Genomic DNA, 72,089 nt, shown 5'->3' on the forward strand with positions numbered 1-72,089 from the left:
TGTTTTCAATACCAACTTCCAATCACAGCCTGAAAATATTTCTGCATACCTCCCTGTTTTCCTTCTAGATTTGCCATTCAAATCCCTTTTGATCTTTCCTGTTGAAACTTAAGTATGCAATATTTTTCTCTCCAAAGAGATAGAAGGCAGAAAAAAGTGAAGCACTGATGTGCCTCGATGTGAATTTTAAACAGGCAGTTTGAAAAAAAAAAAAAGAAAAGAAAAGATAACGGCACCCGGATGTTAATAAACACACAAGAGCAGACACAAAGAAGTCTGATAAAAACTCCAAGGTACACTGATTCTTTTTATTTGACGTTTGTTCCGAACTCACGCTTGGAACATGCGGCGAAAACAAATCAGCCAAGTTTATATTTTAATTAGTTTGCCACTGTTGCATATACAAATCATAAGTCTGCCAACACCCAACAGTTAATGGATCTCTATAAATGAAATGTACATTTTGAAAATTGAGCCGGCACGCTTCCAGTATAAAGACCTAGTTAATCATTCGCAGACAGTTATTCATTGATTCTCCGCATCAAGTCGACTTCTGATATTGTACTTCCTGCTGATTTCCTCGCCAGCTATTTATTCCTTTCATGTGCATGACAGCCTTTTTTTTTTGTTGTTGCTGCAAGAACCATCTTTTTCATTCACCCCCCCCCCCCCACCTCTATTGATATTGTTTTCTTTTATCAATACATTTCCTGTTGTTTTTGTTTTGAGGGGTGTAAAGGTCTTTGGGAGAGCGAGACAGCCGTATCAACCCCATTTAGCATAAAGCTTGTGGCTGGCCCCGTCCACGGCCCTAATGAAAAGTAGAAGATAGGATATGCTTGTCATGCTTGGCTGGCCCTGTGATCGGCAGACTGTGGACAGTTACTCCACTTGCATGCCAATTAATCTCAGCCTCCGAATTTCCCACCACCCGCTTCTATTCACCGTCTAATGGGAGAGAAGAGTTGGCTTAAATTAAAGAGTCATCACAAGAATGCAGATGGAAGTTTTTGGAAGTTTCACACAGATTTTTTTCCCCTTGTGTTCCCTGTTATTTAGATGCTTTTTTTTTTAAATAGATTTTGATTGAAATAAAGCAACCCGGAGAGGTTAAGTGTGATTAAAGCACCTGCAGAGTGATAGACGCCTCGCAGGATGATACTTTCCAGCCGTTTGATATGGCGCAGTGGTTAAAGGGCACTTTAAAGCGTATTAGCATGCTGCTCAGGCAGCCTCGGCTATTATTATTCCCTTTTATTTATGTGTCGGAGAGGTGGGAGGGACCTGGATGCCGACTCCAGCTCCTGGCTGCGTCTCAACAGACAGTCGGAGCATCTTTAAGTGGTCGGTCATCAGCATTGAGCACAGATAAAGATGGATTTTAGATGATGATTCATCGGGTGAAAACAGACCTGAGCTTGCTGTTTTCAGTCCCTCATCACTCATCCGGTATCAACGGCTCCCTGCTTACACAGATTTATTAAATAAAATACAAAAAAAAAATCCTAAAAAGCACACGTACAGCTTTTTTTTTTTTACAAATCAACACCAAGACTGACAAAAAAAACAACAACTTCATTCATCATTAATAACAGGCATGTTGGCAACGCTCGCACGACGCACGTGCGGAATCCAGGTTACGATTTATGGGATAAATATTTCATTGCTCACATCTGTCTGTGTATTCTGCACCGGCGTGTTTTGAAGTTGTTACAAATGAACGTCAAATGGAAAGTAAGTGAACAAGCCGTCGAGGGAGTGGAACAAAGACGCAGCAGCGCGGGGACCAGAGAGGGAGGAAGACCTGGGAACAGAACAAACAGGAAAGTATTTTCCTCCACTCCTCTGACAAATTAAAAAATGTGGTTTGCAGGACTTCTGCAGTATAAGTTAGACTCTAGCAGAAAACAAAAGAGATCGAGGGGGGAGGTTTTGGGGGGTGAGATCTGTGCCCTCATGTGCCTCCCCCGCTCAGCCCTCCCTCCCTCGCTCTCACTCTCCGTTGGGTCGGTGCCACGACTTGGACAGTACTCGCATTCTTCCGCAGCTTATCCCGGAGCTCTCTCAATTAAACGCTAATAGGCGACCACACAACAAAAAAAAACCTCTCAAATTGCAAAAACAAAACAATTCCAACAAAAGGGGGGAACCTTTATGCTGAGAAATCGGAATGATTCTGGACTCTAACTAGGAATTGTCCAACTAATTGCTATTTAAAACAAGGTTGGATTTGATGTGACCCCCCCTCACCGTCCTTACATCTTTCATCTCTGACAGCCTCTTGCAGCCGCTGAGAGCAGGTCAGCGTGTCACTAGGGCTGTTTTGGGCATTTCCACTTCGCCCCCCCCCCCATCATGTGGCGTAAGATCCATGTTGAGGAAGTATGTTTTTATTAGTTGCCAATTCTGAAACCACAAAGGGATTTACAGGCCACGGATGAATTGATAAAAAAAAACCCACAGCGATTAAAATGAAACTGGCTTCAGTGAACTTATTGACACCAAGAGCGAGAGTGCTGTGTCTCAAAATCACTCACTTCTCAAAGTGCACTGATTTACAGGAAACTACACGTACTTGCGCAGTGTGCAAATGTCTCGAATCAAACACTGCCGCTACGTACCGGCAATGACTCAACAACTTCTTCTACTTTCGTTTTTCTACTACTTTTTAACACTGATTTAAACCGGCTGTTGGAACACTATCGCTGACAGCGCTTTTCCCCAATCGAAACAAATTATTAAGTCATAAGTCATTTCACCACAAAACAACACAACAACAATAAAAACACAATGAAACAAGTGTTTTCTTGAGACATTTATCTGCTCCGAAGATGCGTCGTCAGTGACCTAGCTTCCGTTTAGCGTCATCTACGTCAAGGGTGGAAAGTGTTCATCGATCCACACTCAATTTTCTGGCCATTTTACATTTTTGAACACTGCACATCGGAACGCACTCAGAATAGCAAGTGCAGAAGTGCGTGATTTGGGACTGACTTCTGGACTGATCAAAATGTTGAATTCATACTTTTGTTTCACCTCCTTTAACAGATAAATTGTCTGAACGTAATATTAATCTGTTTCTATCCAACATGAATCTGCTTATACTTACCTTTAAGCAGAAACATTCAATAGGCCCCGGGCCAGGAGCTTGATCTTTTGCTACGTGAACGCTCATTTATGCTTTCTGCAACAATTGTGTTCAATGTGTATCGTCATATAACAAATATATATATAAAAAAAAGCATAACATAGTGTAGCATAGCACGGGTGCTAAACGCATCCTGGCAAACAAATGAAAACAGATGTCAAATCCAGCTTTTTATCTTTATTATTCTAGTTAAACATACAGTTTAGCCTAAGAGTTGGTTTGCCAGCATTGGTTAGAAATTAAGAAAATTAGCAGAGGTTGTGGATTCACTTCCAGCTTGAGGCAACCCATGTTTGCGTGGGTTTACTACGGACACTCCGGTTTCCTCCACAGTCTAAAAACGTACAGAGGTAGATTGAGAACTCTAAATGTCCAGCTACACATGTACATGAATGAATAAAGATTCTCAACCACAGGTAAAGGTATCTAACTGTGCTTTGACAATTTCTGTTCAGAGGTCACGGAAACTTCAATTCAATCTTGTTTATCAATTTTTATTTTTAAATGAACGTTTGGTTAAGAATCTCTTTTTTTTCTCAGAAACCTTTACTAAAAAAAACAATTCAAAGGATGACATCCAAGCCAACAATGGGTTCACAGACAGTAGAGTAAGGTATATATAGTTACTCTATTTCTAAATACATTTTTGACTTGAAATCAAAGCTCAGGATTTAAATGGCTGGATGTTCTTTACCATTGTCAGCCTTCAATGTCCCTGATACGCCACTGTATTCCACTTCCACTGTATAAAAAGCAGAATAACCCAGAACATGAATACAAAGCGCCTTCAGCGCTGCACCATACTGAGCGCAGACGAACGCAGTCCCCCACATCAGAGCGCATCCATATGAAATGAGTTATGGACGAGAGCTGTTTTTCAACTTCAGACAATACCTCCGAACCCACAAACCGCTCTGAATCAGACCCCCGCCCCCCCTTACCAGAGCAACCAGGCAGTGCACCCCGCGTCTGCACTAATTCGAGAGCGACTTGTACTGATGCAGAAGAAATCAGGAGGGTGGGGGGTCGGCAAGTGTTACATCTGTGTGTGTTTGTGCGACCGCGCGCGTCAAGGCGGCTGATGAATGAATTATGTGTTTTCAATTGTTGGAAAAGTGTTAATTAGAGCAATCTGGCGAAAACCTTACTTCTGCGTCGCACCCCCCCACCCCGAGTCGTTTCCCCCCACGTCGTCTCTTGACTTCCTTAGTGCTTTTGAGCACCTTTCCAGACGGAGAGTCGAGTGAAGGAATACTTTGTTTATAAACTAAAGTACTTGACATACCAACCTTTGCCTCTTAGTGTAATCCTTCCCTGCCTCTTTTTTCTCCTCCAAATCTTCGTTGTGGCGCTCCGTTACGTAAACTCCTGTTATTCCGCTCGCAATCATCTCTCAAGACACTTGAGCATGGCAGAAAACAAAGTAGCTGAAGGTCATTTCTGAAAAGCTTCGAATACCACGGAGAGTTCAAAAGCGTTGGATTCTTCTTTTTTTTCTCCCTCATCTGCGTCATCTCAAGAGAGCTTATCATTCTTGAGTGCCGCAGTAGTGGCCACAAAGGCAACTACGAACAATTGTTATTCAAATAAATTTAGTTACAGGATTCAAACTGAACAGAATCAAACTCACATCTGATAAAACCCACTTTTTATGGTGCAAAACAAGAGATATTTTAAGTCCTTCAAAGAAGGGGTCCCCAACCTTTCTGCAACATGTTACTGGTTTAATGTCAAGTTTATATCACGGACCGACGCTTAAAAAAAAAAACCCAAAAAAATGCATTACCTGCAAAAAAACTACAATTAAGTGCATGAAATATCACCATAACGCAAAATCAGCAAGGACTCTGGATTGGTTTGTGTATTTGCATCTACCTTATATATATTTGATTGTATGCTGACGATGTTGTTCTGTATGTGTGACAATGTGTGAGCGAGTTTGTGTTTAAAACATAATTTATATGGAATGAGGACTGAATGGAACAGAAGTTTAGTTTCTAGAGTTTGTGTTTTATAAATTTTCACGAGTCAAGAGTCACACAATGACGTTATATCAGAGAAAACTGTTTTGTTTTTCAAATTGAAAAACCTTTATCCAGTAATGATACAATTATAAATATATATATATATTGACTCAAATGTAGGAAACATTTCAAACTACATTATGATTCTCACATAAATATTAACAATTTGATGTCAAACTTCATTGAAACTCAAACTATCCTTTTTCCTTTGTATCCTTTTCTTTGCATTATTTCCTCGGATCTATGTTCTTTAAACTTGCACTGTTATTTTGTTTGCACTTTGTTCTTGTTTTTTTTTTTTTAAACTTGCTGTACCTTCTATTGTCTACTGTGTACTGGCAACCCAATTTCCCGAAAGCAATCTCCAGAGGGATTCATACAGTTTATATATATCCAAACTGCATACTGACTCAACTTTATGCATCATACAATTATATTTTCTAAAGTGTGTAAATAGCATCATAATACATTCAAAGTTTAGCCGTGGCTTCTTGAACTCCTGGTTGAGACATCCAATGAAACCATGATTACGACTATTTTTGTCTCAATTTTCCAAGGATTTATTTTACTCACCATAAAAAGAATGAAGTTCATCTCAGCTCAACTGATCAGAATTAAAGTCAGCTCGGACATAACGGATGAGCTCCTGAGCTCCGAACTAAACTTGGCAGACTAAAACACCAGAGGATATCGATGTTATTCAGTGAAGCAAGGAGATTGAAGACGAGATCAAAGAAACATTAAAGGAAAAAGAAAGCGTTGCTCACGGAGACAAAACACAGAAAAGTGGGCCGACTAGTAGTGAAGCAGTGGTTCCAACACACTTCATGGCAAATAACAACATGTCTTATATTTGTATTATTGCCATTCAATTCTTTTTATGATGAATTATGAGTTTCAATCGGACCTAGGGGAACTGGATGAGCCGGCATTAATGACAAAATGATAACTTTTTTGGACAGAACCGCCACAAAAGCCCAAGTGATGTAATGAAAAAAAAACACAAGAAATTTAGAAGCAATTCCGAAGACAACAGCTACTAATGTGTTGTTCGTGACCTGTTTTGCAATTTGTTCTTCAAACTCATCAGCAAATACTATTAATCTCAGACTCTACCGGGTCCTTTCCCCAACAGTTCCCGCTGTCTGTTCTGCTTCTAAAAACCCTCTGAATCAAAGCGAAAGTGAAGGAACGGCTCAGACGTGCCAAATACACCCACCAGATTGTTCCTCAGCCGAGACAACCCCCTCGCACACTCGGCTCCGAGAGCACACCGGCCTGAACCAATGGAGAATGTGCCATTAAATCATGTATCAGGGTAATCCGGAATCGCTTTACACCCAAGTCGGCTTTAAAGAGAGACAAAACTGGCTTTACTGTTTAGCCACGGTGCCGTACCCCCCGACTTCCCCCTTCCTTCTTTTCTGTTTTTCTTTTCAGTACATCCTGGGAACCTGGAGAAGTAATTACATCACTTTGACCCTCCCTTTCAGCTCGTCTATCAGTTTGGTGGGAAACTCCGACGAGGAAGGAAGCGGCTGCAGGTGTGTTTGTAATTACGGCTAAAGAACCGAGGGCACGATCCGTGTACGATACAAATGGATCTTCGCGACTGTTTGTCCCTTTGAGTGAGTTTCATCACTGTTTGTGTTCGAGTGATTCCAAGCATGAGGAGCGTTTCAACAAAATCGAAGAGCAGAAGGTCACGTCTGGCCTCATAAACGGCCTATTTAACCTTTTTTTTCGGTTGTTTATATATTTTCACTCCTCAATTTTAACACCCCAAAAAAACATATCTGGCAGACCTGTCCATTAGTTGCAGCTGTTTGTAGCGTCGCAGCATGTGGGACTCTCTGTGGCAAGTGAACCTCTGCTCCCTCACACTACACTCGCTTGTTCCCTCCATGTGTTTTTTTGTTGTTGCTGCTCCTTGTGATGCCTTGCTCCCCTGTGACTGGCAAGCGTCTTGGTGAGAGCCTCCGCCACGCTGGTGTATTTATAGACGCGACCTGCGATGACTGTCTGCATAATGAGCGAGTAAACATGTTGCCGAGATGCAAAACATACCTGCCACTTCACCGTCGAACAAGGTGATGAATATAGCCACGCGGAAAACAGGAAATCATCGTCGTCGTTGTGATGTCAATTTGGGAGTTATGTGCTGAGGTGGCATGAAAGGTGCAGGCAACAGTCTTAGAAGTGACGGAAATACAATGGGTTCTCCGAGAGGCGTCGGCGTGCATTAAGAAGGATTGATTAGACGAACAATGCAAGTGTTTTTGGTGGATACAGTTATTTGGGTCAGCGCTGAATAAGAAAATAAACGTAAACAACTTGAATCTGAAAATAGCTGTTACCTGAAAAAATGAATAAAGGAATTTCTTTAGATCGCTATAACGTCGCTGATTATGATATTTTTTATATAATTTAACATATAATATTGAGGCATCTTGACTTTGTCAGAATACTTGTCAAGATGATGATAACAGCTTTGATGTTGTTGAGTCAACAATAAGAAAGTCAGTTTTTAGAATTCAACTAAATTCAGTATTCTACAAATATAATGGCAAAAATGCATTTATAATATTAATCATATTATTCAAACTCCCTATCTTAATTACTCTCGCAATAATGTAAACATTTTACAGCAGCAAAGATCTTTATAATTAAAAGTTGAATTATTTGGAAAAAATATAATAATATTTTAATATGAGATGACGTCTAAAGATTTTTCAATGATATTCTTAGTAAAGGAATACAATAAAAGATAACAAAAGCTATGTACTATGTTCCTGTTTTGTTTTTACAAAATTCCTATTTTGTTCAGACATCGCTATCAATAAAGGTTTTACTGATTCTAACATTGCACTGAAGAAATCAGTGATTTTAGGCATTGGATTGATTCTTCTCTGTCACATGCTACACAGGGGAGTTGCTGATTGAGCACATGATCGTTGTTGATGGACTTGTTTCTTGCATCAAATGTATTCCATTAAAATGGATGCAACCATCTGTGTTAACCAATTCAATTTTATTTAAACAAAGTTATCTCAAGACACTTTACACTTTAAGTAAGACTATAGTGGACAAAGGAAAAACGGATCCCAGCAACTCAATAATGAGTAAATCACAGTGTGGCGTTGGGGAGGAAAAACGTCCTTTTAGAAGGCAGGAACCTTGAGCAGAACCAGACTCATTGTTGACGGCCTCCTGCTAATCTCTTGGTTTTCCAACTGAAATATCTAAAAAAAAAAAGCGTATAGACTTTTTGAAGAATTTGTTGTTGTCTAGAATAGAAACACTATTGCCACCTTATGTAGTTGACTCATTGATATCATTAGTGTTTCAATTGCTGGTAAAAAAAAAAAGTTATTTAAATACAGGGCATTAAATTAGCAGCGTGACGGAGGTCTGCGCTCTCTGAGTTCTTTTCAATTTTAGGGGAGTAATTGGAAAGGACAGCGAACATAACGTGTTACACGTCTCCCTGTAAAACTGCCATCAGGGCCAGTCGCTTGTTTTCAGGTGTGAACAAACAGAAGAAAGGAAACGTCAAAACAGTTTGATTTGCTGGCTACACGCCGGGGCAAGGTTTTAAAAAAGAAATTGACTTCAGGTTGAGTCAGGCGTGTTGCTGAATGGTTCATTGTGTTGTTGGATCTGCAGATTATTTACACACTGGTAGCCAAAGAGTCTATGACGGAATTTCTTCTTTGAATAAATGTCATAACTTTAACATGGAATTTGAGTTTCCTAAGGTTTCTGACACATTTATGACTTCGGAGAAATCACACTTTCTTATGCGAGTGAGTCTGATCCTTCAGGCTGTTTTCATAATAACGAAACATCATTAGAATATGTTGACTTAATGTTAAGCTTGTTCTTTCATATTATCATATATTTCATCTATTTACTAATGTTTTTCCACAGGACAATTGATCTACTGATCTCCTCCAAATATACCTTAAAATATTATATATATATATATATATAAATATATATATATATATATATATATACTATATAGATGAATAGAACTTTAGAAACTAGAAATTTAAAGAAAGAAATCGAGGCTAATAACTGCAAGATTCATTGTTACGATGTTTTTGTGGGATTTCTGTTGACACTGCTCTGATTCCATCTGCAGTGATTTAAAAAAACGCTTGTGCCAAAGCTTGTTTCAAACTTTCCCATTTTGGGAACCAGTTTGAGTTGGTGTCGACATCAGTGCAGTGTAAACAAACATCCAACTAAAAATGTATCAGAAATGGTCGGTCACAGCAAGAGGACGTCAATATCGAGTCTGGTTCTTCTCGAGGTTTCTGCTTTCAAAAAGTTTTGTCCTTGACACTCTCACACTGTGATTCACTCATTGTAGATTCACTGGGATCTGTTTTTCTTTTCTCACAAATAGTCTAACTTTCACTGTAAATTGTCTTGAGATTACTTGTGTTTGATTTGACACTTTCAATAACATTGAATTTAATTGGACGCTGTGAGTCTAGGAGAACCAATCAGGTGAAATTAGATCTTCCTCATCGCACCAGATCACTGATCTAGTGTACGGTTAATATTATACGCAGTTAAAATGCTATGTAAACTTTGGGAAAAAAAACTATTGTGCTGTCAACGGTAACATTAGGTCACTAGTCGAGACTGTCACATGGAGCTTTAGATTCTTTTATCTGTGGTTTATTAAAAAAAAAAGAAGAGATTTGATCAGATTACGCTTTTAATTGCTGTGCACTTTCATCATTACTGCGGAGAGGAATGACGAGAATATCAAATTGAAAACGCTCAGAAGCACAAAATCTGTTTTAATCTGTTACATGCTTAATGTCGCTGTTTGAAAAAAAAAACTTCAAACCCTTCAACCTTGCAGCATTGCGTTGTAGTAGTTAGTGCTGCAATCTCAAAGCAAGACGTTTGCTTCGAACCTGGGTTCTAGCATGGATTCTGTCCGTGAAAAAATTCTGTCGTTCTCCCTGTACTTCTGTCCTCAAGGCACAGCATGTAAAGAAAAAAAGATAAATTAATGAACCGAAGGAAGGAAAAACCGAGAGACTTTCACGTCTGCTTTAGCAAATAAAAAATATACTTTTGAAGGCCAAACTGTAGACAGTTATCATCCCTGCCGGAAGGACTGCTGTTAATTCTATTAAAGAAACATTTGATTATGAATTGCTGAAGCAATATATCACCTGTTTCTAACGTGTATCTCGCGTTGCTGCAGCTCAGGTTCAGATGACTTTGAACTCCTCTGGCGTCTCAAATCAATTCCGACACGTTCTTTCTCGAGGTTTATATTCCTGTTAGCGCTGTGGCGTGTCCTGCTGAACTTACTTTCAATTTGCTCACTTTCACTTTGTGCACTGGAGGTCAGAGGCTCTCAGCGGAGAGAGAACCCGAGCTCTGTTCCTCCTTCGCGAACTCTTTTGCACTTCAAAGTGTCGTCGCGCACCTTCAAGATCACCAACTCTGCATCTGAGATGGAGAATAAAAGACGAGGCATTACGCTTTGAAGAAATTGATCCCCGAAGATGGCGAGGCTTGATGTCGCACACACAGCCATTATGAGACTCTGATGCTTCTGTGAGTTTTACTGTTTTGTGCGGTTAAAGCTTCCATCATGAGTCGGTATTACATGTCACCGCAGAGCTGATGGTTTCTTAGAAGCTGACAAGAAAAGGCGTCTGCAAATCTTGTGTCACAGACATTTCATCCTGAAGACCATTTTTTTGTACTCGACGGAAATGTAAGTAAAACACATTAAGGAATGAAACCTGCAAGAGTGCACTCAAAATAATAACTTATGCTGCACATTAAATATACCAGAAACAAATAAAAACACACATACTTGTCTCTAAAATGCAAGGAAACTAAATAATAAATGAAGCAGAAGCACTTATTTAAAAAATGTAAGTTAAAAGTGAAATATTTTAAAATAATGATTGATCAGTGATATAAAAAATATAGAAAATATAACAGAAACCATGCTATATACCATAATATACTGTAAATGGAAATGTTACGAATTACTGAAGATCTTAACTGGTTTCCACTGGGTTGTGTTGTCCAGCTGAGATCCTTTAGTTTGATTTTTTTATGGTGACGATAAAGAGTTTTTTTTTTACAAATGCTAAAAAAGTTGTCTGATAAAAAAGATGACAAACCATAGTTTTGAGTGAGAAAAGTATTTCTGCTTGAAGAAGCGCTATCGTTCTCTGTCGTAGATACAAAGATAGTTTGGTAAAATCTGTCAATTTTCATCCTGACATGCATGTCACATGATGTAGGGATTTATTTGTACTAATGATGCAATCTGTGCCATTTATAACTTGAATTTGATTTATGTTTTCTTTTATGTAAAAGTCAATTGGAGTTTTAATGTTTGTTCACACCAAACAAGATTACCATGGCTCATTGTTTTTCCACAACAAAAAACAACTTATTGCCACTGTGAAAAAAAAGAAAGGAGTTTGAAGTATTTGGAGGCGAGTTAGGTTAGTGGAAAGTCGAAATTGTGATCGAGAAATCCAGAATCGTATCCTTATTCTTAATGTTGCAGTATGAAAAAATAAATTGAACGACACTGTCTCTTGGTACATCAATGACTTTTGTTGAATTTTTTAATTTCTTTTAAAATGATGCATTTTTCTTCTGTTAATATGTCACTTTCAAGAAACTCCACATTTAGTCGAATGAAATGTACGTATAGAGACATACATCGACTTGAAAGGGGGGATTTAACCTTCTTTGGTGGCCAAAAACCGCAGACCTTTAACAGGATTACATCTCCGCTTGGATGGAAGTGCCACTGAAAATTAAGTTCTACTTAGACACATATTAAGATAACTTGATTTGTTTCCTGTTCCAGAGTAGTTTCCATCCCACGTCTTCGTTCTAAAACACTTTTAAAGGAAGAGATCCTGGTGTATGGAGAGGGAGTGAAACACGGGTGGTGTAAATGGAACACGACATGTGGGGGTGGTAATAGTTCCACGACAACAAGAAGATTAATAAGTATCTCTTTGTGTGCTCCGATTCAAAAATGTGGGATTAATTAGTTTTTATCTTTGGGCTGCTTTGCATTTTTTTTTAACATTAAAAACAAATATGTAGAAGAAGGCAAGGGTTGGAACTTGACACTTCTTCCTTTTCTTTAGAAATGATTTATTATCACAGAAGTTCTGACATTAAAGCTTTAAGAAAAAAAAAAAAGGAAGCATGGAATTGTCTTGAGCTCTCTCGATTGTAAACCAGGACTCTGGGACGGGAACAAATAGGCTTTTGGACAACTTGACTTCTCTCAATCTGCAGCTGAGTCTCAGCATAAGCGCGAGTATCAGGGACCAGCAAGCCGAGGAAGCAGCCGGCACATTCAGCAATCAATGTGAATGTGAAACATGCTTACCGCTCACTGGACCGGGTGGGGGTGTGCGGTGGGGGGTTGGTGGTAGGGTGAGACGAGGGAAAAGAAAATCCTTATTCCTGACATGACATTTTTTTTTCCCTTTCCTTCCAAGAGTCTATTAGAAAATAACCACATTTGTGAAGACGGGAGTGGAATACATTATCAGCAGTTAGGCTGAAATGACAACACACATTATACAGCGATTAGTGTACACAAAGCAGCTAATGGATCCAATCACGGCATATTAATAAACAAGACACTTTGCTTTGTATCCACCTGAGGAACCTCATCAATCGTTCGTCAGGATACCCCGAGCAGGACTGGCCCCGGTGTTTAAACTAATGAGGAAGTGCCGTCTGAGGTCATACACCGAGACAGTCTCTGGTTTAAACAATCTCGTCCAATAATGAAAGAACAATCTTCTGCCATATGTCACCGTTTGACCTCTGAATCAACGGCTTTCTTTTGCAGCTCAGAAAATGTGCGAAAACACAATAGAGTTTGTCAAATCCAGTGACATCTTGTTGATAAATAAATGGCGTGCAGATCTGGATGTTGTGACGGAGTGTAAATATTTTGGTCTTACAGACACTTAAGTCTGTAAGACCAAACACCAACTTATATGTGAAAGTGCCTTCGTCAACCAACCTGAAAAGGGTAGAATACGCTGTAAATATTAACACCGTTTCTCTGTAAATTTGGGAGATTTCTGCTAATCTGATGTCTCATTTTACTTTAGAAATCTGCTCCATTTTATTATAAGAAAAACTATGAAACTGTTGAACAAAAACGGAGCCAGTTACTTGGCACGCACTATTACAAACTAAAGATGTATAATGTCGCGACCTTTGACCTAAACTGGCCTTACGGTACCAGGTCAGAAAAGAAGGAAAATAAAACAACCGATGAGATTCATAAAGAAGGACACAGGGAGGATTGTGACATGATGAGGCAACTCTTGACCTGAAATCATCATTAAAAATCATCAATGTAAGTAAGTAAGTAATTTGTATTTATATTGCGCTTTTCCAGACCTCAATGTTTCTAACACAATCAAGGTAAACATGTTGTAAAACCATTCATTCATTAATGAAAGTTATTCATATGTGCATCAGCAACACAAATGCTCCTCCTCAGATGCAACACTAATAGACTCAGGGACTCATTCATTCCTTGACTGTATATTTCTGAATTTGGCGGGCAGGAGCAGAGTGTAAGGACGATTTTATTCTATGTTAATCTTTGTATCCTTTTCTTTGTGTCACTTTCTTTAATCTATATTTTTTATATTTGCACTTTATCATCCCTTGCACTTGTTTTTTTGATTGCACCTTTTTCTTTTGTTTTCATGAAACTATTGTCTGCTGTGTACAGAGAGATTAATAAAGTCCATCAATCCATCCAACCATGTATTTATAACCACTTTAAAGTAGACCGACTCTTTTTCATCTATATTTTACTATAGTTCACACTGGAAAACACCATGATTACTATGTAATATAACTGTCGAAAAAGGAACAAATGGTGGATTTAATGGTTGAAGTGTTGCTGAATATTGATTTAAAAATAGAAAAAATCACTAATTTACTTTGTTTATATATATAATAACCTTCTTGTGCCTTTTAACAAATTCAATATGAATATCCATTCTCCAGGTTGCTTTTAAGAGCCAGAAATGTGAGAAAAAAAAAAGAAAAAGAAAAAGCCAAATAAGACAGCACAGCTATGGAGACTAATCGTCTTCATTCTCCCTCTAACAGACTCAAATGAAGGCAAATGTCAGCAGTTTATTATTAATACCAGAATAACACGAAGATTTATTTCACCGTTATTACCAGCTCTGCGTCTAATTAGCTCGGATCTGCTGCACAAACTCTGCGTTATTGTTTTTGTCAAGTGCAGGCCACCGTAGATCAAACTAAGGTCGCGTTTATGTCCCTGCGCCAGTGTGTCGGGGCTAAGCTGTGCTGTGTATGACAAGATATATTTTGTAATGTTGTTGGAACTCGCCCACAGAGAGCAATAAAATAAATGAATGGCGTAAACAAAATGAAAAGCGTATTCTAATGCCTGTAGCAGTGGAGGGGAAACAAAAAAACATCTGTCCTGCAGCGCCGGCTCCCAAAACGCCTTAATATTTAAAGCGATTTCAGGGAAATAGATGGAGGATCTGATTTCTGTTGTCTGTCTCAGCAGTCAGTCGACGCGTGTCAGCGCCAAAGGAGGGGGAAATAAAGTCTAGAAGTGTGAGTATACACGGGAATCAATCTATTATTCAGTCAATTAATCACCTCAAAAATGCATGTTTATCAGTTGTCTGTATCACTTTCAGCCTGATGGATTACATGCATTACGGCCCTGCTGCCGATCTGATTTGTATTCCTTGCTGTGCTGATTACAAAATTACACTGCTGATGCATTGGTTTTCTTCATGCAAGATTGATGGTGCTGATGAACAAAAGGGATCGACGGGTTCTGTGCGCCAAATGGAGAGAAAATGCAAAAAAAGGACAACGCTGCAATGACCAACATGCATAGGGGGAACACAGCGTGCGGTAAATCGCTGCTATTATTACCGTTATTTAAAAATGGGGCCAAAAGATGTTGACGCTGGCGATAAACTGCTGCCGCGGCGGAACTTGCTCTTGGTTACCAAACATTAGCTTAAAGTGCAAAGATTAATAAATCAACCTTCGTCAGCTGTTAAGGAATATTCACCCATTTAAAATAATGTTTTTTTAAACACTATAGTGGGATTAGTGTCCAAATATGTCTGCATAATAAATGATCCTATAATATAGTGCTAACTATGAGTGATGTATTATTCACTTTAAATCAATTTCATGTACTTTATCAAGAGCTGCTGCCAATTCTCGCCTTCGTTTCAACACGTCTGCACTCTCACTAAACGCTGACCTCTCACTACACTGTCGCCGCGACTGCCTTAGAATATTAGTTAGCGAGTACTGTTGATTTTTTTGATTTTTTGTTCTTCATTTTTTTTAATTTCAACATTTGAGATCATTCAAATTTCACAGACCCACCAGAAAAGATTCACTTTGTTGCAATTCGTTTCCGTTTAAATCTTATCTAGATGGTTTCAATCTCAAGATTTGATTTGGTTTGTTAAGAGATGGTGTAACATCTAGAAGAGGAAAAACAGTTTAAAAACACAACCGCGATGATTCAAACTTCCAACAAGAAGGTCGGAGTCCAGCTTTAGGCAAAGCCTGTTTTTTGGAGCAAGGTGATTGAAGGTCGTATGTTCACTAACAGAGGTGAGTCTAAATCAGGGGTTCTCTTACACCAATGGGACATTAGGAAACCAGTTCACACTTACGCAACTGCATGATGTTAAATATCAAGAAAATTCGGCTTCCAAACATCTTGAGTTGCATCTTCAAATGTGAATGACACTCATGGCGCAACTATTGAACCGTAGAGTGTTGGATCAATACTTTCTTGTGTTAGAGGCATCCCAGCATGCATTGCAGGTCAATGAACTGTGCACGAGGCCTTCTGCGGGATCTTGTAAAAATGTGTTAGTATTTGCAATCTTTTGGTGACATTATTAGCGTTCCAATGTTTCGCACCGCGAGTAAAAGTGCTTGTTTTCTAGATACATTCCATTGAGTTGATGCCAGCAAAACTGAAACCATAGATACTAGTGCTGCTTGTCTCTACTGACCAATTATACAAAATCTATAATGTGATATTTTAACACCACATCAGTAGGCCTTATGCATCTTGAGTTCAATTATGTGCCTCCAAGGTAAAGCTGCAATATCTTCCATTGGGATTTAACTACAAAGACGGTTAGCATCTGACACTGGAGGAAGAAGATGGGGGTACCTCGCACGGCTGCACCCAAATCTAGGCACTGTTATGTTACGCATGTGCTGATGCCACTGTCTGAATTAGAGGTTAAAACTCAGACCTTAGTCAAACTAATAATTTGGTTTGCACGTAACCAGTTCAGTTTGTAATAGAAACTCTCTGTCACTCCTTTGAACTTCTGTTTGCATTGTTGTCATATATGTAAATGTGCGTCATGTGTCAACCCCGGTGTAAATATCTGACACCTGGGTCGGACTTGCTCAACACTCGGGAGAAGCCCGTAATAGCCTGTGTGTGACAGACAGGTGTGTTTGACTTGACTGGCAGCCGTGGCACTGGGGGGAGGAAAAAGCTTTAGTAGATTTCTTTCGGCTTTTTCTCCTTTATTTATTTATTTTTTCTCTCTTTCCGTGTGACTCGGGGGTGTATTCCCTGGGTCGGTAGACAACCCCAGGCACTTCTCTCAACTTCACTAAGTCTGTGTCTCCATCAGCCTGGGATCATGTCTGCTCTAAGAGTGTGTGACTGAGTGTATGTTGGTGTGCCAGTGCTGTCTGCTGCTTGAATGTAACCAGCCAGAGCAGGCTGGGACCAGTGGGAGATTGACAGATAATACCAGCTCACGGGCTCCCAAGAATATTGCGGCACGCTCGCACACACAGCAAAGGAGTTGTGCAAGAAAATTTGTACACACATATTTTTCTTCCTAGACACGGACGCCCACGCTCGGAGGGTGTGTATTTGTGCGTGTTATAGGCGGGGAATAGCAGGCATGCCTTCCCCTGGGTGCCAGGTGCCGACAGGACATCTTCTGCTAGAGGCGGTTTATCTGAGGACTAGCAGAACTAAAAGGATGGGGGGGGCGGCTTCGGCGGCGGGGATGGTGCAATGAGTTCTGCCAGCACACTGCTTCAACATGCAAAGACAAAACTGCCACCGCTTGAAAAAGTACACACTGTTACACGGAAATGAGCGGATCTAAGGTGAGCTGGGATCACTGGGAGCGCATCTAAATGGGCTCGTTGTGAAATTGATTTGTTCAGCAGGTAATACAAAAACATCCCCAGTTTGCATATTTTAGATTAAGTGCACTTTTGGTAAACGAGCGGCTCCTGACACGGCTCTTAAAAACGTCCAACGATACCAAGTCGTTTTCTTTGAAAAGTCAAAACACAAGAAGTAAATATTGATGGTTGGTAAAAAGGCTCTCGTTTGAAAATTTGAGACCTTAAAAATCGACTGATAATCTACACAAATAATTGATATTCTGAGTTTATCAAGTGTGTTAAAGACTGTTTTCTTTCTGGCACGTATCCGTCCATCTGTGAGCAACTTAAATTAGAAATTGTGGATTAAGATTACATGCCCGAACTTGACAACATTTCTTGTTTCTACTGAGTCATGCAAGTGACTTTTGCCACCTGTTGAGCTCATTTCAATTGAACTGTTAATGTGACGAGCATGGGAACGCCTGAAAGTACTCTTGGCTTCTTTGCAGAAGCTGCTGTCCCCTCGAACAAAAGATGAGATCAATGTTATTTCAAAAGCATGTCACAATTTCTAAATAGAACAGAGTACATACCAAACCTTTGGACACACCCTTCCATTTTATTTTAATGACTATTTATATTGTAGATAATTTCTGAGGGCATCAAAACTATGATGGGTACACGTGGCATTATGTACTCAACAAACACCTTTAAAATGACTGAAAACATGTATTTGCAGACTTTATCTTTTTCTTGATGTACTCAAGAGGTTTTATATCTGACATGGTTTTCACTTCACATGTGTCTTGTCTTGGTTACTTTGTCATTTCTTGAATTTTTAATGGAGTTGGGGCCGTTGTGGAAGAGTCAGGACGAAAACACAGTCGATAGCCTTATTGGTATCATGACATGACAAGAACCAATCGGCTGAATTAAGAGGAACAAGTGACCATAATTACTTTAAGAAACGGACAGCTGGACCAGAAAATTGCAAAAACTTTGAATTAGCCTGTTAGTGTTTCCAATTTTTTGGCCTGTACTGTACCTTTAGAAAGATAATATTTGCTGACACATCATTGGTAAAATAAAATCAATAAAAACAATTATATCAGCTGGATGTCTGTGCTTCTTAACATCTACATCTTAACATCTTTTTATTTATTCTTAAAGTCACAGTATACCCTAATAACACGTTTGTTTGTTGTTGATCTCTAAGACAACTATTTAAATGATCATCATCAGTTAACATTATCCAAATGAAAATATCGACGATGGCATGTCGGGAGTTGAATCTATTTTACACTGCAAGTGAGTTGCAACATTCTTTTCCATTTTGTGATATACAAAACTAGAAATAAGGTTAGCTCAGTTAGAACTTACTTTCCATCAAATATATGCAACAAATAATAATAGTAAAATAAATAATGTATTCAATATGTCCGGGTGCTGCACTTGGATCTCCAGGAAGGCTTCCAGGGGGCTTTGTGACCAAATCCCAAGGGCATCTCCTTTCAGTTCTACCTTGAATATCTCCTTGTGGACCTCGCTGCTCACCCAAGCTCCACATGAGGGACGAGAAACTTTATTTTGATTTCTTCTTTTTAGAGTAGGAGCATAGATGAATGTTATTTGGTTGGCAGAATAATAAATTGAACCATAGTAGAGATGTATTCACTTCCAAATAGATGTAAACGAGGTGAGAATAATTTAAAAAAAAAAAAAGGCATTTCGCTAAAAATGTACAAGAGTTTAAGGATCATAAATTTGTTCATGGACACTCAGTCTGATTCAATATGGTGTCGAGTTAACCATTTTGCCTTATTTTTCTCCATGAAATATAATCCATGTGTTGTTCAAGATTCCCCAGTGGAAGAGGAAACGACCAGCTCTGCTCACTCAAGACCTTTATTCTAGTCTCCATCCAAACCACTAATCAAGTCACAGAAAATGTTTGTAGCGCATCAAATATTTAGCTTCTGCGAGCCTCCAGATTACAGATATGAGTTGTTTTACAAGCAGCAGCACGAGCGGATACTCAATATTCAAGCATCCATCTCAGCTGGCGAGGCGATGCTAACTGCTGTAGTGATGCATGGGATTACAAAGATACGCAGCCTTTGCAAGATCACAGAGACGCCGAGCACAGAGGAAGCCCGTTCACTCTCCGCTGCATCCTCCTTGTTTATGTCCAGGAGATGTGGCAGCCAGGGGGGAATCCTCCACCGCCGTGTAATCTGGGCTTCATGCTTATGAAGGACGGGCTTATCTCTGGAGGTCTCGCTGTGAAGCAGCTTCTGGGAGGAGAAAGAGGATCTATTCTACTAAATAGATCTTTTGTGGAAACATGCTTTTCTTTCGGTGTGTCTGCGCTCCGATGTTGCGGCGCGATAAAACTCAGTGGGCATGGGTATGAAATATGCATCTTGAATACAGTGTATTTTGGGTAGCTTTAGCTATACGGATTTTTTTTTAAATCCACTTTGTGGTAAATCTTTGGCATCGACACTCGTTTTGATTGACTGTTTCTACAGTATGAGCTTGTGAGTATTATTGAAGAGTTGTGTGATCATTAATAACAAGGTGCCTCATCCTATTTCAGTTGGTTTTACTTTCAAAGATGTTGGTTTTCAGATGGTAACAGCACAAATCAAACAGTCTTTTTTCAAATGAAACCATATTTTACTCTGTTGTTTACAGACAACTGTTCCAGTTGTAGGCTTTCGAAAATTCTGTCATTTTCTGCTGCAAATTCCCTACACAGGGGGACTGGAGTCCATCCAAGATTCATGGAGCGGTTTGTGAGATGAACCCTGGGCAGGTCCATCGACAGCCAACACACACAACAACAAATAAACAGATGCCTGATCTTAAAGTCGTATGGACTCCAAAACCACTTGACAAATTTCTTGAAAATTAGCATGTAGTCTATAGAGCTCCCGGTGAAGGTGTAAGTGGGGGAGGGGGGGGGCAACTCCATAAGGTAAGGGGAACGGGGCAGAATGGGGGGCAAAAACCCTGATGAAAATTAAAATATGTCCAATTTTGATTACATTTAAACCGTATGTACAGTATAACATACTAAACAGGAATAATTAACAGAATTTCAGTTTCTTTCATTAATTTTAAGGGGACAATAGGGGTGCAGAGGACCCTTCGAAATATGTCTACGGAATGTTTCGCTTATTTATTACGTATTGTATTAGAATGATTTCAGAATTTCAGCTCCTTTTGTCGATTGTAAAGGCCATAATCTGTCTCAATATAGCCTGTTTTGAGGGACTGTCTCCTTTATGGCCGGTCAAAAGCAGATATTTCAGTTGGTATCAATAAAAAACCCTTTAAAACCCAGAGTTTGGTGCATGTTTTTGTAGATTATCAAAATTTCCGCTCATCTTGAAACCAACCTAAAGCTTTAGGAACTTTGTAAAAAAGAAAGTGCTAGCTTGGCGGCATGTTTTAGTTGCTCTTGTTATCATGATGCCAAATGATTACAGAAATGTTTCATAGCTTGAAAAATGGCTGGAGATATTATCTAAACCTCATCAACCTATTGCTATAAGTATCCCATTCCCGTCGTTCATTGCTCTTCAAGGGGTCGGCTGTGGTAGGTGGATACTTAAATCCTTTTTTTTTTCTAAGATGTGTCCAATTATGTTTCATTTTAACAAGAAGGTGCTAAATGTGGCTAATGGGTCAACTCCATTAGGTGTGAGGAATATATTGCTCATTACCTGTTGTGTGTCATTAACCACGATTAGTTCTGTCTCTTCAAGTTATTAGACATGGAAGTCTATCTTCAAAACAGGATTTAGATGTATTCAATTTTGTAAAAATGTATGCAGCTAAAATCGTAGCGCCTCTCAGAAAGATCATTGAATAACTCTCTTGGGTTCAGTTCATAAAGGTTTCTTTTGTTCTGCAACAGGAGAAGCTGTGAAGACGACATGATCTCTTAATGCCTGTGTGGGTGTCCTCCTACATTCTAAAAAATGCTGTTAAATGTTTCAACGTGAACTGGCCAGAGGTTGTCAAGGGTGGAATTTATCAGCGATATATGTGCTGAGCTTTTTCTTCTCTCTCTTGTGCAACATTTACAGGTTTTGCCAAAGTTTTCCCATCGTGACTAGAAGCTGCAGCAAACCACTGAGATGCGGAGCGCCAAATTCATCTCGATGCTCAGGCGTTCATCTTTAAGGGTTTATCCTGGAAAGCCAGGGGTGCTTCAACCGATCCTGATGCCATCAGGCAAATGACAGGAGACGTCTTGTTCGAACCACTTAAGCTCCTTTTTTTTCCCCTTGTTTTTTTCCCAGAGGAGCAGCATCTTTACAACCGTTGAGTGAGCTCCACTCTCAGTGAGAGGGATTCAACCAGGACCATTTCTGCAGCTTCTATCTGAGATCTTTCATGGATGACCTTTACAGATTTGCTCTTCAGATGGTAAAAGTCACATACGTTAGCTGTGTGACGACCCGTAATTTTATTGTCGAGCCATAGCAGGGACAAAATTCAGAAGCCGACCATTCTTTATCATCAGTTCAGTGGAGGGGCACATTTTAAGCTGAAATTTTTTTTTTAAGTGATTTTGTCAAATGAAAAAAATGTAGGCAACAGTGCACGAGTGCTATCCAACGTAAAGGGCAACTAATGTCAATTTCTAACCTTCCTTACTCACTCACATGTTTCAAATGTTGAATCTTCCTCTCCAAGAGTCAGTAAGTCTCTCATCAGGAACATGGTTTAAACGTATTACTTTAATAACTTCTACTACATCTGGAATCTCAGCAAACGAGAGGATACTAGAGCGAAGTACATTGTGACGTAATAATGGCTTCACTCCTCCTCCAGCCAGCTGTAATCACTCCCCGATTTGTTTATACAACGAGTCCCTTGGAGGTGGAAACTTCCGGGATTGATGACGCACAGTGAAAAACCTTGATGTTTGACCAATCACAGCAGAGTGGGTGTGGTGATGGTAAGCAATATTTTATCCCCAGAAAAAAAGTTTTCAGTGGGCGGGGCTAAAATACATTTTGTTTTGTAAATATTTTATTTAAAATAGAGTTTTGTACAAACAGACATACTGATGATACAATAGAGGTTCAAGATCTTTTTAAGACACACTTAAATCTACACATTAGTTGAACTTGTTTAAGTATCAATTTTTTTCAAGTTATAGTTGTAAAATTAGGGACAAAATTCCACTATTTTTCCACAGAGTTTTACCTATGACCATTTTTTGTGTCTAATTTTTATTTTTTGGGGAAATCACTAACAGTATGAGCTTATATTCTAGTGGTCCCAGACTGCAAGGCTCGCTCATGAGTTGCAATAAAAGTGCTGTCTTAAAGCATCATATAAAGCTGTTGATGATGATGTGATGTTTCTTATCAGTACACTTTCTACTGTTTGCAACTTAAAGTCACTTTCAGGTTCAGGTTCCTCAAAATAATCAGAATTTTCATCTCTGATTTAAAGATTGATGTTTCTGTAGAACATTCTATGCAATCTGCATTTTAAATGAAAAAGTCATAAACATTCCCTCAAACAACACATTGACATGCTAACGCTGTCTTAAATGAAGAATTGGTTTGACCGATATATCAATATCCCTTTGGAAACAAGTGATTAATTGTTGTTTTTCGGTGTTCGAGTGTTTGATTTACGGTCTGCAATCGCGGTGTGAAAGGGTCATTTAAGCAATATAGTAAAAAGTGTCAGGTAAAATGATCACCTACCCTTCCTCGAAAGTGATAAAATCTCAATTTTGCGTTCAGTTCTGAATTTGAATGGACAAACATGTCATTGAACTTCAACCACAACCATGATCAACGTCTTCAGGGAAGACACTTGTTGCCACTTGTCATTGTTGTTGACGTCCTTTCCTGACAGTTGCGTTGAGTAATGGACGGCCATTACGGGAACAAGTAGATAAACGGGTGACGATAAACGACATTTGCTTTTTTAAAAACAAACTTCATGTGATAAATTCATATGTTTAATGTGGGACGGATCGAGTCTGACTTTCTGCACATGCTGAATCCTGCACACACTACTCTGGAACTGTTACAAGTTTTTGTCCTCGTTTCTTCCTTCTTTTCTTTTTTTTCCACGGTAGTTCACTGTGCTTGCCTGAGCTTGCGTAGGCCTTTGTTTAGGTTTCACCTCTTTTCCCCAAGGACATCTCTTCAACCTTGTGTAACCCGTCTGTCACACCACCCCATCCCCGCAGAACGGAATAGTCCCTCCCAGTACAGTTTAAGTTACTATTTGATTCCCGTGCTTTTTTTTTTTTTACGAACCTCAAATCCCAGCTCTGGGGCGGATCCCGACACGACAAAGAGCCGCCGAGCCACTATCTGTATTTTTACTGGCTCTCGCTGGAGGAACTCTCTGGATTGCGGCCAAAACAATTCATTCACACAGTGTTCCTCACACGCCCATGTTATTTCATTCCTTTATTTTGGAAACTTAACAGAGAGGCTACATTCATCACCGCTGGAGGTGCTGCAAATATTGTCCTGTCCTTGTTAAGAAGAGAATCTAATGCATCTCATGAATGATTTTAGCAGCAGCTTTTGTACGGATAATAGCTCTGATTGTGGAATTAGTGGTCTATATTTAGAGTTGTTTCGACCCACCTACTGAACTTTAGTCTCCCTCCTAAGTTCAAACGCTTGGCGTTCCACAAAGGATACTTCTTTACTCTTGTTTACTCATCCTTTCATCACCTTCCCGTAATGAACCTGCGTTTTGTACAGGATTTCAAAATGTTTATTTTGGTGACTTCATCTGTGAGTCACAGTCTAGCCTCGGTTGCAAAAACGACAAATAAAGGAGTGCGTGGGAGCGTTCGCTTCTCACCACACCTGAGCAGAAGTCACATGACTAGCAGACATGGGTGTGTCGCCCGATTTGTCAAATAATGAAACATAGTTGATGTAAACAGTTTTTTCTTTTTTTAACAAAAGGGAACGTCAGTCAACTCCCGCTCCTTGTCTGAAAGCGTCAGTGGGAATCATGCACGAAAGATGAGGGCGTGACTGTCGATCCAAATGTACAAGATATGATCTCATGAGATAAAATGCAGCTCGCCTGAATACTAATCCGAAGAGGCAGATTAATGAGTCCAAGATGGTGTGACGTTTCTTAACATTTCCAACCATTTATGACTAGATTTACACCTTTGAATAAAAGATCCAGGGGCCAACTCCAGTGCAACAAAATATTGCATGAGAGATATATATATATATACACGTTGTACAGATTTAATTTCATATATGTGATTTATGATGGTACCTATTTTTCAAGATAATATAAAGTGTAATGTCCACAATTATACGGTAACTTCCAAGTGAAAATAATTATGCTAGATTTTTTATACACAATGATATCACCATCAGACTGTAATACCTGTTGAAGGAGTCCACGTTTGTTCACGATGTGATTGATTGTGTCATGCCTGCTTTAGTATAACACATATAATTCATCAAATATATTTCCATTGTAGTAATACAAAAATGCAACCATCTTTAAGTTTCAACCTTTAACAGCTTCATTCACTGCATGTCTGACACTGGTCCACAACTAAGAGGCCAGTGCTGGTACGATGAAGCATTTGTTACCGGGCCACGTTGTTCTATTGACCATTACTGTCTGAAAATATCATATTTTGAAATAAGGCTGTATTTTCTTCAAAGAAGCATCAGCATGAGACTCAAAACAGACATGTAAACTAGTGAAAATGAGTAAAACACAAACTCAATTTAGGACAATCTTGTTGCTGTCATGCAATTTTATTTGTGCTGTTTTATCGAGAGGTATGTACATGAATATAAGGCCGATGTTGAACAGGTCTGTGGTGCAAAAAAAAGGTTGGGATTCTCTGATCTATGATTAAAGAAGGATACGTCTTGTTTGCTTGGAGTTTGTTGGTTGGGCATTTTTTCTTCTCATAAAAGTAGATTTCCAGCTTTCCAAGTGGTTACTAGTGATTTGCTGATGAAGCTTCATGAAGCAGTGTCATGTTGTTTAGAGGTCAGTAGGTGGCGCCATCAGTTTAAAAATGATGTTTCATTAGAACAGTTGTTGAAAACTAAGGAAAATAGTGCAGAGACCGCCATCTAGTGGACTCTGAAAATAATGACACTGATTTATGAAGCTTCATCAGACCATCACTAGTGTTTAACTGCAAAAAAAGAAAAGAAAAAGATGAAGAAAGAAGTTTTCAATTTGTAGTTCTAAAGTGATATTAAAGAAAGAATCTTTGCTCAATGTCATGAGACTTTGGAAAACTTCCATAGGGTGTGACACAACTAATGCACTTATCTTGTTTTAAACTTATAAAAAAAACCTGCACAAGAGTTAATTAAAAAAGTTATTTTACAAAATGCAATCAATCTGAAATCTTGTGTTTCATCTCCAGAATATTTGACAAGTAGCTCTAAAGCTGTTGAAGAAACAGGTTCAACTTGTTAGTGACAGCAGCTGCGAGCAAGGTTTTAACTGAAATAATAAAAAAAAAAAAGGTTGTCAACTTATGCCTCAAAATGTGTCATTGTGATACAATACTAGTTTATTTGTGCAAGAATTACCTACATGACATCATCAAGATTTTGAAACAAGTTTGAAACCACAAATCAATAGATGATTAAATGTTTTTGTGAACAACCGAAAGGTTAAAACTTTTTCAATTTTCTACAAGAGGCTGTTTGTTAGTTGCTGTGGAAACTAGAGGAGCAACACACCCAATGTAGAAAAAAAAAGAAGAAGGGAAACACACCCAAAGGTTTTGGAAAGATAACAAGTAACACTCAACAAGTTCATTAACTTGACGTCTTCTGTACAAACGCTGCTGGGTTTAATAAAACTTTTGGTTATTTAGCAAGTTTCATCTCGAGCTGGAAAAAAAGCAATTTTTGTTTGAATAGAAGAAAGAAGGTTTAGTTTGGATCAGTCTTAGACAAGGTTTTTTTCATTGTTGTCTTTTTAATAAGGTTAAACAAAAACTTTTAAACCAGGTGTCAAACTCAAAGATCTAGCAACCAATCCCAATTTGCAAGTGCATTAATCCATTTAATCTCCGTATTGACTGATGTGCAGGCTGTCGGATGTCAAACTCAATCACGCAAGGAGCTGAACTGACTTGAAATGTCTGTTTCTGTATGATTTTGCTCAGGCTTAGACCCGACTGACCTCAGTAATTTCAGACCTATTTCTAAGCTCCCATTTTTTTCAAGATCTTGGGGAAGGTGGTGTCTGCAGCAGTCTTTGTTCCTGGATCAGAACGACATCCATGAGAAGTTTCAGTCTGGCTTCCGCAAACATCACTCTACGGAGACAGCCTTACTGAAAGTGTCCAGTGACATCATGATGTCGGCTGACTCTGGTAAATTCACTGTTCTGGTTCTCTTGGATCTGTCGTCAGCCTTTGACACAGTTGATCACCAGATCCTGCTGAGAAGACTGAGCGGTGAATAGGGGATGTCTGGGTCTGTGTTACAGTGGTTCTCGTCATACCTTTCTGGGCGCATTTTCAGTGTATCTGCCAATCAAATGAGGTCTGAATCAGTGGATCTATTGGCTGGAGTCCCTCAAGGTTCTGTTCTAGGTCCTTTATTGTTTTTGCTGTACTTGATTCCTCTGGGTAAAATTATTCAGAGATTTCCTGATGTTTCTTATCACATTTTTGCTGATGACATCCAGCTTTACTGCTCTTTTGATTTAACTGAGCCCCGGAGACTGAACAGCTTAGTCAGCGGTTAGCTAGAAATCAAACAATGGCTGAGTGAAAACACTTTGCAGCTAAATGTGGACAAAACTGAAACTTTGGTTATTGCTCCTGATGATAAGATTCCAGGGTTAAATCAGTACTTGATGGGTGACTTAGGCCAGTCTGTCAAACTGAGCCTGAGAAACCTGGGTGTTGCATTTGACAAAGACATGTCTCTTGTTCAACACTGCAGAAGACTGACCTGAAACTTCAATTGAGAAAAATCTCTAAACTTAGGAAAATGATGTCACAACATGATCTGGATCTTATAATCCATGTGTTTGTGTCTTCTCGTCTGGACTATTGTAACAGTTTGATCTCCTGATCACTCTTGATAAGTCAAGATGTTGTTTTGGTTACGTTTATTAAGAAAGGAAAAAGAAACCTTTAAATGAGTGAAAATGATGAAAACAGTCAATTGAAGACAATCTTGTTTCAATCACCTGCAGTAAAACTTCCCCCAGCTTCCAGAATCATGTGCCAGGTCAAAGTTGTTCATGTGTTTGGTATTTTGTATTTTGCTTTCTTGTCCCAGTGCCTGAGTGTTTTAGTTCCTGTGAGTGTTTTGACCTTCTTTTCTGTTCTCTTTTAAATTCCATGCTCCTGGTTTTGTTCATCGTTTATTCCCTAATTTGCTGATGACTTTGGCTTTGGACATTTAGTAAGATTTTGGACTCCTTGTTCTTGTGCTTAGTGAGGTATTGGGCTCCTTATAATTTTGGTTATTTGTGGTTAGTAAAATATGTGGACTTGCTAATATTCAATTGTAATCTATACTATACTGCTTCTGTGTTTACTTGAGGCTGATAACTTGCACATAAACTGTTTTTTTTCGCGGCTTAGATAGTGTTTAATGTTTTGGTCAATGAATTAAATAATTTAAAAAAATGCGTTAAAATGTTAATTTGTTTGTGATTTAATTATAATATGAAATTGGATTACTCTTATTTAGAAGATACACACTTAAAGTTTAATAAAATGGTTGAAAATTTAACTTGATATGTCTTTACTTTGAAATGTACATTTTTTTGTCCTAAACTCATATGTCCCATTCAGGTAGTTGAAAGAAAGTTGTTTCTTAGAATTTCTGAGTGACATAAAAAACAAATATTTGTAAAATGTAAATTTAATTGAAGTCTTATAGTTTCTCGTATTACTGTTGATTATTATTGACTCGCGTTTCCCTAATTGGCAGCGGAACGATATCCGGACAACATTGAGGCGGAAAAACTTCCAGCGCTGATGAGTTTTTAGTGGAACGTGACCTTTTCGGAGACGCCAACAATAAGTTGGATGGCTCATTTAAACAGACTTCATTTCAAAGAAGCCCTGGTGTTGCACCAGTGAGCGCGGCTCACCACGGGAGGATGAGGATCTCATTATTCTGAGATGCACAGAGTTGCAAAAGGCTGAAGCTGACTTCTGTTGCAGGGAGGGGGAGGGAGAAAAAAAAAAAACAAGAAAGATTTTAAATGATCAGAATTCTAGTCAGCCGGCATTAAGAGTTACTCCGTGTGTTTTACTCGCAGCAGACGAGGCGCTGCATCTCTGCCAGCTGCCAAGCATGTTGCATCATGAAAACACTGGAGCCTCAGAGGGAAGCGAATAGAACAGCAGGAGGCATCTGAGCAGCATCAAACCGTGCGTCCCACTGTTTTGCTATAGTGTACTGTGATTTCTTGCACAATAAACTACACGTGCACGTCACTGCGCCGCAGGTCCTCTGGCTCCGAGCTCCCAGGCATTAATGAGGTATACAGGCAACCAAGAATGCTAATAATATCACAGGTTATGCCATATAAATCACTGTGAGTGCACTGCTACGTGCACACCACTGTCTCGCTCTGTGGAAGCAGGAATGCAAATCCTCGCCTGCATCGATCTGAGACCATTGTATTGCAAATGCACCTGAATAACTGCTGAAATAATTTGGGAGCTTTGAATAGCAGTGGCTGCTTTTTTTTTTTTTTGCAACACATGGATGATGGACTGCGGCAGCACATGCCGACTGGAGCACATGTGAGAAAAACCGGTTCAGCGTATGGAGGATTAAATCTTGAGTGTACCAGAGGCAAGCCTATCGCTAAGCTAGTTTACTGACCTGTGTAAGTTTGTTAGCTTTTGTTTTTGGCTAAATGAAGACAATATTTGAATAGCAAGTAATAAATATTTGCTGCAAAATGTAATGTATTTTTTACTGGTTAATATGGCGGTAACATTTGTACATGATATTCTAGAAACCAAAAAAAAGTATAGTAGAAAAAAATATATATATTAATGTATTCATTAATCCGAAAATTAAAAGAGATAATTTGATTCACACTGTATATGTATGTGTTATAAGAGCAGCACAACAAAATATTTAGATTATGTTTTCACATTTTCTGTTATTATTGGTTTAATTTTAACCAATCATGACTCATTTAGAATAACTTTTAGTACTTATTCTTGCTCTTTACTCCTAACCCTTATCTCTGTCGTTCACCTTGACATTGGTATCAACACAAATACCACAATATTTCTGTTGTGAAACTATGTTTTTAATCTTATGTATTGCTGCTTTAACAATATAAAAAAAACAACAGATTTTTCTCTTTTTTTTAGTTATTCTCCTGACGTATAATCTATTCAAGAAGCTTTATCTTGTTTTAAGATTACTTGAATGAATGAATGAAGGGATGTCCAACTCAATCACACAAGTTAAGGGACCAAAAGCCTTTAGCCGTTTAATGCTGGACGAATTCACCAAACTGTTCATAACGGTTTGTGTTTCTCTGATTGTTTCGATACATCTTAATTACATCTTCCTCTATCAAACACTTACCAAGAAATTCCCCTCAACATTATTTTTAACATTATTGAAAGCCTTTGTCTATTAATTGAATCAACAACAATCAACAATTCATCTTTCTTATCTAATCTTAAACACTATCATATCAAACTAAATAAAAATATACTTTGATTTTTCACGTAAAATGACCTGGCGGACTTGCCCTGATTTTTAAACGTCTCATTGCATGTTTAGATAAACTCAGCACTATTACGTAGAAGTTTTTATATCCTGTTAAAAAGTATTGATCTCTCCGTGAAAGTCTCTGTTCAGATTGCAGCTGAAATATTAAACCGGCAGCAGAGCGTCGAGTAAATAGTCTCGGATTGTTTTCGGGTAATTACGTTAATTCGGATATTGCGGCTCTGTAAGCACAATGTGTCAGCCTTCCACATCTCCTGCTTTCTGGGAAATTAGAGCAGAAATCACACCCAATGACTCATCCTCGCAGCTATTGACTGATTTAGTGTGACTTCTCCACTGTCTGGAGTCGCTGCGGGATTTGTGCACTTAAATGATTTAACATTTTACAGACTGACATCATGGATAGTACTGTAAATGTCACAGCTGTGTGTGTGTGCGTGGCATCTTTATATGTCCTGCTATTTACACAGATCCAGTTACTCTTTAGTCCTGCAAATGACATAACAGAGGAGAGGAAGATTCTGCGGTTTGATCTGGTGTCACTTAAGAGCGAGTAATTCTGTATCCACAGCCTGGGATTACATATGTTGCTGCGCATATACCAGAACGTAAAGATATTTGATCCTTAGTGGGTTTATCTGGCCCTTTGATTATCTTCTGTGGTTGACAGTGGAAGGATTTGTGTCTGTGATGTTCAGCGGCATTAACATATCACCTGCTAGAAGCCAAGAGGATTTTTTTTTTTCTCATTCCATACAAAGTGGAGCCAGAGAGTGATACACGTGGATGAAATGTGAATTATACTCATTATGTGAGACCTTTCATATTCAGTTACTTATTTTAATATGTAGGTAAGTAAGTAAGGAGTTTCCACAGGAGACCCAGAAAATCAGGGAAAAGCTTGCACAAATAAAAATGTCTTGAGATGTGTTTTGAAGGAGTCAACCAAGTATTCCTCTCCCTCTGTGTTTGATGGATCTATCAAACACAGAGGGAGAGGAATATTCGGTTTACCATTTTGAAAACTCATGATCAGAACCAAGACGGTCAAACAAAGGATAAAACATATTTATTATTAGCTCTTTGTGTTTTAAGGAGCAAAGTTATCCCGAGATTTTGAACTTCTCAAGATCTTTTTAAACTTCTGGAGATGTTATATTTCTTGAGACATTTTTAATCTGAAGAAGTTAAAAAATATCGCAACCTATTTTTAAACTTCATGAGATCTTTTTTTTTCTTCGATGTCCCCTAAGGGCCTCCATAGTCTTTAAGATAAAAGCTTTTATATTTTCTAAATTTTGACAAACTGTGTGCTATAAAAGTGCTACAACAAGTGAGCTATTACATGTTTGCTCGCTGATGTGAGATCATGGAATAGGCATTCTATAAATAACACAGGTTTAGCTTTAAAATATCAAAACATACAGGAGGTTAATAAGAAAGGTTAACCGTGCAGACCTCTTCATCCCATCTGCTGCAAAAAGTAGCCATGGAAAGGTCAAGTGTCCACAAAGTAAAGGACTTTGATAGAAGAAAATGCAGAGATATAGACATAATATTTTTAACCTGTAAGCTTCACATTTATTGGGATGAGCACTTATAGTATGTTCTAAAATTTGCTTCTAGATATGGTAAAGCTGCATTGAAATATGACAACATTAACATTGAAGTGATAGTTCAGAGTGCACACAGTCTGCTGTGTACACTGGAAGCGCTCGTGATATTTACCCAGAGTACCTTCTGCCTGTTTTGCATGTGATTCTTTAAACTTCTGTCACAAACAAGCTTAAAATATAAAATAATTGTTGAAGTTTTTCCGCAACAATTTCTCATGTCAAGGCTTCAATACGAGATGGATGTTAAAGACGAGCAACATGGAGGTATTTGGATGTTTTTAAGTGTCTTTTTGGACAAAGACGAAGACGAAGACAACTGAGCTCCAGTCGCTACATTAAAATGAACAAACATTTTTGGCTTTAGCTCCAAAAAGGAAAATAATCCTAACCCTTAGTCGACATGAGAGTGTTTCTTGAGTGAACTAAGCCTTTTATGGTTTATAAATATTTAGTTTAATTCCATTTACAACTATCAAATACACCCATATATGTTTTACATATGTAAGATAGCTTAAAAATAAAATAAAATAACATTAGTCAGTTAAGTTAATAAACTTTCATAACATCAGACAAAAATAAGTATGGATCCGCATGGTAATTCAGAACATTGCCAACAGTTAAGTCATCTGTTTTATGTCCCTTTCACATGCTATTAGAATTTCAACTTTAATACCATTTGAATACTTTAGTGTCGAGAGACAGACGATTACTTATAAACACAGATGATCGTTAATCAAGTCATGATGGTTATGTCTGGAGGGAAATATTCATTAATGATTATTGATGTGTCCAATTGACGTTCACTATTTCAAGGAATTTCCCGAACTTTCAAACCCGGAGGATGTTTGTATTCAATGAACACACCCTGGACTTATCTGATGATTTGATTCACTCTTTACAACTTTCCTCCCACACACTTAATATCGTTTCCTTCAGTTGTTCCAACTCAACCAGGTGACCTGGACGATCCTTCTTTCTTTTTTTTTTATTTGCTGCAATTAGCTACTCGACTTGATGTCTCACAGATTTCATAATTCACCGCTCCCATATGAACGTAAGAGACGCCTCAGTCAAGCATGGGAGAGAGAAATATTGTGAATAAGCAGTACACTGATAAGATACAATACAATGTGTGGGAGTGATAAGAGAGACCTTTGATTTACAACACATTCCCGTGGGCTCAAATTAGATAAACGGTGAAAAAGTTTTATTGACACACACTTGAAATTAAAAAGAATGCGTCATGTTTGCTTAGTAAATCACTTCAGGGAAACATTCAAGACTTTTTAGATGTTGAAAAGCAATGAAATTGTTATTTTCTGGATCAAACACTTGTTTTTGCTAAAATATAAGGATCTTTTATTTTGTATTGGCAGTTTTTTTTTCATGATTCTGCAACTGCTCTGATATGATTAGAGTAGTAAAATATACTTATAAATGATGAAAGATATGTCTAGTTTTAACTTCCTCAAAGCTTAGTATTCTCAACTGGTTGGTCAATTATAGAAAACATGGAAAAATATAAAGACTCAAAGTCAATTTAAGAATCATAAGAATGTTATTCATGATTGTTTGCAACTGGTTAGCTTTATGGCTTTTTTACTTTGCCCTCTTACTGTTTTAAGTTCTTATCTTATTTTTAATGTTAAATCATTTATATGACTTCACCGTCTCGGGCGTGGTGATTCTTTGGTAAATTGATAACAAAAAAACTTTCAGATGATTAACCAAAAGGCTTCCGCTGACGATGTTCTTTCTATTCAAATGACACAAAATTCATGCAAAAATGTATACGAAAATAAACAAAATTCAGAACAAACTTTGGGCCAGGGGGACAACATCGGGTCCTTATTATTTCGGACTGTTGTCGTCTAACCGTGTAAGCAAACATGTAGAAACGTATATGAAGTGATTTCAAAACCTTCTGAACCATGTGTGATTTATAGCTTGGTTATTTTTTCATATTCCATTATTGAGAATTTAAATATTATTTTATTATGAAGTTAAAAAAAATGTTGATGAAGGGATTGAATTTTTGGTTTTATTGAATTTAATTGAAATTATTCCATCCCTTTATTTTTGCACTGGTGTTTTCCACGATAAAAGTCATCCATATTTGTTATATTTTTTCATGATATTCTGAAGCTATGGTTGTAATTAAATTTGTGCTTCGCAGTTTGCTTTGAAAATAACCGAAAACAATGTTTTTCTTTAGAAAAAATTAAATTGTATTGTTTTCTGATTTTCATAAAGTTTAAACCTATAAATCAGGTAAGAAAAAAACCCATTGATGACACTTTTAATTTTAATGAACAATGTTGGCCTCATATCCAATCAGGCTACCGATACGTCAGACCAAATAAACAGGAACAACTTTTTATCTTTCAGCAGCCCAACAATGTATCAAATAACACCCCCTGGATTAATTATATTCCAACACGCAGGGTTTGAACCTCAGGCCTATCTATTGTATAATCAGTTAACACGGTCGGTGAAAGTAAAGAAGGAAAAAGTACGGCCAAACTTTGTGGCACCGAGGGGAAACGCGGCGGCAGACGGATCACAGCATTCTCTTCTTGTTACAGCAGCAGAGATTATGAACTGATTCCATGTGACTGCGATATTACTTTCAAGCACCGAGCAATTGAAACCCCGATCATCAAGTCCCTGATACCAACACTAGAGCCTGATAAGGGAGGAAATATTTTTCCATATAAAACACAAAAAATGGCATTAAAGAAAGGAAGAGGCGCCGACATTAACTCGGAGATGTCCCTTAGCCTCCATCCGGGGAATACAGGCTGGTATCAAGCCTCGCCCGAGGCTCTAACCTTTGTTCTCTGATATCAAACTCATACAATGGCGCTGTAAGAGATCCAAATCTAAGAGCAGCATTGATATGCAGCCAAAATAGCAGCATCAGCCTTTGAAATAATGTTTCCTATGCACGACCCTTTTTTTTTTTCATTGCAGATGCACTGTATTAGAACACGCTATATCGCCGAGGAAAACTGTAGGGAATTCAATCGATGTTCACTTTGAAATCCAACCCAGTGAATTTTCTGCTTTGCCTCGACTCACCAGGCATGGTGGTGATCCCGCGTCTGTCTGTGTGCGTGTGTGTGTGTGTGTGTGTGTGTGCATATAGCATGGCGTGTGTGGAACATGCTGTGTGTTGCAGTACGTTCTGGCAGATTCTTCCCTGGAGGACATGTGGAAGAACCGACGAGAGAGCGAAGAAGAATTGGGAGAGAAGAGAAGAAAGAGGGGGATGGAAGGGTCTGACAGACAAACATTATTCAAATGATAGTCTTCTGCATTCACTTGACTCTTTTTTTCTCTCTCACAGATACACACTAAAACCTGACATTTAGCGGCAGCAAGAGAGCGAGAGCCGAGACAATTCCTCCGGATTTTTTTCCTGCCATGGATGGATCAGGAGTCCTCTGGCAGGAATTACATGCAACCCCCGGTACCCTTTTTTTTTTTTTTTTTGACTCTTGGGCTCTGGTGTTTATGAATCAAATATTTGATTTGGAAGGACTCCTGTGCTGCCCACTGCCAACTGTCAGCGCAACAATAGAAAGGTCACGGTGAATCCGGCTTATCAGTGTAGCTGCGCCGCCCGTCCACTTGCAGCCCGCTGGGCTCGGGCGCTGCTCCCGCTGCTTCAGCGCTGAAGAGAAAGAAAGTAGAGAATAGGTGGACACGGGAGAAGCATGAAGGAGATGAGGAGAGAGTGAAGGTATGGGGAGGAGAAGAGGGGCGGCGGGGGGGGTGCACCCGACAAAGCTGTTGCCTGGACATATTGTGCTTTGATGGTTCGCATTTTTTTTCCCTTTTTTTTCTTCATTTTTTTACTGCTGCTTTGCTGTGCTGTGGAGGAGACGTATTAAAGTCTTCAATCTTTTCCCTGATATTACAGGATGCGGGCTGCAGATTGTGATAAACACCGTGGCGCCTTCCTGTGTACTTCCTCTCTGAACATCTGTTGGAACATCACATGGTGACAAAAGCAATGTAATTATAACGTAGCACCAAAACCTACATAGCACGCGGATCACAGAAGGGGGTGTGGGGGGTGGGGGGGATGAAAGGTGTCACTTTGGCAGAAGAACACTCGCTCTGGAGTTTTTGCATTCTCGGTGCGTTTCTCCTCGGCGTCCGTCAGTCACATCGTGGGGACAAATTCAGCAAGAATCCCACTCTGACTCGTAAATATCGTATTCAAACACCAACAGACGTGTGTTTCCCCTGAGCTCTGAATGCTGATAGGCAGGTTTCAAACTCAATAACTCTTCTAAAAGGCCAATCCGGACTTATGTTGACAAGCACTTATTATGGTCAAAGTCTGGGAGCGCGCCGACATGATGAAAGCCCCTGCAATTTCTTCATAGGTGGAGTAAAGCTGTCAAAATCAGCTCAGGGTTTTCGCAATGTCGCACCATGGAATTACCATCTTCCACATCCAAAGTGGGCCGGACCATCACTTGTCATCGCACCTGGGCTCCGGTGCCGCCTAGCATCTGGTAATATCAGGTGTCAGACTTTTTTTATACGAGTCAAATTGCACCCCTGTGTGGTTATTACCTGATAACTAGCACATTCTGTATTTATCACCCGTCACATGGTAACGCACGTTAAATTGAATCATGGAGAAGCAACAGCATCGCTCCCGCGTCGGTGCTCCGGTTTATTTAGGACAGCTGGCAATCGTTCTCGCTTTACGATTCAATTTTTCAAGACAGAGATGAAACATTAAAAAAAAATCCAAAAGGGAACAGCAACGTTTAACGGCGTGTACTTCTTTCTCATAAAGGAAGTCGACAACCTTGTGTACTTTCGACTCATGCTCAGGTGTGATTCAGTGATACATTCAAGCCGTGAACATTTTCGGCCGGACCACCACATGTTCAGATAATGTTGATGGATTATTTAAGATAAACATTTTAGAGGACCCTAAGAAAATCTTCCTTCTTGTCTCTGAACCGTAAGAACCCAATAAATGTAGCAGCCAGAGTGAAGATGTGATCCATCCCTGAGGTCCTGGATCTACGAGAAAACAGCTGACTGACATAATTTTAACAAATTTGAACTGACATATCCTACAACAAAAGAAGCAGCTCTACTCAACTTAAGTAGATCAACTTGCTCCTTTTCATATTTTCCCTGTGAAAAGTTATTTTAGTCCCTTTTTATGGTTCGTATATACATTTATTCATTAATTTTCTGACGCTTATTCCCTTATCTAGGTGGCGGGGGGGCTGTAGACTATCCCAGTTTCTCTGGGCCAGAAGCGGGGGGACACCCTGGAGAGGACAACAGTCAAAGACACACAAGCATTCACACACACACACTAATACCAACGGACAATATCCCCAAGGTCAAAATCAACCTCTGTATGTTTTTGGACTGTGGGAGGAAACCAGAGTGCCCGGAGTAAACCAACACAACACGCTGAACATACAAACTCCACCCAGAAGGGTCACAAGTTGTCTACCCTGGTTTATAAATAATCTTTTTAGTATATATTTTTTGAGTATTGTTTATTTTTTTAAGCGCTTTGTGACCCTGGTCTAGAAAGGCGCTCTATAAATATAAATTACTTATTTACTTACTTATACTGTATATATAATAGTATTTTCTACCATTATACAGTCAATTGTTTATCTGTTATTCCCTTAATATGTATTCATTAGTGAGTAGAGAACCATGACCTCAGACATGTATTGTTTCATGGTCAAGATATTAATCATTATTAATAACAACGTACCTTATTTTCTGGACTATAACGCACAGTTAAAGTCCTGATATCTCCTGAAAAAAATGGACAGTGTGCCTTATAATCTGCCTTATGTGTGAATTCTGGTTGATCTTGAGCGATTTTATGTGGTACACGTCGCGTACAAAATCGGTTTAAAAGTTGGTACACTTCGAAGAGGCACAATGAGGCGCCCTTGAATTACACCAAATAAAAGCCAGTTGTGCTTTGGATGAGGTTTTTTATTATCTACTCTCTTCACATTCTGTTTCTTTTTGTTCTGCACATAAAACCTTCCCGATCCTCAACTAATAGGTCTCCTATAATAGCGCATGTAATACAAAAAACATTCTTGGCCGAACGCAAAACATGACCGGTGCGCTTTATGGTCCAAAAAAAAACCCAGTGTCAAATGTTGATTGTTAGACAAGTCACCAGTGGTTATTCCTACCAGAAGAGCTCTTTGTAGAGAGTAACCAGAAAACTTTTAATCTAATCATTAAATCTCAATCGTGGCGTCTGAACAATTGCTCAAGGGTAGCCAATTCAGGAACTTGGATTTTCAACCAAGACATAGCTTTAAATGCAAGACAGAAAAAGAGTGAACAATTATCGATGCTTCTGGCAGAACAATTTCTTGTCATACTTACCTTTTATACCTTAAGGTTGCTATCTGACACATGTATTGATTTTGGCTTTTACTTTTTTTTGCAACATGTTTATTGAACACCACTTTTTGATTTTTATCCGAGTCTCAGGTGAGGAATTTTTAAAGGTTTTGAAAAATGTTATGGTCAGTGACTCGAAATCTAGACAGTTTACACATATTACAAAATATTCAGTCATTCTGCCTCAGGCAGGAATCAACTACTGTAACTTCCTGTTTGGTGACACCGTATACGGTAATACAGAGTCTACAACCTTTTGACGCCCTAACGCAACAATGGTTACACAACCCCCTCGTGAGTGATGGTGCAACCGAGGACAGTCATACATACATCATGCCAGCGGGACAGGAAGAGGGTGTGGCGTTACGTTTACAGTCTGAGGTACGAGATAAGGCCATTCCCAGACAGCAATACTTCCCCGTTCATAGGTCAACATGTTGATACGCAAGCTAATCTGCAGACAAACAATGTTTACCTTAGTGCCGTCACCAAGGTAAACGGCGTGTCGGAGATTACCGAAGATGCACAAATGCTGATAGTTAGCGACTATTATGGCTGCAGTTATTCCTCCATAACATGCAGAAGTTGTTTGCCAAGAAGCCATCCATGATGATTAACCCAGTTTCTACGATGATAAGGCGTCGCTAGAATGAAGGCTGCAGGTCGAGCGTGACAGTGGCGCACAGGCTGAGGAACAGATAGAGAAGATGAGAGGGAAAGTTGGACTTGTGGGACCCCCAGATACACATGAGACTTCCTACTTATCAGCTGTGAGCGCCGTGTGCAAACAGAGGCCTTTCAGGGCGACCAGGCACACAATAGCTTTGTTTGCTATGCAATAGAAACCAGTTGTTCGCCGCTGAGTCAATATTTACCGCCTAATGGAATGTGTGCTCTTGCTACTAGTCCCGCTCAACAACACCAGAAAGGAAAGGGGGGGGATATTACCTCCCTTTCACCTGCCATCATGTTCCGTTCCTCTTCTTCATCCCACCCACACTTCATTTCCACAATATTTGGCTTACTCCTGGTTTCACCACTTTGCTCATTTCATGGCTTGAACCTTCAAAAAGCATGTACTTGTGATTCCTCCTTCTTAGCTCTGAAGTTTTAAAAACCCTCCAACGGTAGACACTGCAGTGTTTATGTTTTTTTTTACATACCACCATAGAATGCTAACATGTTTTGGCTTTCACAGATATATGTTTGTGTAATCACTCTTTGACTCAAATTCTTGCATGGTATACTATATATTATAATATTATATATATTAACTACACGTGCAGTTACCATTAGTGAGGGTCTTCATGAAGCAGTGTCATGTTGTTTAGAGGTCAGTAGGTGGCGCCATCAGTTTCAAAATTTTGTGATGTTTCACTAAAACAGTTGTTCAAAACAAAGGGAAAATAGTGCAGAGACCGCCATCTAGTGGATTCTGAAAATATTGACACTGCTTCATGAATCTCCATCAGACCATCACTAGTTACTGTACAAGTGTTTCTATGTATCTTTATACATTTTGAAGATTTGATCTTAATCGTTTAATTTCCCGTAATTCTAATGTCGTAAACTTTCTTGAGGCAGAATTCTTTTTTAAATTTCAATAAATAAAATGTCTATTATGGATCAACAGGAATGCATCTTTATAGGGTGGTAGAGATGGATTTATCTGCTCTTTAACAAATAAAACCTCAGTGAAAATCAAAAGAGAAATATTAATAGGGATTTATGCTTAAATTTGTATATTTTTTCAGGTAAATATGAGAAAAGTGTTTGTCCTAGATTATTTGAAAATAGCACAGAGAAATACAGTATCGTCTGTGATGTATTTAAAAACTTTTCTATGCTTTTCACACATTTATAAATTAGCTATAGATTAGAACGTTTATCATCCAAACACTGCACAGTGTTTCCAGTAAATATGTGAGCTAAAAAGAAGAATGCAACTCTAGTAGAACTAGATGCAAACTCAAATGTTGGCAGTGGGAGATGGAGAGGAGACAAAAATATGTGCTTTCTGGCTCGCAGGTCTGACAGCCAACATTCTACCAAGGCCATGGCTCGAACAGAGTGAGAGGGAGAGATAGCTCGGCGATGAGATCACTGCGCTGACAGAATGATTCCTTTGTGCCCGACACTGTTGGTAGGCAGTGAATGTATTATGTGTGGTATTTAAACCGCGGCCGCTGATACACTGCGTCTAATCAGGGGCGATTTTATTAAAAGGTTCATGAAGTCCAGCACGAACCCTCCTGACTCGGCGGGTGTTCTGAACCCCGACGGTGGATGAAGATGTGCCTCTCTTCATGCCCAGGTGTGGGGGGATAACCGCAGGAACGACACTCCTCATTGCTTTAAAGCTTTTTTTTTCCTCCAGCCGCCGTACGGACAATCCATTTCTCTCAGTCATGCTTCAGTATCGGTTCCTTACAGCCCAAGGATTACCGAGGACAGGACAGTTATGGAGTGATGGCGATGTGTGTGTGTGTGGGGGGGGGGGGGTATGGGGGGGTTTCCATAGTGACACCAAGGCAGTGAAAAGATTGGGCCAGCCAAGTGTATAGTGTGTGTTTGTGTGTGCGCCATCAAGGTTGAGACACAGTGGAACCATTCATGATCTACTACTTGGCCTCCATTGGCCTTCGCTCTTAAATCAGCTGGCAAGGGCTCCACTCTGTTTTTGTGTTCGCACCCCAAATCCAGAATAACACAGCAGTTAAGGCAATTATCATTCAAATACGGCAGCCATTTTCTTGCCGCCGTGTCATTATGCTCTTCTCATCTCCGTCCAACAAGTTGCCCGCGTGACGAGGTCGTATTTTAATACCGTTGCCATAAAGAGGAGGAATTGATGGCCGTGAGTTGTGTTTGTTAATGGTTTTTTACGCTGGCCGAGGGACAAACAATTAGGCGGGAGACATATTCATTGTCGCTAATTATCCTTTGCGAGCGCAGATTAAATGTTTTCATATGTTTGGCTCCTAACAAGCCAACCCCCCCCCCCTACCATACACAGGCATCTGCATCTGTCAACGTTCGAAAAACAAAATCACTAAACTGCTCTTGCCATCAACCCGATGAGTGGGAGCCATCAATATTGCTTAACCAGGGCAGTTAGCGCCTCGTTTAATCGCCTTTTGCTCTCATTTCGCCGTGAACTTGACCCCCTCCACCCATGACCCCCCTCCCGCCGGTCTGGGTCCGCCGAGCCGGGCCACTGATTGCGCTTCACTGTGGTCAAAGTGCATTTAACGGTAATTCGTCAATAAGGTGTCCCCGGAACGTGTCCAGCTTGTGTAAAGATCGCCGCTCTTCCCTCGGCGTGAATCACAAGTCAAACATTTTCTTTTTTCACGCTCAGAGTGTGGGAGACAGGTCTTAATGAAATTTTTTACCTCTTTCCCCCGCAACAACGTTGAGGTCTGCATTAATGGCCCCGACACCATCAAATTATAGCTGAAATTATAAATCCGCCAACGTACCTTGAACAGCAATTTAAAGATAAGCTGATTCTCATTTGGCTGGGAAATAATTAATTATATCTTTAAAACATCTTAACCAGGCTCCTTAGCATGCATTTAAATTCTGCAAATCCCTTAAAAAAAATTGGCCATTATTAGCTTACATTGTGCCAGATTACATCTACGGAAAAAAAAGGTCCTGCACAGTGGAATTGATAATTAAGTAATGAAATGAGATTGTGTGATCTAATATCATTCCATGTTTCCATATTAGCTCAGCAGTCCATTATTAGGTTAGTGACAGTGTGGATCTCTCATTCTCTTAAAAGAATTGAGTTACAATGGTGATTTATTAGCTTGGAACTTTATGTTAATGCTGCTCCAGCAGCTGAAGGAAAAAAGATGGTGTCGACACCTCCTCTTCTGTCTGAGCGAAGCTTTGTAAGGAGATCTGAAATCGCGTCGGCAGTGAAAGAACAGGCGCATTTAAGAGAGTAAAAAACAGCAACTGGCTAATGCTAATGTTGTTCAGCACGCAAACTGGGGGGGTGTAGCTTCAATTTAAAACATGTCGAATCTTATCACTCAGATAAATCTCATCACATCATAATTGAACATCCCGAAATCCCACACGTGTCTCTTTATAATACCAATTTGATGATGATTGTTATTCACAATTAGCGAATGAAATATTCAGTAGCGTTTGAAAAAACATAAATTGACTTTATAACTGTCTCTTTCCCTCCTGCTCAAATACTTTCTTCCCTTCCGAACATTTATTTTATTGATACAATTAGTTACTAGATTTGGTGTTTGAAATCTGATTAACGGACTGAATGGGACAGCAGGTGACGGGCACATTTAGAAACTTGCTCAAGGATCCGGACGGTCATTTGGAACAACACCAAAATGCAAATATATGTTCCTTGTCCTTTTAACGACAACAATGTCCTGAACATATGATTGAAATATTGATCCATTTTTCAGTTAAGTAAACCCAGACAGCTGCATTAGCTCCTTGGCAGCGGTAATTAAATTAAGAAAATGATGAATTTATAATAAACAAGGACAGGACAATAATATAAGGTTTTATTTGATTTAATTTAATTTTTTATTAAATTGTTATAAAAGTCACTTTATTGACCTAACTTAATTTATATGTATTCAAAAAATAATTTTAAATTATTTCAATGTTATTCTGTGTCCAAAACACACATAAAACGTGTGTTTATATTTTTCTTTACAATACTGGTTACTGGTGTTTTGTTATTCTGATCAATCAAGTCAAAGTATTTATTTTTAACGTAATTAAAAATATTAGACATGGAAAGAAGATTATGTGGATAACATTTTAGCCCCACATAACAAAGGGCAGGAACATAACAATAATCATTTTTGTTATTCTCAATTCCATATTCAACTCCTCCACATAATCTTATTTTGATTAATTCACCATTACCAACTGCATTTGTTTTAAAATATTGTGTTATACTGTGTTTCCCTCAAATTTAAGTTGGTTTATCGTTTAGATTTCTGGCGCTAACACTGTTATCAAATAATAATTATTGAACATTATCAATTATTAAAAATTGTAATAAATAACATCAAGGTGAGTGATGACTTCCCTCCTTGTCTTCTACAATGGTTTGAGTGATTTCAGCTGCTGTCACTAATGTCAAAAAAAAAAACGGTGTCTTTGTAATATTCAGTAGCGCTAAGCTTTACATTGGTACCTTAAACTGCAAGTGAAATTATTATATTATATATTAAAAAAATGACGACTTAATGAGGTATTTTATGGACAGGGTGAATTTTTCAATTTTCTTGATAAACAAAAACTATGGCATAGAGATTGTGTGATAGTTATAGTATAGTTTAAGAAAGGTCTATTAACTCGGAGCATTATACTGAGAGTGAGAATCTTGTTTCCTCTCCACTTTCATGCTAGCTCTGACTGAGGGATCCCAGTTTGTCGAAGGGGCCAAAAAGTTAAGCCTTTCCTCCTGATGTTGGCTCCATTCCTGGTTTTGTTCCGGTCTACAATAATAGAAACAAATCCTGAACCTTTCTGATACCGTCCCAGGGTGGAAGCAGGTTAAGTCAAACAGTGGTTATGGCAAGAATGGAAAAAGAAACAGGAGATAGTTTTTCAGAAATGGACCCTCAGGTTCATCGCTGACCTGATTCTGTTGTTTGAAGATGATGTAACATTAAATTGGCTGTTGGTGTGTGACAATAACAAAGAGAACAAAGCCGGTTAAATCGAAATATGAACAGACAAATGTTTCGTATTCAGTGCGGCGTGCGACCTTGTGTCCTTATTTACTCCTGATTCAACTGAAGAAAATTTGTCCCAAAGAAATTGCACCTTAAAAATATAGCGACGGTTTTGCCCTTGTGGTTCAGCTTTGACAGCCAGTTCACACCCAGCCTCTCACTCCCCAAGGATTTTGCATGAATTTATTCACCCAGTGCTTCTTATCCGTGACCTTGCAATCATTCCCAACAACTTTGCAAGGTAAAAACCCTGACAGAAATTGAAATGGCCAAGGAGAACGTAGTCAAAATTGTTGTAATTTCCAACTTTTTGTCCTCTTCCCAGTGAATGCCGAACTTGCCAAGTGATCCACGGTGTTCTTGAGCCACCCGCCCCGGTCTACCAAAAGTCTTCAATGACTTTGGAAATGCAACCAAAATAGCAATCAAAGAAATACATCTTCACCCGGAAACTTGTTTATTTTTTGATCAATATAATTCGAGGCCTTGTTTGTCGATTGAAAAGTGATTGTGATAGTGATAGACAGAATGAAGGTGGAACCTCGTTCTCAAACAATGGTAGGATCCAGATGGTTTTTCGGAACAACAACAAAATCCATTCATTTCCCGTTATCAACTTATTTAGGAGTTATTTTAGCGACAGACAGACAAGCCTTGACAAACGTATAACCTTCTTGGCAGACATATTTATTAAAAAATATATATACTGTATATTGAACAATGAGGTAACTCACAATATTCATCTTGATCTCAGTTAAAACTGTGGAGAGAAATGTAAAAACTTTATATCAGCATTGGAAAAAGAGGCTGATTATCTATTAGCTGACATGTTTTTCTGCGATGAGTTTTGCGACATTTGTGGCTGTCAAAATGAGGCTGAAAAGGTAAAATGTGTGATTACGATTATTGATCATGTAGCACCAAGAATATCAAACTCAAAAGGCCAGGCGTGAACAGAGTCAGATCGTTTAAGTCAAACAACAATATCGACAGCACCTTGTAGACAATCTCTGGGTTTTATCAGATTCATTAACACAACTTGTGTTGTCTCTGGGTCAAGTTGACCCGGAGGCCCAAACGTCATTGAGGTAACCCTTGTGTTGCGTCTGGGTCAAGGTAGATAAATACATTATGAGTGCTGACACAGAGGCAAAACAAGGGTTAAAAAGGTATTTAGTGGTAAGATCTTCTTAGGAGCAATCTCAAGAACATCAAAAATGCAACATGTTTGTTACTTGAACTTGAGTCTAACATGTAGCTTGTATTAAATACAATGAATTGCTAAAATCATGTTAATTTTATTTCACTTTTTTTTTTTAAGCACTTTTTGGAAAGAATTAAAAACTGCTCCACTGTCTCGAAAAAATGTACTTGCTTTCTATTATTTATTGTGAGCGCAGTTTAATTACCGATATTATTTTGAAATTACCCGTATAGGATAAAACCTAAATGTGACCCATCCTTTGTCATGACATATTAGTGCATAATGGTGGTTGATGGTGATAATGGGTAGTTGAGCTGGCTATGTGTTATAGGTTTAAGTTTTTTTAACTCGTTCTTTTATAATTATAGTGTTTATAATCAGTATTATCAGTCAAAACAAGTGCCAGGTTGACAAACATCTTACTTTTGATACAAACAGGAAAATCAATTTGTGATAATGTAACCGATTCACAAACTATCAGAAAAAGCATTTAATATTGACGACTCAAATTTTATCGATTTTTCCTGACGCACATCCATCTTTACTGCCATGCTGGTTTGTTTCCGACCTGATGCGAGCAGACACAATGTCATAAAAAAAAGCTTCAGCTCCATTGCCTCATAGCAGGTTAAATGGAGCAGAGGGCGATGAGCAATTCTCCCACAATCCCTCTCCTTGACGCTGCCTCCGGTCGCCCCCCCCCACCACCACCACCACCACCGCCACCGCCGCCTCCATCTACCCCCACCCTTCTAAACTCATCGCTTCCTGGTGTTTTCGGCTTAAAGCTCTTCCCTGTGGGGTCCCAACAGGCTGGAATAAAACACAAGTGGATGCGGCAAGTTGCCATGGAAACTTAATAAGCCAGCAGTTGTAGTGAGTGAGGGAGTCTACTACAGTACCCAGCGAAGCGTGTGTCTGAAGGAAATAAATTGAAAGCTGTGGAGGGGAAGAAGGCAAAGTGAAAAGAGGCAAGGGGGACTGTGTGTTATTGTGAGGTAACCTTTTAAGTCGGAATTAAATATTTTGTCTGCCATGTGGTTGGCGCTGCGACCACCCCCCCCCCCCCCGCCCCCCCACCACCACCCCCACAACAACAGGCGTACCATTCTCCAGCGAGCCTGAAGGGGGCTGCAGGTTAAACGGCTGTCTGCGTTGTCACGAGGATGCTCTCGCCGCCTTCTGCTGTGTGTCACAACCGGTGGCCAAGGGATGTCTCGCCCCCCCCCCCCCCCCCCCACCCCCACTCCCTTAACCTCCACGACAACTGTCATCGCTCCGACTGCTGTTACGTTCGTCTCCGGGGCGGCTTTGATGTGCTGTCGGCTATAAAAAATAACTAAAAGAAGCTCTGATTGCCAAACCTCCTTTATGCTTTTCTGAATCTTTCATTAACAGCCAATCTATCATTAATTATCAGCTCTTGGCATTTATGGAGAGGTGGAGAGATGGATGGCAGAGGGTGTTGGTTGGTTGGTGGTGGTGGTGGTAGGGGGGGGGAGGTCTTTGTATTCATTGAGCAATCTATAATGAGTCACAACAAGGAGGATCTGTCTTAACTTTTATTTATAAGATGCGTTGGAGTCCTGCCTGGCCACTCACCTGAGGCGTTCTTCATCTGTCAAGCCCACCCGACAGCATTAAGCGCTCGCTGGCGGTGTGGGAAAAACAGCTTTATCTTCATTCGCCGCGTCTCTCAGGGTCCGTCTCCATGTTTTTTAGGACAGCTCAATGATCATCTCTCTTTAACTCCGCAGGCTCCTGCTTTCCTTCTCGCCCGCCTTAAGAAGAAGCAAATTAATTCCCCTCTGAGGTGTGAAGCCCTTAACCCGCGTATGTCTGCGGCGTGCGGTCTCCGATTTTTTTAAAGGTGAAGTCATGTGTTTGCTTTTGATTCAAGGGGGCAGCAGGCGCCTGTGTTGCCCTGAAAGCCTTCTATTATCTGGCTTTACATAAGATTAGCTGTCGGCTACCTGCTGCCGTAAAACAAACAAACAGGATGAGTCCAATTATGCCGGCCGTGTCCTCCACATCCTTAAATCACCGCAGCACTTAATAGCAGCGGCGCTTGTGAAGGACTGTAAATCATAGCATGCTTTAAATGCTTCAGCTAAAGGACTATAACCCCCCCCCCCTCCACCCCCCCTCACTAAAGCAACCTTTGTTTATTCACAAGGTAATTCCGGTCCTCCTCCCTGCTTTAAAAGCTTTTAGGCGGTGGTGCCAGAGAACGGCAGTATTGTTTCTAATCTTTAGACGAGTCAATAAGGCAGCATGTCGGTTGTCTAAAAGCTACAGATTGTGCCGCTTTTATTGACTCTTCAGTCGGCCGGTTCAGGCTTCCACCAGAGGAGACACAAACAACTTCACTGGAGAACTACAACAGCACAATTAAGTGCTCTTCAAGGAGGATTGTTCAATTATGTTGATTCAACACAAATGTATTTAAAAATGTTTTTTTATATCCCAAAACATAGGAATGCATGTCGAGCAAAACAACACTGACGGCCAAAATACAACATGAGCTCATTTTTACTAGTGATGGTCCGCTTCATGAAGCAGTGTCATTATTTTCAGAGTCCACTAGATGGCGGTCTCTGCACTATGTTTCAATGAAAGACCACATCTTTTTTAAACTGGTGGCGCCACCTACTGACCTCTAAACAACATGACACTGTTTCATGAAGCTTCATCAACCAATCACTAATTGTAACATTATTGTGATTCATAATGTCATATTTATATATAACATATTTTACATTACATCAAAAACATCAAATGGAACACCGAACAAAAACTTTAAACATTACAGTGTATAATTCAAATACATTCAGTTTACTTAAAAGTAACTCATTGTGCATGTTTCAAATGTCTTTTTGCTTCTTTTTCATTCTTACCAGATGCACAATAATTACGACCAAAACATTGTTCTCAATATTTTGATTTGTTGTCAAAATGTACATAAACATTCTCTGCTTTTAGTCATCGGTAAAGAAAATAAGCCACCGCCAACACGTATTGAGCATAAAAGAGTAAATAAAAACAATGTAAAAAGAGCAGATTGTTGCTCGACGGCTGGCTCCATTGTTGTTATGAAGAATCTGATGCGTGAGCAGTTTTTGTGTAGTCACCACAAATTTGAATTTCAGTGTTTACGTTTTCCCACGTTGGAAGCCTGTATCAAAAGTGGCTGGTTTCAGTCGGAGTCAGCATCTGTGGCATTTGAAAAGGTATCAAATAAAGTCAGAATCGGCGCCTCTGCAATAGGCTGTTACAGTTGAAATCAGAATAAATAATATTTCCACGGCACGTCTTGTGATTTCTCACGACGCACTTATGTGCCACGACAGTGATTTGGATCAGGGGTCTAATTCACTTGAGCTCAACTGGACATCCAATGGCATTAATGTTCCCTTACTGGCTGACACACACACACACTTTTCTTGTTAGTATTGATAAAAAGTTATTTAAGACACCAACAGTTGTTTTTTATATTCTCTGGCCATCACAAAAACATACTGCTTTTATTTGACGTGCTGGTTAAGCAGAAAAAAAGCATGTGTATAGTATAAAGTGGCTCTACAGAAAGATTGAAAATATTTATTCTGGCTCCCTCTAGTGGTAGAACAGTGTATGAATGGTGTATGTCCTTGTGACGACTGGAGGAGTCATTCAGGCAAAGTTGCATCGTGAACAACACCATTCAAATAAAAGTAAAAAGATACACGGCACAAGTTAATATGAAGAATGAGTTGAAAGAGTTGAAAATCCTCTGTGATGTCTCAATGCTTCAGGATTGAGAAAAAAAAGGGTGAGAAACTTGGTCGTTCAGTGCTGAGTTTCTGCGCATCCACCCGTCAGCATGAGTCCTAAGGGAAGTGTTCCAGACATGTCCCACTGGGAGGAGGTCCCAGGGCACACCCAGGACACGCTAGTGAGATTACGTCTCTCGGTTGTCCTGGTAACAATTCTGTACTCTGAGCTACAGGAGGTTTCTAAGAAGAGGGAAGTCTGGGCCTCCTCGCTTTGACTGATGCCAGCAAGACTCAATATTATTGCAGCAGTTCTCATATAGTTCTCCGTGTTCTTGAGTCACATCCTTTAAGTTTATTTGTATATATTGTCAGATGAGAATCTTCTTTATACTCCTGAGCACCTTTTAATGTCGGGAGCTGTAACAACCTGCTTCATTAAAGACAACACATAGAAACAGCAAGATAACAATTCAAACTGACAAAACCCAGGGAACAAAAAGAAAACATCAGACACAAGAATTGTTGACAAAAATCAACACCGTAGACATGTAGCAGTACAAAAGTTTTGGCAGGATGAAAGCACCAACTTGACAATGAAAGTGGGTTTTTCGCAGCATAAATATTCAGATAGGAATGAATAAAAAGTACAGTTTTTTTTCTAAATAATCTTTTGCGAATGTCAGATCATTGTTGTATATTCATCACACCTTATAAAACAAAACTTTGTCAAGAGTTTATCGCGCAGCATCAAAGCCCAGTTTAATCAGATGATGATCGTTATTGTCACAACAAAAATGTGTATTTGTTTAACCCTTGTGTTATCTTAGGGTCAAGGTGACCCAGAGGCCCAACTACAAATGTGTTTTTGGTAGTGATGGTTTGATGAAGCTTCAAGAAGCAGTGTCATTATTTTACAGGGTCCACTAGATGGCAGTATCTGCACTATTTTCCTTTGTTTTGAACAACTGTTCTAATGAAACATCACATCTCATCAGACCATCGCTAGTTTTTGGTATCCCTTGGCTGTTTACCGTGACCCAGAGACAATACAAGGGATACCTTGAACGCATTTGTTTTGACCCATAGATAGAATAAACATATTTCAATATACATTTATTTCAGTTTTTACAGAAGAACAGAACACAACTGTTCAAAGTCCCAAAGCACTTATAGAGCACAGACTCCCCCATATTTTCTTTGTTGGTTTTAATTGCTCTTTTTTTCTGCATCATTTGATGGCTTTTTTTATATATATTCATAAGCTCAACATGAGAGACTTCACTCACAAAACACACAGTAGCAATGAAATGACCGTGTTGTGGCTCTCTTTAAAAAAGGTTATTTCAATTAGACAGTAATGCAACACCCTACCAACATTTAAATCAACTGTACCTTGTCCCATCATCAAAATATTTTAGATGTTTTTATAGAAATGTGTCCATTCAAGAAGCTTCATGAAGCAGTGGTTTCAAAAGAATAGCTGGTCAAAGCGGACAGTGTAGAACAGAGCGCGCCATCTAGTGGGCAGTGAAAGCAATGACACTGCTTCATGAATCCTTATCAGCCCATCGCTAATTTTCACGTGTTTTCAAGTGATGTTCTGATCAAGCTTGTGTCATTTACTTTCAGGGGTCCACTAGGTGGCGATCTCTAAACAACATGACACTGCTTCATGAAGCTTCATCAGACCATCACTAGTTCATCCTTATTTTCAGACAGATATTGGATCACAAAACCTCCTGAGCGTAGGTAGAGATAAAAGAAAGGAACATCTGGTAAATTGATATGTAAGCGAGAAAACATTTTTCTTCAAGTTGTTTTTCTCAATTAATCTTAACAATATTGACAAGTGTGCTGCTCAAGGACATCTGTTTCAATTAAACCAGCAACTCTCAAGTTCCCCACAACCACTTAATGCTTTTCCCCTCAAAGTTAAATATTTTTATTAGTTTGATAAAACCTCATTTGTGAAAAAAAAAGTGTTTTAAAAATGACAGTTTTTCAGTTTTGTTCAGGTTCAAGCTTGTTAACTGTTAATTTAGAATTCAATTCAATTCAATTCAATTTTATTTAAAGTGTCTTATCATAACAAAGTTATCTCAAGTACAAGAAGAGAAATATGACATTTTCACAGAATAAATAAACAAAGTCTAACAAAGGAAGCAAACTTTTTTTTTCTACGGATGAAAAAGAAGGATTTGCCAACACGAGTGTCCTTGATTTGGTCCGGACGCTTCATCTAGTTAGCTGCTCACAGAAGGTCGCGAAAACAAAAAAACAGCGATGGGACCTTGAATGACAGACAAAAGGAGCTGCACGGGTATGAAAATAAGGCAGAGAGAAAGTAAGAGACGTCAAACCCCCGGAAAGATTCTATCAGGCTGAGTTATCCCTGCAGTCTGCTTGATATTAAATGACAATAACAAGATCAGGTCTGCTGCACCCTGTCTCAACCCTGTCAACCCCGGGACACTCCGGCAAGAAACAGGAATCTTACGCTGGGGCTGATGAAAGTGAGACACATCAGGTGAAATTCACCTCTACTGGCGGGTTTCAAAGGGGCCAAAGTCACGGTTGGAGGAGCCGGGACGGGACATTTACAAGCCTCCAGACATGTGTATATTATTCCTCTCATGTCACAGTGGAGAGTGAAACTCAGCAGGTTTCATTAAAACTCTGGTCTGCCCAGCAATTGTCCGAGCGACTAGTTCATCCGCAGACCCCTGGAAGTGCAGAATAGCGGGTTATCCGAGGCGGTTGACAGAAAATGACCTTGGTGAGGCTCTCGCCGGCAGAGGTTATTATACGCTGTTGCATCACAGGGTCGCGCACAAAGAGACTGTCTGAGCTGCAGCTCTTTTTTTTTTTAAATGAAAGGTTTGATGTCAACAGATTCAATACCTATGATAAATCTGGAAATCTCCGGTCAGAGCAACAGGCGGCAATATTTGACGACAACTATTTAGATGTGACCATCTTATTTTTCCTGCATTTTAAAGTGCAAATACTTTTGTACGGGGCCACCAATACCCAAAGATAAAGAAATGAATAAGATGTTTTAACATGCCGTGGTATTAAATAAATAAATAACAATAATTAATAAAGAAAAAAAGTCCCTAATTATATTAGTTTTAATTTTAAATGTACCTATTTAATTTTAAGATAATAAACATAATAGATAATATATATATATATCAATCAAATCTACTATTTAAATATAATCTGGCATTCCTTTCAAACTGAGGGTGACATCAAACCATGACACTGTATCATGATACCTCATCAGCTGTTTCATGAAGCCTCATCAACCCACCACTAATACAATTTAAATAAAATCCAAAGTTTGCCTGAGTATAGATCACTTACACGTTCAAATCTTAACCTACTGAGATTGCAGTGTTCAGAAAGAGAATTTCAAAAATAGCATAAACATCAATTTAAACAATTTCCCGAAGGAGACCTCCTGAGGGATCAATAAAGTTTTACCTTATCTTACCTTTACCTTACCTTAATACAAAACACTTCTTGTTAACCAAAATATTATCTTCTGCAGAAATTCCAAGATTTGTTTAAAGTAAACTTACTCATACTTGCCACTACTCATGTATGTCAATTTCCAGTTAGTTCCTGAAATGGGCATGATATAGGAGTATTTTTTGTTGGTTTTTAATATTGCAATGATCAATGAAAAACTGTGATCAAATATCCAGACAGGGTTTCAGTTGGTCCGAACAAGAGGTAGCAGGGATTTTTTTTTAGCTCAATACAGAAGAAAATATTGCTTAATTGACTCTTCAAGTCTTCATCAGTGGAGCTTTAACATTTTTTTTGAAAAGGAACTGTTCAGTCTGTGTTCATCTTGGTGTCAGTTCCAGTTTTACAAGCCATCTTCATGTTTGCGGGAGAATGCAGCTGGACTGTGAGCCATTTTATTTCCTACGAAAGCTTTTGCATCAATATTTTATTAGCACTTCCCGGTGACAACAAAACAACTCCATAAATAAAGTTCTTTCTTAGAACGGCGTGACTCCTCTGTGCTCATCTCTCAAGGTTTTCTGAAAGATCTTGAGATCAGTCAGTCAGATGCCAATGTTTACCAAAGATTGATTAAATTAAATTTAATAAAATGAGATAGTGAGCTTTTTTTCTGTTATTTAAGAGAATTGTTATTGAGATAAAGTGGAATATTTTGAGTGGTTTATGGCTACAAATCTATTGAATTTGCTTCTCTGTGTCTCCAGCTCTACTCCTGCCTTCAAACTTTCCCCCGAATGGATCCACTGACTTGACATGATGTGAGTCTGCAGGAAGCAACAACTCCCACTGTGGAATATTCCTCTGATATCCGGGGCAGGATAAGTGATGAGCTCTCAGCAGCGAGGCACAATGGCAGAATTAGGATTCATGTAACATGGCTTAACAGGTACTCTTCCAAATGACTCCATGGAGGCCTCCGGCTACTGTCAGCAGAACCCCTCGCAGCGCTAATATGCACTCGGCGTCGCAGCGCTCTGAAGCAGATGCTCATGATATGGATTAAAATGACAGCAAGTCAATGAGAGCTGGATTCTGGGTTTTGCACCGGGTTATTCAACTGATCACACATATACTTCAGGAATGCTGTGAATTTTTCAAGTGGCCAATTTAAAACAATGTATTTTTAAGAACTTCCTTTACTATGGTAGCAAAAATCAATCGTAAAAATGTTTTATTAATCGTTTTCGTAGCACAAATCCAAGAAAGCGAGACTATGAGGATGTTGTTTTGTCGATCAACGATAGTATTGATAGCAACGCTTTGACTTGAATTAACCCACAGAATTTTATCCAGACTTCCAGAAGATCTTCATTTCTACAGTAATGCAAAAACGGCAGGAAAACTGGTGGTGGTCTGATGAAGCTTCACGAAACAGTGTCGTGTTGTTTAGAGGTCAGTAGGTGGCGCCATCAGTTAAAAAATGATGTGATGTTTCATTAGAACAGTTGTTCAAAACAAAGGAAAATAGTCCAGGGACCGTCATCTAGTGGACTCTGAAAATAGTGACACTGTTTCATGACCCTTGAGCAAGACTTTGTTTTTTTCTTGCTCCATTTTCTTCAGTCATTAGCAAAGATATTCTAAAAATATCTGGGTAATTTGAGAAAAGGTGTATTCATTAAGGAACAAAATGTGCCTTTAAAATGTTGAGACCGGACCACTGGTTTAAAGGTCCCTTGACTGTTTATTGTGAATGACTTTGAAACAAATGTTATTTTATTTTATATTATTTTTATTTTTATTTCCATCTTAACTATGATCAAAGCAATGTTTATGGAAAAATGTCCTATTTTTAAACCATGACAAATTGTACCATTGTACAAAGATGGAGTCCATTGCTCAGCTCGCGCTCGTAAAGAAAACGTAATCATTAAATGGAAGGTCACAGAATATTATCCCTTGGGCCAAAAATGGCTCACGGGGCCGCAAGTTTGATATATTAAAGTACATTTTAATGTCAACATCATTCTTTCCGTCTTAGCTAATGTCATTCTGAAGTGAAACTTAACACCTGGTAACTCTTTTTTTATTTTGGTAATTAAATCTCTGCGAAGGAGAGGTTACAAGAGTTTAGTAATGGGCTTAACTCCTCCTCCGGCTTTGTTTATACAATGAGTCCCTTGAAGGTGGCGCCTTCTGGAATTGATAGAATGTCTTTCGCTGGGCGTGGCTTAAGCACATTTTCAAATGTAAATATTTAAATGAAAAGAGAGTTTTGTACAAACAGACACATACTGATGAGTACAATAGAGTCCAACATCTATTTAAGACACACTTAAATCAACCTATTAGTTCCCCTTCCATTTAAGGCCATGGTTCTCAGGGAGCTAGACAAGTACACTAGTGTAATTCAATCTTTTGTAAAGATGCACCAAGTGAACTCACCAACAATTCAGCTGAGACTCAAACACGCTGCCATTGGCTGTTTGGTGTCGTTCCATTAAAACGATGAGCTCATGCTACATGCACCGAAAGTCTCTAAATAATAAACAGCGATGGCTTCGCCGCTGCGTCGATGCTGGCGAGTCTCACCGAACGAGTGGAGCATCCTCGTGCCTTCTTCCACAGAGCGTCGTGCACAAATCTTGTTTATCGCTCCGGTGCCATATGTTCACGTCCACTTGCTTTTACTCTGATATATGCTCATAAAGCCACCTCGCGCACCAGCTTGAGATACAATTAACCAATTCTTCATCCAACCAGAGCAACGCAATTAAACACCATCCAATCACATTTTTGTGACAAGCAGACGCCTTTCATCCCAGCAGGACTCCAGACGGCTCCTTGCGGCCCACCTGCCCCAAGCGCTGTCTCGGAGATGGTCTGGAATAAGTAATTAGGCAGAGCCACTTCCAGCACATCCAGCCCGGGACCCTCTCTAAACTGATGCAGGGGGGGGAAAAAACACTCCACTTGATCTTGTCATGGAGCTTCTCTGCTTTATTTTTCACTTGTCAGCATTTTGTTTTCCCGATCCCTTATCACCACGGATACAAGAGAGGAACAGTTTAGGTTTGTTAAACAGACTTCCAGTGCAGTTTGTGGGCGCCCGCTGTGCGCTTTCGCACCACATGCGTTTCAACTACAGTCCCACGGAGGGAGGAAGGGGGCGGAGGAGGGGGGTTGGGACAACAGGAAGTGTTTTGGTTCTCTTTTGTACGTGCCGGCCTCGTCTCTGCTCATCTGTTTAAATCAGTTGTCATGTTGTTGAGAGAATATTCGGTGGGTGATCGACAGAGCGCAGACACCGCTTTGTGCTGCAGGAAGTGCACTTCAAACAACATGTCTTGGCAGCCAGGTGCTTTGCTTCCACTCTTGTTGAAAGAATTCCATTTTTAGCTCGTATTCCAGCTTCTTTTTTTTTCTTTTTTTTTAAATAGATGCAAAACGGCGGAGAATGCTTGAGTATAAAGTAAAATAATCCCAAGCTGAAAAGTCGTCAGTTGCGGTGTGTCTGCAGTGGGAAGAGGGAGCGAGAGTACTCTCACAGCTGGAAAACAATAACACAACAAATAATGTATGAGGGGCCAGCAGAGGGGAAGCACATGGCAGCCAACACAAATAGGAATTATTCATTATACATTCACTCTTCGCCGCATGTGTGTGAGCGAGCGGGTACGTTAATGTGCTCAGGGTTTTCCGCAAGTCCAGCAGGGCACCCCACCTTTGGCGCTATAGTACTTTTGCCTTTGTCTTCCTTTACCAAAAAAAAAAAAAAACCCACTCACATCCTGACATGGCAAATAAATAAGCAATATCATGAACCCGCCCGCTGTGCAGGAAACAGATGCTGCTCCACCATCAAGTGTACAAACTGTAGACCTCACCGGTCATAAGCGATAAAAAAGGCCAATTACGAAAAAAAAAAAATCTACAACGCACTCAGAGGGACTAAACGGCAGATTTTCGATTAGACGTTGACCTCACCGGGGTTTTTTTTTCCTGCGCAGCTAAGCACCAAATAATAGATAGCAGATCTTTAACATAATTACGGCTCTAATGGATGGCGATGCGACGCTGTCAAAAATTGATATGCAGGCCTCGGCGGCGTTTAGAGAGAGATGGCAGAGCGCATTCATCTCCATGTCAGGGGGACTTGAAGAGAGAGGACAGATGGAGCAGTGACACGCGGGGACGCCGACGACAACGCCCTCTCTAAGATCATCTCCCATCAAGCAATTCTCTTGCAAAGTGCTATCCAGAATAATTGCAGTGGAAATACAGCCCCCCCAACCTCTTTTATATTCAATCACATCCCCGCTGCCGTGTTGACAGAGCCGGATGAACGCTTGCTTCTTAACAGATGTATTAGCCGCGATGTTGACCAACTCCTTGCAAGGTGACCCCCAGTAAATATGGTCAGCAGTCGATGGTCAAGATGAAGGAAGGGCGCTTGGGCCAGTCATCCTATTAGACGAGGGAAAAATTGTGTGTGTTTGCCACGGCGAATATTTGATCTGCTGTTTGCCCTTTTGCCGGCCACACAAGGCAGAATAATGCTTTTCTTTTAGCAGAGCAGGGACAAATCCTTGGGCTGCCCCCAACCCAGTAAGTGGCCAGTCCAATTACTCCATCAATTATTAATTCATCATAAAGGTCGCCCCCTCCTTGCTGCGCCTGTACCACCATTCTGAGCATGCCAATGTCATGAGTGTTAACAAGCCCCTCTGGTCAGAGACTACTCTGACACTGGAAGACACTCTGAACTTTTCGAGGACAAAACAGTCTTAGAAAATAAGAGTGATGGGATCAATGGTGATCTGTTTCTGTGGGATCTATTGTGGGAAAACTGTTTCACCCAATTCCCTGACTTTCCAATCTGTTCCTGTCAAATTCTGGAAGGATTTGTCCTTTAGGCTTGTGTGTAGAGCTGCCTCTTTTGCCAACCTTTTTGGCGATATGCCTACATTTTTGTGATTCTTCTTTACATTTTGATGTATTTCCATGCCCTCCACACAGTTTATATTCATCCCATGTACCTCCACTTGTATTTCATAACACAATCCACTCATTCTAACCATAATTTACAAGGCTATGCCACTTTCTGTTGATTAGTTTCATAGGCAGACTCCATTGTTAATAACTTCAAGGCATAAATCCCACATACATACATAATGATCAAGTCATGTTGGCAGATACTGCCTTATTTGTCAGCAATTTAAAGTAAGTAAGTAAGTAATATTTATTTATATAGAACTTTTCGAGACCAGGGTCACAAAGCGCTTAAACAATAAAAACAATACTCAAAAAATTACATACTTTAAAGGTCAAGATAATACTGAGAACAACACAGGAGTTCCAGAAAATCAGGGAAAAGCCTGAACAAATAGAAACGTCTTAAGATGTTTCTTAAAGGAGTCAGTAGACTCCATCAAGCGCAAAGAGAGAGGAAGATCGTTCCAAAGCTTAGGAGCAACAGCCTGAAAAGATTTCTCTCCTCTGGTCCTGAGCCGTGTGCGTGGAACCATAAGTAGATTCTGATCCACAGACCTCAGAGCCCGAGCTGGGGTGTAAGGCTGGATCAGATCAGTGATGTAAGGAGGAGCCTGACCATGAATAGCTCTGAAAGTAAGAACCAGAATTTTAAAGTTGATCCTGAAAGAAACTGGAAGCCAGTGAAGAGTTTTAAGGATCGGAGAAATGTGAACTAATTAGGACAACTAATGTGATAAAGCTTCATGAAACAGTGTCATTATTTTCAGAGTCCACTAGATGGCGGTCTCTGCACGAGTTTCCTTTGTTTTGAACAACTGTCTTAATGAAACATCACATCATTGTTTAACTGGTGGCGCCACCTACTGACCTCTAAACAACATGACACTGCTTCATGAAGCTTCATCAGCCCATCACTAGTTAAAGCCCAACTCTCCTGACTCACTCGCACGTTTCAAATGTTGAAGTCTTCCTCTCCAAGATGCAATAAGTCTCTTTTTAATTTCTCCCGTCTGAAATATCAGCGAACAAGAGGTTACGAGAGTGGACTCCATCATGACGTAAGAATGGCTTCACTCCTCCTCCAGCCAGCTGTAATCACGCCCCACTTTGTTTATACAAAAAGTCCCTCGGAGACCTTGATCAACAACAGCAGAGTGGATGGCGTTATAGTAAACAAAATCAGTGGGCGGGGCTTAAAATCCTTTACTAACGTCAATATTTCAATGAAAAGAGAGTTTTGTACAAACAGACACATACTGGTGAGTACAATAGAGGTCCAACATCTATTTAAGACACACTTAAATCTACACATTACTTGCCCTTTAAGGAAAGTGCTTTGACATTATCCAGCTTAATTTGAGATCTTCCCTGTCTAGATGTCAAATAATTCTCCCCACCGTTATCTTATCATTAATGCTAATCCATTCCCAGATTTAAAAAGAAGAAGAAACGTTTTCTAATCCTTGCTAGTTGTATCATTTGTCATCATTTGAGTGACCTCTTGGTTCCATGAAAGAGAAAAATATATGTTCTTATTGAATCAGTTAATCAATTGACTTTTGTTTTAAACATGTATTGAAACTTTATTTAAAATGTTAAAAAAGTCAACTGAATAATGTTAGTTAACTTAACAATATTATGCAAATGTGACATTTGCTGGTGTTTAAGGTGTTAGTTCGATACAGATATTTCCTCCTCAGAATAACCATTTTTTTCTCAATAAAATTGTATTATAATATTTAAATAAAAAAAATAGATATTTTGCTTTTTGTGTCACACTCAAATGTGTCTCTTGTCCAAATAATATTCCATCTTTGAGCAATCACAATTAAGGGGTAGTGGCTGGGGCAAAGATACAAAGGACACAATTTCAATATATATTTGAAAACCCCTGCAGTTAGCTTCATATTAATAGTTTTTTTGGTGACAAGTGCATTATTTTTTCTTCACTGGCTAAAAAAGGGCTTCCAATGATTATATGAATCTGCCTGTAAATAGAAGACAATCAAAGAGACAACCAACAAGTTGACAGAATCAAGAATTGTTTGTGTCTCTAGCAAAGAAGTGAGGCTTTTGCTTTGTATGGATGGAAAAGAATATTCTGCAAAAATAAAATATGTATGCTGTTGAGTTCATGAATTATAAAAAATATAGAAAAACACTGTTACTTCTAGTGACAAACTCAAACCTCAAATACCTCTGACTTTGCTCAATGTTTCTTTTTTAATGCTTTTTTCCCACTTTACGAAGTCCACGGTTTTATTAGTACCACATGACTGAGAGCCGTCCTCGCTAACATTTGTCCCGCTGTAGTCTTTTATCACAGATTCAAGCTCGTTCAATGTGACGCTCTAATACGACGTCGTCCGAGCAGAAACGTCCATCACACTCCTCCGGCTGATCAATCATCTTGTACCATGTCCAGCAGTCGGCCCCGAGTGGTTACATGTCAACTCTCGTGGAACTGTGGCTAATGTTGACTGCGACGCCTGTTTTGACCTTTAGCTAATGGTGTTGCCACTGCTTAGCAAAGGTCACACTCTGCGTTTTAACTTATTGCGGCTCAATGGATTGTTCAATTCCGTTGACCAAGTGGAACAAACCTTCCCGGACAATCTAAAAATGGTGAACGAGGCTGTTCCTGAAATAGCAGCGGATGTGTTGTTGATAAACAGGTTTGTGGGGAATTAAATGGCATTTCAGAGCCTTTAATGTGCAAGGTCAAGGTCAGCTTGTTATTTAAGCTGTTACCTGGTGCATGGTCATGAAGTGATGATCACTACTGTCAGGGTTTTAAAAAAAAAAGAGAAAACCTTTGACAGATCCTACTGTATCCGCTCTCCGGAAAGAGAAATGTAGTGGATCCTTTCAAAGGACACATCGCTAGGATATTAACCGAGCACTTTCTACTTCCTATGTTATAGCCTTAGGTCAGGGGAGTCAAACCCAATCACATGGGTCAGAGAAATGTATATTCACCAAATGGTCTGAAAGTATGAGTCTGATTGAGATGTTGACCCTTTATTTTTAGGCTCAATCTGTCTTAAAGGTGAATTTTAACTTCACTCATTTTCTACTCTCATGTCGACTAAGGGTTGGTATTATTGGTAGTAATATACTGAATATTTTTCAGCATATATTTGCCTATAACTCTGGCCTTATTTTATAGAGTTATAGACAAAAATGTTCATTTTAATGTAGCGATTGATGCTAAGTTGTCTTCCTCTTTTATATTTTAAGCTTGTTTGTAGCAGAAGTTTAATGATTAGAAGTGATACAGACCAGAAGTACTCCAGGTAAATATTGCGAGTGTAGAGTTTATGTGCTCTCGAAGTGCACGATATTTACCCGGGGTAAAATAAGGAAAATGGGTGAAACCAAACACTCCTATTTTACTCTTCTTTAACTGTTGACCACAACAACTTTTGGCTTCTCTTAAACACTGATATCTTAATAGACAATAATAATATATGAACATAAATGTCATCTACTTTAATTTGAGAGAAACCATCTGGTGGACCACATAGTGACCCCACAGGGATTTCAAATATTATATTTGAATTATTATTATTATTAGTAGTAGTAGTACTTTTATTGTTCCAGATATTGCTATTATTATCTTCATGGGCCTTTCTTTTCTTTGTAATATTGCATTACAGGTTGATCAGTTCCAGATTAGATTTTCACTTGGAGTGAGTACAAAGGACACGACTAAGAGATCAGAGATGAGTATATCAGAGGGAAAGCTCATGTGGAGAGGTTTGGTGCTGAAATTAGAAGCCAGAATAAGATGGTTTAGAAACATGGAGAGGATAGAGAGGGCACTTGTTGGACCAAAGAAATTAGAAATCAATCAATTATGTTTTTTGACAATGAATCTTTCTACATACAATTTAGTTTCCTGTTTTTCTTAAACCACATTTAAGTTATGCTCAAAATTGCTTCGTCTTATAGCGGTTTCTTATGGATAATGAACTATTTACACGCAATATATAGAAAGTAGTCTCTTTATCTGACCTTCCTTCTCCCAGTTGAACAAACTCCCAAAAAAGGGGAACAGGTTAGATCCTCCACCAGATATCTGAACCTCAATAAGTTTCCAACTCTATTAGAGGAAGCAGCAGCAGCGGCTCTACTGTAAGTCTCTGAAGGATGAAAACATTCTTATCTTAGGGAGACACCAGCCATCCAATTAAAGAAGCACATTTTAATGACTTGCATCCGTGATCTTGTCCTCAGAGTCATCACCCAGAGTTCCTAACTGCCAGAAAACTGCACACAAAAAAAAGAATCAAAAGATCTCTTCGAGACCATGCCCCAGCATCAGTTTGTATAATATTGCTATTAGCTGCTAGACCAGTGTTAACAACTAAAATCCTTCAGTTTCACTGAGTGATTATTTTCTTTAATTAAAAAACCAAGTCTTTACTCATTTCCAAATTGCCAAGCCAGTCTACATAAAATTATATTATTAGTCATATTAGCATTAGGTGCATAATTGAATATGATTATCTGTAATTATTCACATAAATTACATTTAGGCCTCTGATCACCCAAGGAAAGAGAATCTGAGGGAAGTGTGTGTGGTGTGTTTTTCTTTTCCCAGCTTACAAATGGACCGTCCCGTTTTGAAAAACAACCCCCACAAAACAAATTAGTCATTAATTTTGTTTTCTAACATTTCCCCTCAGCTAACGGAGGGTTTTTTGGAACAAACTTGACAGTGGGAAAATATTCTTACTCTGCTGCGACATGACATAGATGCTGAAAAGCAGATTTTCCGGCAATTATGAAAAACTGTGAGGGAGTTGAGGTTTGACAGCTCCAATGTTATTATTGTTATCGATGATGTGTAGAAAAAAATGTATGTTTTTAAGGAATCATCAAAATACTGTTTCCATAATTTTACCTACCAATTTAACTTTAAGTCTTTAATGAATAATATCTTAAACATTTACCATCAGCAAGAAATGTAAAATAAAGACTATTTTAGTATTTCGTTTTTTTCTCAGGGTTGGTTTAAAGTTTGTTTCAAAATCAGACAAGTCTAAATTAAATAAGTCGGTCTTTCTGAGGTCCTTTTTTAATTTGCGGAGCATACAAAGGTGAATGTCCAGGAAATGGAACACACAGTAATCTATTGGTGTGAGGTTCAGGGAGGTTGGGTTGATGAAATTGATTTCTCACCCTAGTCGTGGTGTGGTATCCCTGGGCAGCCATGCATTGTTACAGAGTAACATTAGACTCTTTCGCTTGTACTGTAAAAACTGCTGAGGATTATACCGTAGTTATTGTTTGGACCGATGGTAGCAACTCATAGTCGTTAGTTGTCTATTAGTCCAGTATACACAGCGTGCCTTTTGTTGTTTGCTACAAGCAACTCTTCTAGCAATGATCCACTACAAGAACTGTTGGGAGCACTGGAACCACCTTTCCTATCTGATCCATTGTGGGGTCACTTGTCTATATTCAGAACTATTATAATCATGTGACATACCACTGTGGTGTTTGACAGATCGCTGACCAATGCCAGGTGGTTTGTGGACTCACAGCAATATCCCTGAAGATATCTTGCGACTTGACGCAGCTGTGCATAATGTAGGCCCACCTTCAAGATGACAACCCCAAATGAGCTGCTTTATCACCACATTTTCCCGACTGATGGTCCATTGATCTATTACCTGCTGTCCTCTAGAGCGATAACCCTCCACAACTCAAACGGCCACCTCCACACATATATTTCAAGAAGATGGGTGTTGCCTTGATGTTACAAGGCTAAATATTAGAAAATCAATACTGAAAACTCAAAATATACCTTGTTACTTAGTAGATGTATGTGAGCAGTTTTAATTAAGTGTATACTGAAACATAGCCAACACTAGACTTGTAGTCAAGACTGCCTCAGCCAAGACCAAGACACTACCAAGACCGGAAAGTGTCAAAGCCAAGAGACACTTAGTCAAGGCCAAGACTTTTCCAGTTCGAGAAAAAAAAACAAGAAACAAGGAAAACAACATAATTTGGAATCAATTTTGACTTTCTATGAATTGATCCCAGTGGAGTGAACCGCAAGGAGGCGTGTCAACAGTTTTGACCAGATGATTGAACACGGCCCACTAAGATTTAAAAAGCCTATTATGGCCAAAGACTCAGACAAGACCTTAGACCCTGAGACCAAGAGGAGACCAAGACAAAGAATTCTGGAGACCCAAAATACCAGCCAAAAATATAAAAGCTATCCCAGCACCTCAAAGTAGGACAATTCAAATCAAATAAAGCTGGTCTTCTGTGTCTACTCGGAGGAAAAACCTTTCAGTATTCGTTAGTTGGGATTTGATCAGATATCCACTCTCAACGTATTACAGATGCCACGATGGTGAATAAATAAGAATCGGATTTCAACCATGGGTGCAAAAAACTTACGTATCAACTTAAAAGATAGTTTGAAGTGCGGATCATCACTTTATTTTACTACCTTACACGAAGCTAGATGATAAAAGCTGATCTCTTTAACTTCTAACTTCTAATGTATCTGCACTGTTGTAACATAGTCATCATTGACCTTGAGAATGAAGAAGGCTCTAAAACATTCTCTAAGTGCCTGAAAGATTACCCCGATTCTGATTCTATAGTTTTCTTTTTTCCCCCCTTTAAATGCTTTGCTATATAGATGCTCTGCTTGTTATCTATAAAAATACCAAGGTTGGCATTTTTTTTTTAAAAGACACAGTATCTGAATGTAGGTCGTCATGGCAACATTAGGAAAACAGAGGCAACGTGTCTCGGAGAGATTCTTTTGGTCGGTGAACAAGTGGAATCCTCCAAGAGTTGGAAGGAGTGGAGAATGTGTCTGTGAGCGAGAGCATGCAAGTGTGTGTGTGTGTGTGTGTGTGTGTGTGTGTGTGTGTGTGTGTGTGTTTGTGCATGTGTGTAACTGCTGTTTGTAAAAAAAAAAAAATGTGTGGCTCTTTCTTTCAGCTCACAAAGCTGGAAAAGTATGTGATGACAGAGACTGTTGAACACACTCAATCACTTTTGTGGGCGCACACACACACACAAACACACACACACACCGGTGAACTATTCCTCAAGTCCTTCAGCTAATGTGAATGTTTTTCGCCTTTTTGTTTTGACAGAGTTTATTACAGTTATTATTAAAATGCTTTTTAAATGAGTTGATTTTACACATGAATTGAAATGATTTCCCAAGGAGCTTTTTTTCTTCCCCCCCCCCCTCTCGTTTCCTTTCTTATTTGCTTAGTCTGATGAAATTCTCGAGTAGCCTTTGTAACCATTCCTAATTTAGACCAAAAGAAAACAAGAATAAAGTGCCGTGTTTATATTTAGACACGGTGAGCTGTCGACTGTCTGTGATGGGTGGGCTAAGAGTCTCGCTTTACATAAAAGCCCTGAGAATCCAGTGAGTGGCGTGCTGCGGCACAAGAACCATTTTTAATAATCCAATTCCCCCGTGGCTCCGGTAAGAGAAATGTGTATCTTGTGTGTGGGCCTGTGTGTTCATGTTCCTGTTGGTTCCTGTTCTCATTAGGATCTACACCACATCGGCCCCGGCTTCAATGTTGTTTCCTGTATAGCCCATTACTGCTACCTGCCCCGGGGTTGGGAGTTGAAGCCCGAGACAAACAGCGAACCGTGTGCAGTAAAATGCACCCGGGAGATTAGCGTGTGCAAGGAACCCGGGGTGTGTAAGAGGGGTGAACCTAAGGTTGAGTCAACCTGGGGCCACACTTGTGAAGAGACGACTTCCAGCCTCCGACTGTTAGAGGGTAAAAGAGGAGGGTAGGGCGGCTTGATGTAATATACTTTAAATAATACACTGCTTTGTTTTCTAACAAAGCCCTCTCCTGGGAGGGGAAGCGAAAAAATATCTATTGTCCTTGAAATTGTCATTTTCTCGTGATGAAACCGTTACAAACTTTATTCAAAACGTAAGCAGCAACTTTTCTCTGCGCACATTTAATGAGTGAGTAAAGTCTATGGACCATATTCTCCAGAGTGTTTTTGGATTACTGTTTGTTAATCCCACGATTAAATATAGAATAAATATACTGTTGGAGATTTGCTTGATATCAAATGGCTGAGTCACTGTTGCAGAAAATGCACAGACTGATGAGCTCCCATGTGAATATTCACCAAAGAAACATTTGTTTTAAAGCTTCTATACGGATATTTGTAAATGAAACTTCCTGAAAATAACCTTGTATAGCAATTGGATAATAATTATTTCCTTAAATTTCGATACAAGTCAACAAAAATCAACATATTGGTAACAAAACCAGCAAAATCACATGTTATGACTATTAGAAATTGAACCAGGGACCTCAATTGACCCCTTGGCCAGATGTTGGACATGATAGATAGACACAGACGATAGATTCATAAAAACAATAACAAGAACAAGTGCAATAAAAAACGAAGTGCAAGATGACAAAATCTATGTATAAAGAACATAGATCAAAGAAAAGGATACATAAATTAACATGAAATACATAATCTTTTTACTCAACTGCCACTTGCCCCCAAACTCGTTCACTTCGTCCCAAATTGCGCACTTCTCCGATTGCACTAGTTTATAGTACACATTAAGAAAGTGCAAGTACCTGGTTAGTGCGCACATTTTCGACAGATAGTATTGTCTCAAATCAAACACTGGATTTACACACTTACTGGAAATGACTTCTTCTTCTACTGCTTTTTAATGCGGATCACAACCGGAAGTTGGAACACTATCACCGACACTTGACAGAGCTTTTCGTCAATTGAAAGAAGTTGTTAATTTGATGTTATGTTATTGTTGTTATGTTGTTTTTTGGTAAAATCTGTGTTTTCTTGACATATACGCTTGTATCTGCTCCAAAGACGCACCGTCAGTGACGTAGGTTCCGTTTAGTGTCATCCGAAGTGTCCGACGGTCCACAATCAATGACTGTCATCATCCATGATGGACAGTAGTTTGTTCAGTGATCTCTTCTCTGCAACTGTCACCAGTGAGTCCAGCTTCATTCCAACCACAGAGCCAGCTCTCCTGATCAACCTGTCCAACCTGTTGACACAAGGTCCGATCTGTAAGATTTACCTTGATTTAGGAGCTAAATGAGTTGCCAGACGAGGAAGGCACTAATCAGGCACAGATTTCTACGTGATCTGCTTTAGTAAAAGAAGTAAACATATTTGTGAAAAAAGAGATTTGTAATTGTACTTAAAATCAGTTTAGACTGGGGGTGAAGCTTTAGTGTTTGTTGAGCATCCATGGACTAAGCAGCCTTATATAAAGCCAAAGCTTTTTTGTTTAATATATTTCTTTAGGATACAATTGATGAATAAATAATCCAATTGTGGGTTTGCTCTTTTCAAGGAACAGGCAACATTTTAAATCAAATATCAAGGTGACTTAAACGTTCTACCGAAATTGAATTATTTTGCATCTATTTGATTTTATTCTTAAGAAGGCATTATAAATGTATTTATTGTATTTTACTTGCAGTTAAGTCAAGGAATACATTTTTGAAAGACAAAATAAACTATCAATTTATTTACTGTGCACTGTTTTGACTGTTTTGACGTGAGCCAATCAAATCTCCCAATGATGTCATGTGATCTACCTGTGCCACCATTTTTTTTTTTTTTTTCCTATTCACAATTCAGAAAGAAAACACGTGGCCGGAAGATGAAGACAAGAACTTTAGTTAAGATGACATTTTTCATTTAATAAAAGGATTTAATTCAGTAGCATAGCACAGGTAAGGCTAACTCAGTTAGCTCGTCTTAATTAGTTGCAGCTGCAGCTGTCGACATGTCAACCAGAACTTTCGAGTGAAATACTTCAAAAGTCAAGTTTCTCATTTACAAATGAAGTCCTAAATCACCATGTCGGCCCCCCTGGACTTGTTTATCGCCTTGGACTGTGGCCAAAAATGTCAAACAAATGGGAAGCTTTGAGGTTCAATGGAGTCAAATGTCTGCAAACACTTGTGGACATATTGGAACACACTGGGTTGAAAAGAAAAGCAGCACAAAGATCCTCCTGCAAACAGACGTCCAGATCACAGAATGAGGTATGTGTTCTGTTCTGTACTTCCTGAAGAAACTGTCTCATGGATTCATGCGTGTTCCAGAAAGTTAGTGGCGCCTGTAGGAGCCTGGAATGTGTTCTATTCATATTGCATTTCACCATAAATATTCTGCATCTGTAAACATGGATGTGTTTTTGATATATAACATTATTTCTATGGTGTGTTTGATATTGTGGTAACACTGGGAAGGTCTTTGTGTGACTCCTACGTGCCAAGCTGGATTTTCAAAGCAGTCACACTTGAACATTCACTTCAAGTTTTATCTCTCTCTTTCTTTCAAAATGAAAACATTTTCATGTTCTTTGTGTTCATATGATCGAAGGACATTCTTCATTGTGAATGAATGAAGCCGTTCAAATGGGCTTCCCGTTCGTTTCTGATGAGAGGAGAAAACATCAGAAATGTTTATTCAGGTATAACTGTTGTATGAGGAAGACAAACTACTGCTTTTTTCACACGCTTCGAAATACGAAGATTATGGAATTATATGTTTAATGTTTAGATATTTACGTGCCCCCAGGAGGCGCTCAATGGCGAGACAGATGAGAAAATGCGACAAAAAGGATGATAGTTCTAACTTTGTATTTAACAGATAACTTGTGCGTCATTTCTACAAACATTTATGATTAAAAAGAAAAACATACAAAGAAACACATGATGAAAACTGCCGGAGCTCAAGGACGAATATGACATTGAGAGAATTCGCTTTAACTGACGTGGTACAGACACTGTACAGTAAAAAAAATAGTTTATTTGTGTGGTTTATAGACACCTTTTTAATTTGGAATATTCACTGTGATTTATGTAGGGTTCAAACTTTTGTACCTTTTCTTTACTTTTAAAATGCTGCTTTTAATCAGTCTGTGTTCTGTACTTGCATTCTTTGAAAGACACCTTATGAATCACATGAATTATTATTAGTTTCATGCATTATTTTAACGTACATTTCTTATTTTTTAATTTGGTGGTTGGGGCTTATACTCAGGTTCATAGTTCCATGACAGTATAGAGGTTAGCAATTAGCTATTTTTGTAACTATATTGAGCAATTTCAGAATGATTTTATATAGAAAACAATTCTACACTATTGTTTGTGCTACTTATGTGCTCAATTAATTGAAGTATAGTGTGAAATATAAATCTCTAGATTTGTATTTTGGTGATGCTTTTTTAACTTTTTTTGAGTACTTTTATTTTGCTTTTTATTCTTTTAATTCAATTTGGATTCTATCATTTAGTGTGTGACTTAAAAGTGACAACAAGCACATGAAACATGAATCTTTTTTCATTTTACCTGCTTAAAATGAGCAGAAATATCAATCATAGCAAAGACAAGCTTCCACTACCAGCAAGCCCTCTCTTAGTTCGCCTATTTTCTGGGATGATCCTTTGCCTTGGGCTGCAAATGCTTGTAACAAAATCAATTATCGGTGTAAAGCTCTTGTAGCCATTGAAACTGGCTTTGTATCCACTGCAGACTCGATCCTGATCATCGTCTCTGTCGACTGTTCCCTGATGTAGTTCTTCTGCAGTTCCCCCTGCTGTCTTCATCATCCCTTAAAAAAAGGATCCCTGACACCCTTCTTTGAATTCGATGTAATTACAGAGACACATTTTATATCAATTGAGAGTTTAGAATTACAGATAAGAATGCGGTAAATCACAAAATGTGCCTTTTTTTTTTTTTTGAACTGCAGTGTTATTTTCATAATTGATTTAAAGATGATTTAATTTCTTCTGGATGCAATTTAGCATTCGGCGAATAAATGTAGCATTCATGTTTCGCATCAGTTGATGAAAGACATTTGAGAGAAAAGTATTTTATGGAGAGTGCATTGTTGCTAATCAGCAGTGTTCATTAATGGTTGCCATCATCATCAACATCATCATCATCAACGCTGCCGCTGACTTCACTAATGCTTCATTTAGTCGAGGCGGGATCAGCGTGTTTTCCCGACTTGCGTTCTTCACGAGTTGCTCTCTCCGTGGCGATCTCCAGAGGAAGGCCACAGCGTCGGTCCACGAGACCCCCCATCCCCCTGAACACGTCGCCTCTGATGCTCCAACTGCTCTGTGGCTGGTGTCACTCTGTCACTCATGTGTTTTCCAATTACCGCGGCCCGCTCACCGACACGACTTCCTGATTGGCAGCGTTATTTCCGTTGCAATTATTCTGATTCTGATTATGTCAATCATTGGAAATATCACTCGCTTGTTTGCTCTTTGATGTCGGTTCCAGGTATCTTCTCGTCTTTTTTATTCTACAGTACAAAAAAACTTCTAAAAAATTCATGCTCTTCACGCCTCCGGTGCCATTACCTTTTTTTTGAGTTCATTCTAAATGACTAAAAGCCTGTATATGGTCCCCGTAATGATCATTTTCGCTCTGTGTCGGTAATAATTGCGAGGTTAGTTCTATTTTAGTGCAAGCTCAGGGCTTCTGGCTTCATCTCGCCACTTTCTCTATTATTCATAACATCCTCATGTCTTTGACTTTTCCTACAGCGCCCTCCATTTAAGGCACAATTATTACCATTACCTCTTCCGCACGCCTTCCAGATAACATTAAGAAGAAAGACCATAGAAGCCATTTTATTCAATATCGGTGTCGCCGTCATCATCTATTTACCACATGATTTAATTAGTGCGACATCAGATAAAAGGTCGCCGCTGTAATCGGTCCTTAGAGAACAAGATTTTTTTTTTCTCTGCACCTTTTCAGCATGTCTGGCTTGACATGTAAGAAAAAAATAATTACTTCACTGTTTGCCACTTGAAAATTGTTGTTTTCTATTGTAATTTTTATTATTATTGTGTTTAAAGGTGGAAATGTATCACGCACATATTATCTATACTTAAATTAAGTTCAAGTCATCGGTGTCATTTAAATCATTGTTTTTATAAAAGTGTACATATTTGTTCAAACATATTTTTCATTCCTAATGGTTGTTTGTATCATTAAGATGTGCTTAAATATTTATGCTTATTTCCCAAAAGGATTTATCATTAAAAGGAAATTTCCCTTTCTCTGCGTTTTGTGCAGAAGCGCAGTTGTATTGAGAATATTTAGCAATAAAAGAAGCATTTTTAAAAAAAAGTTATTTTGACTCCGATGTTTGGGGAAAGATTGTGTCCATTTGAGGCTCAATATTGTAATAATAAGATATTTTTAAAGGATCATATCTAAGCTAAATCATACAGTATATAAACACATTCAAAAGAACTTGGTCTTAAAAGTGGGGGAAATCAAAAAGGTGCTTGTATTAAAACGTAACCTTGGCTTAAATTATCGATCAGTGATCAGAAGGAAAGTTAAAAACTGTCTCAAGATGCTAATGCGCAGACTTTTTGGTCAAGGCTTAAATATTTTACCATGTTCAGATTTGAAGAACCACTGAGTGGAAGAAAAAAATGCTATAGAAGCAAACTATTTGTTTCAAAGGGAATTTTAATAACCACCACCTAGATCAAACCGGGTCTTTCATGAAACACCAGAGCTGACTTCCAAAAACAGCTGTTAAAGTTGTGGTGGATTTTTTTTTTTTTTTTTTTGAAGGCTACACACGATTAAAAGATGATTCACTTCAGGCGGCATCGTTGCATGTGCGTTAAGTTGTCTGGATGTGACCTCACTCAACTGCGACTTCCTCCGAAACATTCCCTGCATCTAACAATCCTGAAGGGATGTTTGAGTTCTGCTCCGGTTCCTGTCCTCGCTGAGTGTGCTTGGCCTGGGACTTGTAATTACAGGTGTCATGTTCCCGACTGGACTCTTGTGTCGCTTCCTGTTTTATTTTGGAGCCTTTTTCCCATGCGTGTCCATTTGACTTCCCGTCTTTGTCTCGGTTTCCCGCCATCTTTTCTCACACCTGTGTTGTGTTTGTAATTACGCTGCGGACCCTCCCAGATCCCCCCTTGGATCCAGATTTGTTCTTCAGTGCCTGGTCTTCGTCTTCCGCCTTGTGAGTGTTTTTTTCATACTTCATTGTTGCCTGTTTTACGAGACTTCAGTTCAGTCGATGCCTCGAAACAAAGACCAGAGAAAAACTTTTCTTTAATTTAAACTTAAAATGAGAATATAAATGTCTTTAAAATATTTTAGTGCAAGTGTGGTATGCGGGCCGCACGCGGTCCTTTGATGTATTTATGCGGCCCTCATGAGTTGAGATTATACAAGTGATCATTGAGGAATATCTGTGACACCTTATCATTTTATAATTTAGAAATGATGCAATTCTAGTTAAAAAAACATGTTCAAGTTAAAAGGATTAAGACTTAATTCTCAGTTTTAATAATTCATTGTCAATTTTCATTTTTTTTTAACATGTGCTAGAGTTTTAGTCACTTACAACAACTTGGAAGAAAGGTTTGGAATAAATACAGTGCTTTTATATTTTTTCCCCTGTTTTGTGTGTTTATCTTTGAGGGTTATTGTTTATATTGAATAATGTGCCTTTTAAAAAATCAGCTTATTCTTTATTATTTTGTCGCATAATTGCCTGGCAAGTATTTTTAAGAAAGTTTCCCCATCCTCTCAACGCTAAATTCCATTAACAGTTTATAATGTGGAATTCATCATCCAGCTGTAGTAACTTAAATTGACAATGTACGTGTCGATTTTTGA

This window comes from Callionymus lyra, chromosome 4, assembly GCF_982586985.1.
Source record: "Callionymus lyra chromosome 4, fCalLyr1.hap1.1, whole genome shotgun sequence".
NCBI lineage: Eukaryota > Metazoa > Chordata > Actinopteri > Syngnathiformes > Callionymidae > Callionymus > Callionymus lyra.